The following is a 72,089-nucleotide window of genomic DNA, read 5'->3' as shown; positions in this document are numbered from 1 at the left end:
GGTCCACCGTGGTGGATCCAACGGAACCGGATCCTAAGTACTGGCTGTTACCTTCATCATAGTGTCGAGGGTGAGAAGCTCGTAAGCGTATTTGAGAACGCATGTGAAGACCTGACGAGCACGTAGAACTATCTCCAAGGGCAATTTATCCAAAGCATTTCCTCCGTCAAACTAAACAGAAGACATTAAAGCGGAATTTCAAGTGACCCTCCACTCAAAGATGGTAATGTCAGAGTAATAACGTATCATTGAAACATGTCACGTAAAATATTTGTTTAAATTACGAAATTTGGTAAAGAAAACATTCTTTTATGTAGTAAATTCCTAATTTTCAGAATTCAGAATTTTTTTTTTAATATAATTTTCCTATTTTATCATATTTTGAGTCTAGTAGAAATATTTTTTACTGGAAATAAATGCACTAAACAAGTTATCTGAGTGTTTGTGTTTTCACATAATATGGAGCATGTGAATAAGTTAACCCGGTGTTGGGTTGTCGGTCAGTTTAATCCGGGAGCTCACAAAGACACGTCCGGTCAGCTCGGATAACTACACTACACTGAATAAGTTAAATAAGTAGCAGAGATTAAATTTCACTAAAAACAAGAATATTTACATAAAACTTAATATGGCTTCAATACCTAATAAATATGTTTTCTTTTTGTGATTTCTTTTCAAAAATAATGAAGAAGGATTATACCTGGTTTCAAAGTGCATGTGTAGAAAACAGCAGCTAGGGACTTGTACCTGGTTTCAAAGCGCATTTGTAGAACAGCTGCGAGCGGCTTGTATACCTGGTTTCCAAGCGCATGTGTAGAACAGCAGCTAGGGCCTTGTACCTGGTTCCCAAGTGCATTTGTAGAACAGCTTATCAAGGCTTGTACCTGGTTCCCAAGCGCATGCATAGAACAGCTGCTGAGGGCTTGTACCTGGTTGCCAAGTGTATGCAGAGAAAAGCTGCTAGGGGGTTTACCTGGTTGCCTAGCGCATGCATAGAACTGCTGCTAGGGGCTTGTACCTGGTTCCCAAGCGCATGCGTAGAACAGCTGGGATACTGCTTCCAAGCTTCTACATCTCCACAGTCACAATACCCTCCCCCGGAGCTAGTGCTCATCTTGTATCGATGAGTACCATGCTCAGAATTCTAAATAAAAGGGTGTCTGTTCCATTCTAAAATAAGTTAAGTACCATGCTTAGAATTCTAAATTTTTTTAGGGGTTGTTTTCATTGAAATAACGACGTCAATTTTCAATTTAAAAATAGTTTTTTGACATAATCGGAAAAATTCCCAAGGTTTTCCAAATCCCAACTCAAAACATTAATTTAAAAATATTTGAAAATAAAATTTACTTGAAATTGAAAGCTTTATTAGTATTGTAGAACAAATTGGTTTTATTGTTGTTGATAGTTTTTGAGGTTTTTAACCTTTTAAAAGGTTCCACATAAATCTAAGAAGTTAGCAAATTTCAAAACTGTTTTTTCTTAAAATTTGCTAGACTTTTAGTTGTTACACAACGCCTTTTGACCCGGGGAAAAAAATCTCTGCAAAAACGAACTATTAACGAACCACAAACGAACTTGTTAAAACAAACGATTTATTGCTACGTTTTTTATTTTTTTATCTTAGGATAAAAATATTGAAAGTTTAATAAAATCAAACTTTAACAAAAAGTTTTTAAACGTTGTAAATTATATTAAGCTTAAAAAAACGAACGTTTCCCTGGAAATTCATTGATTTTCACAAAATAATCAAATAAACTCCAATAAATATATCCCTGATAATTTACCTTAAAGCACTCTACGCAGAGAACACATGTAGAATCTAGGGCACAGTCCCGGCAACTGTAAGAGGGCTCACCCATCTTAAACACCTAGAAATCAATCAATTATCCAATAATCTATCCACCATCAATCAATCAATACATAAAATATTAGTTATCAATCAGTCCACCAATCAACTCCCTGAGATCTGCAGATTTTTGTGAGTTTCTTCCCGCATTTTATCTTCCAAGTTCTGTTTTTTAACAGTCCTAACATTTGTTTGTTCCATCATATTTATTTTTATTATATTTCGTTCATCATTGTTTTCGAAAAAATGCATTATTGAAGACGCCATGAGTGCATTTAGTGATAAATCTACATGCAAGTAGTGCAAATAACGATTAATAATTTCATTATTAAAAAAAGACTTTATCCCTTTCTTTTTTTTACAAAGAAAAGTGCTAAAGTAATATGATTATAAACCACCTCCCCCCTCCTTTCGCATCCCCTCACCTTTCCACACTGTGCTGGTGGATCGTCTAGAGCTGCCAGCTGTTTGAAAACAACTGAAGGATCTCCATCACAAAGGAACTGCTCAAGAACATCAAAAAAATTTCTAAACAAAGAATATTTATACTTAAAGGGACTGTAAGCGCAAATTCAAGTGATCCTCAATGTAACTATGCCAATGCTAGATTCGGTACCTTTAACATCTTAATCTGATCTAGAGTTAAAAGTGTTAGCTTCAGATAATTCCTATAGGTTTTCCTGCTGTAGAAATGCGCAAGTCACATTTGAAGAGAACCCATAATTGAAAATAATCAGTTTTTACAATCATAAACATTAATATAAAATTCCTACTTATTAAACTAGGCTTTTAAGGGTACCGATGTAAATTTGACATTGCCATCTTTGCATGGAGGGTCTTGAAATTACGCTTTCAGTCCCTTTAAACTTTTTAGAGAAACTAATACTTCTAAAAGAAAGATAATCCATCTTTCTAGAAAATAATTAAAGAATATTAATAAAAAATGTATCAATCCAATATTAAGTATTAAATGGAATTGCTGCTATTTTCCGAAAATTCTTTTATTTTTCTTCATTATTTGTCATGTACACCATCGAATATTCTGTAACATTTTTTGTCTCAGAAAGTGCTATAAAGTGAAAGTGTAATTAAATAATTCTTATTTCTTTCTGTTAATAATTTGGGTTTCTAATTGAGCATATGCCAAGGAGTATGTAATAGAAGGGAGATACAACTGACGCGGCCCGCCCTACCATTAATTATACGGTACTTCATCTGTATAAAGAAATATTCAGAATAGGTTATTGTATACGCAGTATAATTGTACATCAGACAAATAAATTCTATTCAAATGAAGTACCGTCTGCAAAGCATGTCTAATCATATGGTAGGGCAGGCCGCGTCAGTTGTTTCTCTCCTCTATCCATACTCCTTGGTATAATTATTACCTTTTAATGTCCTCTTCTTCAAAATGATCGTTCGGCTTCTGATAGTTCATGGACGGTTTAGGACTAAGAATTATTTTAGATTGTTAGCAATGAACTATGAGAGGCCGAGTGCTATGTTTCTCTATACTTCTTCAAAAAAAAGAGCTGTGACTAAAAACATGTCAGACTTCAATGAAATTTTGATGATCTCGGGGAAAATGAAAATTTTGACATCGAACGACATTATTTGGCAATTTATTCCCTTCTTAATATTTTTTAGTTAAAACTTCATTTTTTTTCACAAATTAAGCACAAATAATCCAGAAATACTGGGGAAAAAATAAATGTTAAAAGTGGGGGGGGGGGGAAATTTTTAGATAAAATAAATACTCAATAAAGCACTGGTTAACAGTTTATAAATTTTTAAGAGTATCTGAAGCCACAATTATCATTGTTTAAAATCTACATAATAAAGCTCTTCGCTTATATATGTTTTTTTGTATATGTTAGCTATTGTTGGCCAAAAAGCTGGACCGAATTTGCTAAATTTTATTTAGGAAACCCATGATTACCCTGGGGGTAAACAGGCTAAAAATTCGTTTTTTTCTTCAATTAAAAAATTTTTGCTAACAAAATTCGATTTTTTTTTTACTTCCACGGGCGACGTCGGGTACTTAAGCAAGTATATATTAGATTAAGTTGCAAACCTTTTTAAAACAGGAATTCCAATATTCCAGACAATCCTCTGGAGTGTTGAGTGGCTTGTTTCCCTTCAAATCCATCCACTCCATATCTCCGTACTTATCTTCCTCCATCCCTTCCCCAACCTCAACATCCACCTCATCCAAATCAGTCCCGTCCATATTCAAATGTCTTAGAATTGCTCTTCTGAAATCCATCGAGAAAAATTAAAACGAACAAAAAATTCACAGTTTTCCGGAAAATTTTTTTTTAATGTAATTTGTAAGATACGAATGAGGCGCAAAAAATCGAACAAAACTGTCATTAAAAATGGAATGAATATGTTATTTAGAATATTTCTTGGCGGAATATTTTTTCGGTTAAAAATTAAAATATTCCAAACAATTTTATGAATTGTAGCAATAAGGAAAAAGATAATAATTGTAAGATGTTAAACCCGGATATGTTCTAATTCCAAAAAAAAAATAAAAAATTAGAAAATGGAGTTCAGTATTAGCGGAATTAGCCACAAACTCAAATTTTCTAATCCATATAGATCTTTGCAACTTAATATCGGAAACCTTTAATGTTTCAAACTTATACTATTTGATCTAACAGAATTCTTAGTCTGAAATATCTTGGATTTACGACTTTGGGAATTGCGAAAATATTGGGATTTAAAAAAACAGTTTAAGATGTTTAAACCAGAGGAATTTATTTTTGATCTGCTAGTTTACGAATTGACACAGGAACCTAAGCAAAACCAATGTGGGGGGGGGGGAATCTAAATAGCAATGTTATGTTTTTCCCTTTTAAAAGCTAGTTTGTTACTGTGCACATTCATGAATCATGACTGAAAAAAAGAAATCTTAGGGGTTTGTGGTGATTAACCTTTTTAGTGCACCAAAAGGCACCATTATCCCATTCATTATTTATCCAACTAAAATCCAAATATTTTCTCCTGTAAAAAACATGTTTTTAAGTCGTTGTCTTGGAGAAAAAATCTGATTCTAAAAAGAGGGGGGGGGGCAAAAATATGAGTCTCAAAACTAATATACACTCCTGCATTTTTATTCATCTTATACACTATCCAGGGCTTAGCAGTTCTTAGGATCCATTTAATTTTGATACGGATCCTGATTCGGATCCTGGATCCGTACTGGAAAAAAATGTATCTGTATCCATGTTATTTCCACAAAATTTACTGAATTTTTTAACAAAGCAAATTTTTCAAATTTGTTGTCTTATTTTTTTGCTTATTTTTATGCTAAAACTTTGTGAACCAGTCAGAAATCAGGAAATTTTATAATATCTCTTTTTTCAATTGAACAAATTTGGTGTAACATTTTTCTTTCTTCAGTTTTATGTTGATATTTTGCCCCTTGGTCCGGATCAGGATCCAAATCCAAAAAGCCAAAATCTTGTGAATCCAACGGATCCGGATCCTTAGCACTGGTGCTTAGGATCCATTTGACTTTGATGAGGATCCGGATCATGGATCCGCACTGAAAAAAAATGGATCCGGATCCGAATTAGAATCCGGATGCAGGTCATGAACATTTCTCTGAGATTTACTGAATTTTTAAGCTAAAAAAGAATTCTAACATAATTTGTTCTCCTTTTTTCGCTTGTTTTATGCTAGAACTTGATAACTCTTTTTAGGAAATTTTCGATAATCTCTCTTTAACAGTTCAGACTTGGGCTTGGAGAGCAAAAGATTTTTTTTTGCATTTATTTGTTAATATTTTGACCCTTGGATCCGGATCCGTGGATCCGCATAGTTTTGCGGATCATCCGGGAAGTCAAAAATTGAGGATCCAACGAATCCGGATCCTAAGCACTGATCCATACTTACACTGCAGTGTAGAGTAAACGTTCTGAAAAATCCTCTAAACGATCAGGATCTATATCGTCCAAGGGCAGGCTCATAACCACCCTCTACGCTAACAAACTCTAAGAGGTCAGAAAATATTTTTAAAAACTCCTAGTCCGGAAGAAAGTCAATTTCCAGAAAAATTCTCAGAAAAAAAGTTTAAAAAGAAAATTATTAAATATTATTTCTTATTAACAATATTAATCTTGTAAATGTTTAACTAATTGAGTGCTGTTTACAACGTGACTTTATCCTAGTCAAAATTCTGGGATTTAGATCTTAACAAACCTTAAATCCAAGAGGTAATTTGGTTTATAATAATACCAACAAAACGTGTACACGTTTAACATCAGGGATAAAACTGTATTTCTGGGCCAAAAAAGAGGAAAATAAAAAGTTTTCAAATATCTTTCTTTGTCCATTGAAAGAAAATATTCAATTTTCATACTTTTTTCCATATATAATTTTTTTAAATTTGTGTCAATTTTTAGATTTTATTTATAAACTTAAAACGGGAAATATGAAATAATGAAATTGAAACAAGCCTTTGATAAAAATAGAGTAATCAGTGATATAAGGAAAGTGATTTCTAAGTGGCAAAATCTTCCTTCTAGAATTAAAGATTCAAGCTCTGTTATCAGTTTTAAACAAAGATATTTTATACTTTATTCAAACTTAACCAAAAATTTTATGATTTGTATGTTTTTATTATAATGACGACAGTAACGGTTTTTAAATGCTTATGTATAATAGATGGAATATGGCAAAAAAAGAAAAAAATGTCAAAGAATGAAAAAAGGAAAAAGACAAGGGAATAAAAATAAAATATAAAAAAATTTTAAGAATTTAATCAATTAAACAAAAAATGTGATGAAATAAAAAACAAAAATAAATTTTAATAAAACAGAACCCACATTTTATATTATTTTAATATATACATGCATTAAATCTGCCTTATTTCTACTATCAGAAGAATCACAAAAAAAAAACTTCTAATGCAGAATTATTATGTTAACTACTGTAACTCCTACTACGGCTCTTTAGGGCTCCTTGGAGTAATCCAAAAATTAACTTTTTTTAAAAACCATGAGTTTCATTGATAAAATATATCTGTCTGAATAATTTAATAATAAATTTAAATGATTTTCCAGCCAGGCCTGATAATTGAATCTTGTATTGTGAGGCCTTCTTTGTGTTGTCTATCTTGTGATTTAAAGCTCGTCGTATCAAATCTACGTATTAACTAACATAAAGCTAACCCCATGATAACTCAGCAGCTTGCCAACTTTTGAGCTTTCTCAATAATTTCCTTTGTTTACAAAATGCGCAAAGAAAAACAAGTAGAGACCCGCAATCTGTTTGGTAGAAACGAATAAAGAACGGAAATGGGGTCGGATTTTCTTATCTCATTTTATCCAGATATTTTCTTTCTTTATCAATTCATTAATTCTTAGGCAACCGCAGTTCAGGCCTGCCTAGAGAATTTATAATCATAATTTTACAATCTACATCTACGATCTATTTTACCCTGGCTTCCTCAAAGAAAGTCCCATAAAAATATTTGTTTAACCTGTGGGAGAGAAGCACTTAACTAAACTGCACGCTTTATGAAAGATATCATTATTATTTTCCACGAATATATCAGTGCAAAACAATTAACAAATTAACAGAGCAAATATCTATAGCAATGTTTTTACTTTTAATAAACTCTATCACGATTGGGGATGGGGGAGTTTTCCTACCTCCCCCCCCCCATGTGGTTTTTTCTAAATAAATTAAAAACTGCTGACATTAGAAAGCTAAAACTTCTTTACTTTTTCAACTTCATAATAGTGAACAATTTTTGTATGCATAGTGTAGGGTGGAGGACAGTCAAACGGCGGGTCAGTGATTCAAAAAAATCAGAAATGGTTAATAAATTTTTTATTAAATAAGCTACAGAGCTAAATTTTATATTTTAAAATTTTTCCTACCTACTTTTTTAACTATTTTAAAATCCTACCTTGCACTCTAACCATTAAAGATGGAGGTTTAATTTTTTTAATGAGCAGGCCTTGAAAAGTTGGACTAGGAACATGTATGATCATACTCCCCTATTACAACTCAAAGGACAAAATCATAGGGGGAAACACCCCCTCCCCCAATCTATATTAGACAAAAATACCCCAATCGGGATAGGGTTAAATATCTATAGCTAAAAATATTTAACTTTAAAAAAATGCGTGTATATTGTATATTCATTTATAGCGAAAACGTTACATATATTTTAGAAAATTAGAAAAATATCTCTATTTTCTTGAGTCAAAATATGTATATTTTCTTAAGGGGGAAAAAGGGCATATTTTTATCTTTTTATTAATGAGTGAATATTTAATTTTTTCTGAATTTCTTTATTAGTAATAGATTTTAGATGATTTGGTGAAGAACAAAAACAATTTGATACTTTTTACCCAAAATTCATTGATTTTCCCCCTGAAAATTATTTTCCCAAATTCAGCGAATACAACCCTAAAAAGGCATATATATAACTACTGGGAAGAGGGGGAGATTAATTTCATAAGGGGGAGGGGGGGGGATGATTTTCAAGAAAATATACATTTATTTTTTCGGACATTTTTACTCGTCCCAGACTTATTATTTTTCAGAGTGTAATATTAGATCTGTTACTCGGTAAATCATAGATTTTACTAATCTAGAGGGACTGGGCCCCCAAGCCCAGTCCCTCTAGATTAGTAAAATCTATGATTTCTTGGAAAAAGAAAAATATAGCCCCCACCCTTCGGAAAAATTGTGTGATTGACAGCTATGAGATCTTAGGCTCAACTTACGGGACTTACGGAGTATAGGTCTAGTGAAAATAAAACCGACTTTGGTTGTTTTGGTGGAAAAGGCTGCACAATGTTGAGTTTGTTCTCATTATAACCCGGAATGCGCCAACTCCTACTAGGAAAATCCACCAAAAACAATATTAAACCGTTTAAAAATCGCGGTCTCTGTTGTAAGTACGAGTCTGAGTGACCGGATACTTAGGTTTAATACCGCGATAGCCTATGATGACCATGAAAACCCCCCTGGAAATCATGGGTTGATCACTCATCCAGCGGGGCTGAGCCACCCTGGTCCATAGTCCCCCTCCCCCTGTAAACGCCACTGAAATGAGTCAATCAGGGGCGTATTCAAGAATTTGTCCAGGGGGGGCTTAATTTCTTTTCTCTTTACGGGGGGGGGGGGGTCTCAGCACCCGTTGGAGCCTGTAAACCCCCTGAAATCAATAGATTTCACTGGGCCAGGGGGGACTTAGCCCCCATACCCCCCCCCCCTGAATACACCTCTGGAGTCAATTGTCCGATTCGTTAGACATTTTCTAGCTATGCTTTAGCTGTGACTTCCTCGCCTAGCTAGCCTGGGAAATTGCAGCTAAATCACAGCTAGAAAATGTTTAACGAATCGGGTAAATATATCTAAGAATTAGTTATCATTATTCAAGAATCTTGATTTTAAATCAAAATAGAATTACGCTTATAAAACTTTCATGATTAGATTAGATAAATAAAATTAAAAATAATGCCCAAATTCAAATATGAATATAGTGAATACTCTGGAATTTAAGGGTTACGTTGTAATGAAATAAAACTTTCGAGGTTCACGTAGAATTAACTAATTTATAGGTAATTTCCTAGTATATGATTTTTGAACCCCCCCCCCTCCCCCCTCCTTTCAATTTTGTGCAACATTTTTTATCAATTTACAGGTAGTTTTAAAAAGATACACATGGAAAAAGTTGGTCTTGTGGCCGCAACGCCAGACCCCGGCCCTAACATGTCCTTGCCACAGAGCTCGGCCCCATAGCCTGTCCTGCCGCAGCGCTCGGCCCAGAAAGTGTCAAAACCTAAACTAACCCTAAAAATAATAATCAAAACATTGTCTAAAATTTTACAGTCTTTTTTAAAAAACTACCTAAATAACGATTAAAAATCATGTACAACATCGATAGGAGGGGGGGGGGTTCAAGAATTGTACACTAGGACGGACCCTAACTTAAATCACAGTGTACTGTGTAACATTAATTTAGTTTAAAAGATGTTCATTGTTCACTGCGAAGAAATCTCAGTTCGTCTTTAGTTGTTGTGAATCAGCTGATGATGGTAAATTTGAGAAAGTTCTGTTGATAGATAGATACATAGGGAGATCGATAGATAGATAGAGAGAAATAGAATATCGAGATAGCTTATTGGGGGAATAAGGAAATAAGCATGCCAACATGCCGGGGGGGGCACAGGGGTACGTGCTCCTTCCTTTTCCCCGAAAGTAAGGGGGGGACACACGAGGGCGTATACAGGACAGGAGGGGGGTGTAAGGGACAGTGCCCCCCTATAGACAGAGCTCTTTACACTTTTTCAAATCTGAAACTGAAGAGTGAAGAGCATAAAATAAACTAGTTTGCTGTTTTTTTCTGCTAGTTTTGTTTGAAGGAGAGATAAAGTAGTACTTGCGAGGTAATTGGACGAATTGGACTGTATGATGTACCTTAAGTATCCAAGTCATCCTTAGGGTTTCCAGCGAAATTGGGAAATAAAAACATTTTCGCCTTTAGATATATCTTTAAATTCAAGCTTAATTTCCAAACATGACTATTGTTCATTTTTATTCACAAAATTTACTCATAGATATAACAGAGTGTCCCACGAAACATGACATTAGCTTAAGACAACTTGAATGACGTTCTTTGATTTTTGATATAATTTGCTACATTTATATTTGTCAACCAAATTTAAGAAGTTTAAAATTCTTGCCATAAAAATCACAAAATACCCCTAGTCCTGTTATTTCCAAAATGTTGTCTGCCTTTTTTTTACTTTTAATATTACCAGAGATATGAAGAATTTCGTTCAGATTTCGGCTATTTTTTTTAACAAAATTGAAATCTTAACAAAATTCTTCATATCAATTCGGTAATGTTGACAGCACAAAAAAGCAGACCACAATTTGGAAACGCCAGGATCGAATAGAATAATTTTGTGATTTTTGTTTCAAGAATCATACACGTTAAATTAGGTTGACGACTTAATGTCCCCAATAATTCTCAAGATCTAAGACGACTTTCAAGCCGTTTTGCTACTGTCATGTTTCGTGGGACACCCTGCATAATAAAATTTGAGCTAAACAGAAAATGACTAGTTTCGAAAACAAAGTTAATATCATCAAAATAATGACTTAAATGTTTAACAACAAAACGGTAAAAATATTCTAGATACAATTGAATTGAATTTTTTAAACATTTACGTTCAAAATTTTTTTATTTGAATGAAAATTAAACCAACAAAAATTAAATATATTATGTTTGATAAAAACTAACCGATCATATTAAAAAATATGGAACGATTTAAATCTTAAATCTGATCTACAGAGAGAACAATAAGAAACTTAATAATTATTAAAAATCGTTTCTAATATTGATAAGATTGTTTCCAACATCACTATTAGCTGATTAATCAGATTGGTTTTAATGATGAATATAAGTTAATTACTTTCTGTAACAAGATGAATGTCAGCCGGTTATTCGTCTGTTCAAGATGAACATCAGCTGATTATTTATCTGTACAAGATGAATATCAGCTGATTATTCGTCTGTACAAGATGAATATCAGCTGATTATTCGTCTATACAAGATGCATATCAGCTGATTATTCGTCTCTACAAGACGAATATTAGCTGATTATTCGGCAAAACAAGATAAATATCAGCTGCTTACTTGTCTGTACAAGATGAATATAAGCTGATTATTTGTCTATGCAAAATGAATATGAGCTGATTATTCGTCTGTACAAGATGAACATCAGCTGATTACATATCTGTGCAGATAAATATCCGCTAATTATTCGTCTTTACAAGATGAATATCAACTGATTATTCGTCTGTAAAAGATGAATATCAGCTGATTATTCGTCAATAAAAGATGAATATCAGCTGCTTACTTGTCTGTACAAGATGAATCTTAGCTGATTACTTGTCTGTGCAAGATGAATATCAGCTGATCGCTCGTCTATACAACATTAATATTATAGCTGCTTACTTCTGTACAAGGTGAACATAAGCTGATTTCTTATCTGTACAAGATGAATATCAGCTGATTATTCGTCTGTACAAGATGAAAAAAGGCTGATTATTCGTCTGCACAAGATGAATATCAGCAGATTACTTGTCTGTAAAAGATGAATTTCCGAGCTCATTACTTTTCTGCATAAGATGAACATCAGCTGATTACTTGTCTGTACAAGATGAATATAAGCTGATTATTCGTCTTCACAAGATGAATATCAGCTGCTTCCTTGTCTGCACAAGATGAATATCAGCTGATTACTTGTCAGTAAAAGATATATTTCCGAGCTGATTACTTGTCTTTACAAGATGAATATTAACTCATATGTACAAGATGAATATCAGCTGATTACTTGTCTGTACAAGATGAATATCAGCTGATTACTTATCTGTGCAAGATGAATATCTGCTGGTTACTCGTCATATACAAGATGAAAATCAGCTGATTTATCGTCTATACAAGATGAATATCAGCTGATTACTAGTTTGTACAAGATGAATATCAGCTGAATACTAGTCTATATTAGATGAATATCAGCTGAATACTAGTCTATATTAGATGAATATCAGCTGATTACTAGTCTATATCAGATGAATATCCGCTGATTACTAGCCTGTACAAGATGAATATCAGCTGAATACTAGTCTATATTAGATGAATATCAGCTGATTACTAGTCTATATTAGATGAATATCAGCTGATTACTAGTCTTCTCCTTATAGACGCAACAGATAGAAGTAAGATTAGCAGCGATCAAAAGCGATTATTTTTTACCGTAAGCCTATACCCCCTTTAATTTTTCGCGAACACTCCCTTTAACTGTTTTGAAAATATGTCCTTTGAACTTATGAGAATAATATCTATTTACGTTATTGTAATGGGTATTATTAAGTGTGAAAAAGTTTTTTGTAGTTTATTTATAAAGATCAAAATGAAAATGTGGATCTTGCTTTGTGAAATAATCTTAAACAATTCTTCGTGTCTCTCTCTCAATTTATTTTTTTAAGAATTAATTTATTTAAAAGTTGAATTTCACTATGAAATCAGACGGGAAAAATAATAAAATGTCTATATTTAATCGGTTTAAAAAGAGGCTGTACACGGTGTTATCATAGTTCCTTAATTTAACATTTAACATTTTCAATTTCTTTTTGTAGTTGGAATTTTGAAGTCATATGGGTCAATCTATGCACACACAATTTGGTTTTAGCAAATATTTCGGAACTTTTTAAAAATTGTTGTTTATATTTGCTCATGGTGACTACGAAACAAAAAGATACATCATTGTCCCTGAAGGCGAGAAACAAAAAGTGCTTAACTGTTTAGTTTTTAATTTTAGAAGGGGTCGTTAAAGTAACATGTTGCAGTTTGATGCTTCCGTTTGGCGTAAAACTATGTCAAAAGTTCGAAAACCTCGTTGTTTGCTAAAACAGTTAATTGTTTTATTTTTCTGCTACAAATCTTTATTGCAGAGAGAAAACCCATTTCTTGAAACCATTTCGAAATTAAAATTACATTTTGTTAAAAATGAGTGCAGTATGTACATTGAAAACGGATTAAACTATTACCTTATAGATGATAAACAAAAATACTCCATTAAAAAAAAGAGCTTACAGCGCGCGGGACATACGGTCTTGATAAAATTTTTCTTTTTTTATATTAAAACTTTTAAAGTACCTTTAAATACCATTCCAAGATACTTGTGCATATCCCGGGGGTCAATACCAAGGGGCTGGGTAACCTTGATCTAAAAAATCTTTACTAAAATGTTTTGTTCGAAAAATCTACCTAAATTGAAAGAATATGGATACATTTTATATACTCTTAGTATTATTCCAATCTAGCTTAAAATAGTATGCAGTACACTGAGTGGCCGGCAGATATAGCGTAAATAAACAAACAATATACTGAAAGATTATTCTGGCCGGATCAATTCCGTGTACAGAATAATCGTCCAGAGCTGGAAACTTTAGAATGGTGGATATCGAGATTACTGCTTGGTCCTCTCTTTTCCTTAATATTGAACTAACCTAATCTTGTATTCTGAAAAGTGTCTAAAATTCAACCAATCAGAGTCGCGTATATGAAGCCGATAAATTTGAAATTTTGCGCGCCATTTAAGATTAATATACAGAAACGGGAGGGACTCTCTTTATTTTTAAAAAACCGGTTTTTGATTTTTCTCTATTATATCCAAGAAAGATCCGGTTTAAGAAGAAAATCAAAAGTGTGTCAATTGGATACTCAGATTAAGTAATCGGGATTAAGGATATCTCATTCTAAATTGTTTTCAGCTCAGTATCAACATCTCACTTTAAGAATCCAAATCAATCCGGGGAAAATTGGAAACCCTACATAAAACTCGAAACCCCACGTAAAATAATGTTTTACAAAAGAATCCTTATATTTGAAAGAACTTTCCTAAAAATCCTTTAAAATTCAAAATTTTAAGATTAAAGAAACTCGTTAAGTACATTTTTATTGAAATTTTTATTTCAAAAGAAATTTCAGTTCAATTAAAGTTTCGTTTTTCTCTTCCTGGAAGTGATTAGTTGAATGAAATACTTTTTAATCTGAAAACTTAAAAGTTTTAATTTACTTCGTTGATGGATTTTTAGCTTACCTTATATGAGGAGTGTGTAAGAATATCTCCGTTTTTAACAGCGGAACTTGTAACAAGTGTTTTACCAAGCTTCGTGTAACAGGCTCGTTCACAATCTAAATTAGTTTTTTTTCTTATACAGGGTGTCCCAAGAAACATGACAGTTGTAAGAGGAATTAAATGTCGTCTTCGAACTTTGAGTTTATTTGTGACATCCAGTCGTCAACCTACTTTCACATCTTTCACATGTATGATTCTTGAAACAATAACCGCAATATAATTATGGCAAGTGTAACCACTATGGCAATTGTAACTTATGGCAAGTGTAACTTATGGCAAGTATAACTTATGGCAAGTGTAACTTATGACAAGTGTATACTTATAGCAAGTGTTACTTATGGCAAAGGTATTATGGCAAGTGTAATTATGGCAAAAGTATTATGGCAAATGAAACTGAGCCCTGCAATGGATCTATCTAAAGCATTTGGTTTAGTTTCACGGAACAAATTATCCCCAGAGCTTATTGATAAAGGAATATGTCCTCTTCTCTTACAATGTCTGATTTCTATTTACTCAAACATGTACTGTGATATGTGGGTTCATCAGATTCTAATAGTTTTCAAGTAAAAAACGAAGTTCATCACCAATCCTGTTTTGTATTTACATTGATAAACTTATAAAACATTTACGTGCATCAAACATCATGGTTGTCAGTTAAATGGTGTGTATATGGGGATATAGACCTGGGGTATGTATGATTTGAAATTTAGTACAAATGTTAATGCTGGAAATCAAAAACGAAATGTGTAATATTCTCTAAACTGTTATTGATGTGAATGCTGTCCGTCTAATTAACAATTAACCATTGCCTTTTGTAAAATGAAATTAAACAACTAGCTTGGAAATCTGCTCCAGTCAGATAAAAATCAATCACTGCAGGATTGTAGAATTAAGATTTTTTCAAAAATACAAGAGTTCTACTTTTCTGATCCAAATATTTTAATGAAACTTTATTGGCAAAAATATCTAGAAAATTGCACAAAATTGTAATTGTAATCCAAGTAATCTAAAAAAATTGTAAGTAAAAAGTAAATTAACTTTTGCAAAAGTGTCTGATGAAAATTTTTCTGAAAAATTTCTTTTTTAAATGAATTGTTGTCTTAAATTGCATACATCCTTATATTTATTCTATTGTTGTCAACTATTAACCATAGGATTTCTCCGTCCATCCGTGTAATGTCGTCTTTAACTTAAAATCCCCTCTCGGAGACACCAAACCAAATAATTTTTAGCCCCGTTTTCTCTGTTCTCCGGTAACGGAGTATAAACACTTCTATTATTGTGAACAGAATATTTTCATATAAAGAATTAGTGACTTTCGTTAATAATTAATTGTCATTCTTTTCAGAAGTTTCAATATATAAAAACGTTTTAGGACTTTAGTTTTAACCTACTTATCATCTAATAGATCGTAAGAATCTTTTCATTGTAAAATTATAAAACACTGTAATAATTTATATGTTATTATCCATTTCATTTTTTAGGAAATAAAGAGTTTCTCTGCATTATCGGTTTTGATTTGTGGGTTACCCCGTTGTCTAACTGTTCATTATTGAGAATCTTGCTGCTATCCGACAACAATTGTACCGTTATGTGTACGAAATAAATTATTAAAAAAAGGAATTGAGTCTTTGTCACTAAATTAAATTTTCTAATCCCTAAATCTATGCAACCTGATGGTGTAAACCTTTGATATTTTAACCTTAGATTAGTTGAGGCAATTTGGTCAAAGGGTTCATGAGTTATAAATGGTTATAACCGGATATACAAACACACTGACGTACAGAAATTACAACTTTATATATAAAGTTGACAAAATTTATAGTTTGAAATATCTAAGGTTTACGAAACTTGGTTACAAATTGGGTTTAGAAAATTGCAAACATTCCTTTGCGATTTTTTAATTTTACCTAAAAATCGCTTTTCTCCATCAAAAGACTCTGCTTCTTCAAGTTCTTCTTTTGCCACTATTTCCCTAAAATTGATGAAAAATTAAACAGAAATAGTAACTTTTGCGTAGAGTATCAACGGTTGATGTCCACATCCAATGTGGACATTTTAAATTTAAGGATCAATGCTTCATCCCTTAATTTTAGTTATCTTTGTAGGATATGACAACCACTGAATATCAAAGAGGAATTAAATTGTTCCATACATCTAAATAAGATGGGGATTAGCTTGATCCTGAGATTAACAACACAAAAATTCTGACTTCAGATGAAAATTTGGTAATTTAATACATTATCATATTGATATCTGCAGAATTTCAAATGTTTCATATTTAAATCTAGTTTTAACAGAGAGAGAGATTTTCTTTGAATAAATAAAATGAATTATTTAAAAATGGCGCAGTTAATGTTGCGAATGTTAAAATGTTTCTCTTCTTTTGAGATTTAGATATATTTTTTATGTATTTTAATCAATTCATAAATTCTACAATGAAAAACTGAAAATTAGATCGTAATAAAATTGAATATGTATCTTCTGGAAAATCTTAAATAAAAAATAGTTTAGTTGTATGAGCAATGTATGCTTTTAACTCTTTACTAAGTACATTTTTAAAAATCATTATGCATGAAAAATAATGTCATGAACGTTTTCTTATTCTTTACAAAAAGAGAAAAGACAACTTACGGTTTTTTTTATAATAAATAGATTAACACTTTTTATCTAGGTCTAGAACACCATCAAAAGTTGGATAAATTTTCAAGATTGAGTCGAGTCTAAAATGTTGCTTTTACTTCAAAAACTGGATTGTTCATATTTTATAGTCCTAGACATCATATTAGAAAAATATAGGTTTTAATCTTACATGAAAACTGTCAATCTTTTGATTACTGTAGTTAATAAACGTTAATGGATAATCAAGATTAAATAATCTTTTTTTTTTAACATAGAGAAAAAAGATGAACTATGTTCCTGCATTTTTAATAAACAATCAATTTCCCACATTTATTGTAAGGACAATGAATATTATATTATAGTTTTTCACTACTGTAAATATTTTTTAACTATGAAAGAACTGGAAAAATTTTTACATTTTACATTATGTTTAGATTTCATTTTTATATCGAAATGAATCTATGTTAGAAAATTAAACAAAAAATTATTTTCACACATTATTATAGAGTTAAAAAATATATGACATTTTCCTTTTTGAATAAAAATATACTGTAGCTTTGCTCTTCTCGGCTGAGATTGAAAGATATACGTCCTTAAAAAAGGTAAATTTTAGATCGTATTCCTATATCCTCTAATAAAAAGGATTTTTTTTAGAAAAATATTACCTTAGTAGCATGAGATCTGTCTTTCTCCGTATATGATACACTGAAATAAAAAATTTAGACTTTTAAAATACCATTTTTTATGACGTCCTTAACCCTAAGTTTTATCATGCTTTCCAAGCCAATTTTCTGTTCTTTTTACAGATTTTCAGGTTTGCATCGGTGAACATCGAACATTTAGGAATATTAAAATTCACTTCAGGTTAAAGGGAGTGTTTGCGAAATATAAAAGGGATGTATATAGACTAACTTCGAATCGAATTCTATGGTGATCGCTACTAATCTTACTTCTATCTATTGCGTCTGTAAGTAGAAAAGAGTTTAAAGCTACCTATAAAGAAGAAAGAGGACCCAAACAAATTCACGAAGTTGTACCTTTTCACTCAGATATAGCTCAATTAAATTTAAAACTTATCATTGAGATATTATAACCTGTAAATGTTGAATATATTTCGATGCATTCCTATAAAGTTGGTAATATTTTTTATTCTTTTATTATGCGATGTACTTCAAACGACCATTTTTTTGGCCGATAGGTGTCTCTCCCACGTGAAACCTCTTTAGCGTCGAGGGTAGAGACGCCTAGCGGCCAAATAATCGTCGTTTAAAGTAAATCGTGTACAAAAAAGAAAAGATATTATGAAATATCAACTATATACCGATGCATCGAATTGAATTCAACATACACATAATGTAATATATTATAATAATCAATTCTAAATTGATTGATTTTCTTCGGATCTGAGTGCATAAAATAATGCAACCACATGAATTTGTATGGGTCCTACGTTCTTCGGTATGAGTAGTGTTTAACCCTTTTTTCCATATAGACACAACAGATAGAATTAAGATTACAAGCGATCACCATCAAATTCGAGTCGACGTTAGCCCCAACCCCTTTTAATTTTTCGTAAACGCTCCCTTTAAAGTTGATTATTTCAACGGCTTATACCTTTCCTTGATCGGGTAAGGACACCAATTCTTTATTCGGAAAGTTCGGAAATTCAAAAATATTTTTATTAAAAAAAGTTCGGATTTTCAAAAATATTTTCCAAATATTTTCAAATAATTGCTGAAGCTACAAAAAATATATTTAAAACGTAATTCACGGTAACTCATGAGTTTAAAGGAAATGGTAAACTTTTTTATCAATAAGGTATAATCGATTAAATTAAAGGAAAAAAGGGTTTCCACCAAAACTAACTATGTGACTTTAAAAAAGTGAGAGACTCAAAGAACTTGTCAGAACTTACCCTGGGATATCTAGAAATATCTAGAAATATCTAGAAATGTATAGAAATATCTAGAAATATCTAGAAATATCTAGAAATATCTAGAAAATCTAGAAATATCTAGAAATATCTAGAAATATCTAGAAATATCTAGAAATATCTAGAAAAATCTAGAAATATATAGAAATATCTAGAAAAATGAAAATTCCTGTATTATACTTGAAGGACTGAAGTATGGTTTTGGTGAATTATATTAACGTACTAAGCCTATAGGGTTGTCAGAAATATTTGTTTTGCGTTTTTTTGTAAAACGTCCCATAAACCTAAAAATATAAAAATTTTCAGAAAACTATTAGTTCTGGGTGATTTGCATATATTTATTAAAACTTTCTTAAACGGACATATTTTTTCTGAATTCACTTTGTTAAGAGTTTAAGTCAAAATAATAATTGATAATTATTGCTTTATATCGAGTATAGATATCCATAAACATACCGATGTAAAACCTTTCAGATTTAGTAGAAATGATTCTGCATAATCCAAACAGAATTTTTATTTTTAATACAAATATTAATTAGTCTGTAGAGCCAGAAGCACTTCTAAGTACAATTTCTTTAAGGTTTTGCACTATTTTCATGCATGAAAAAGCTCGTTTAATACTAATCAGCTGATAACTCAATGGAGGGAGGGATGGCAAACACGTCAATTTGTAATCGCCAAATCTTCTTTGGAAACATACTTGTTACAGGGTAAAGGGTACTTTGAAGCGTCGCAGCGCCCTGGGCTTTGATTTAACTGCTCTCACTCACTTATGCTTTTCTGTAGCCCTTTACATGTACACTTTAGCACTTTAAAGCACTTGCTGTTAGCTTTAGTTTTAAGAAGTAATTGGCAACTCTATCATCGATAGAGAGCTTGAGACTTTAAAATCACGGTAAATTGGGTAAATCGGACATTTCCATTTTTGCATGGAGGGTCACTTGACATTACACTTACAGTCGACCTTTTATTACAAAAATCGATAAGTCTGCTAATTTTACCTAACAGTTCTAGTAATATNCGATTAATTTTCACACTGAGTATTAATCAACAAAAAAAGTCAAACAGTTTTAAGTCATGAGAAAAACTTCATCTTTATTATTTCAAGACCTTTCAATTTGTGCCGACAATATATAAACAGTGAGAACCAGAAAACCGACTTTATGGCAATACTTAAGTATATTTGATCCTGTTACAAAGCAAGTAGTTAAACTAGACACTTAAATCACTAAGAAAGTGAAATAGGCCTGTTTACACTGCACAATTTCTGTGTCTCATGCTCATTTAAAGTTATAACTTGAGTCTGAAAGATTTCAGTGTTTTCTGTTTATCACTGTATTAAACCTTTTGAGTTTTATCCAAGGTGAAATGTCTCTCAATGACAGCAGCTCCAAGAGAAGCAGCTTTTAAACTGATGCCTAACCCAATCTCATGCCCTGAATATCATATTAGTAAATTGCATTACTGAAACCTTTTTCTAAAAATTATTTGATCTGCATCTCACAAAATTTTCTGGCTTCTGATTGGCACTTCCCAGGCTTTGTAATTGTGTTTAGAGGTAGTAAAATAAGCAAATGAACTTAGTCTTTGTCACAAGCTCAAATTTTCTAATTCTTATATCTTTGCAACCTGATGGTGTAGACTTTTTATACTTTATTGCAATATCTGAGATATAGGGATTTGAAAATTTGAGATTGTTGCATAGACTTATTTCCTTTCTCTTTCTTTTAATCCTAAAGACATAATTAAGCTTAAGAATTTAAAGAAGTATTCAGCGTCTAAAGTTAGGCCCTTGAGGGAAAAACCCAGCTGAGCGCTTTAGACATAGATTCAAGATTCAAAAGTTTCGCCTTAACTTTTTACAGAACGAATCCATTGTTGCACCAATTTCAAATTTATCATTGTGATTTATTTAATAGATCTTTCTAGCATTGTCAACATAGATCATTTCATGAGAATATTTGAAGAAAAACATGGTCATTAAAAGTTCATGAATGATGGAGTTATTCCTAAAATCAAAAATCAAAACATGTAAATAACAAAATTATAGTATCTTTAAACCATTTGATTAGCATTAAAACTCAGAAAAACATGCATTCAAAATTTCAAAACAAACTTAATAAGGGCCCCAATACAAACTCCTAATATAAAAACAGCAGAAAAGACAAACCCCTTAGAAGACAAAATTTACTCTCTACTAAAACCAACTATTAATTCGAAACCATAGCTGAGTACTGCATGATCACTGCAGTACTCACCTAAAGTTTAGTTTAGGGTGGATTCTTAATGTGAATAAACTCTGAAAAATAAAATAAAGTATTTGCAGTAATTCTTCTAGTTTAAGTTTGGGTTTTTGAGACTAGGTGACCGGTTAACCGAGAGCTGCAACTAACTAGCATAGGTTGTGAACCAGGGGGGGGGGGGAGGACCGACTTCATCACGAAGGCATGGCCTGGCCAACCGCAATGCGCCGACTGCTTCCTCCACTGAGCTATCAGGTTTGTACTATTAGGAGTTTGTCTTTCTAGAGTTTTATCTTCACAGTCTGTAAAAAATTAGTTTTTTTCAGAGGTTTAATTTTCCATGGCGCCTACAGAACAAGTTTATAACTTTATTTTCTATTAGTTATATAAAATTGACCTGAATATCCTATATGTATAGTTGGAAATATCTGCTTGTAGGTCAGGATGACCCTAAGGTTGGTATCAGCTGCAAGACAGGGGTAGCTACTTGTACATTGCAGGAGCACAAGCCTAGACACACCAGTAGAAACCGGTTTCTTGTCATCAGCTGATTTTTCAGCAGAACTGTCCCCAGAGCCCAGAGCGGCTAATGCTGCTTTCACAATTATTCTGTAATTTGTTTTTATTAAAAAGCTTTAAAAAATTATAAATTCAAATCATTAGTTATGCAAGAAAATTATCTGTGTATTAAAAAGTAAAAAACTGTAATGAAAACTTTTTAACTTTCTAATAAGATATGATAACTTACTTGACCCAATTCATGCTAGCCATTCCCGTTGATAGTACTACCGGTCTTCCCATTTTACAAACTAGTTAAAAATAGATAATAATTAAACACCAGTTAAATGAATAAAATAATGTTATTTTTTTATTTTGAATAATCTGTAAATTGAATCCAATCTAAAGATACCATATAAGGTTAGCTACCATAAAGGCTATGAAGATGATAATTAAAATTTTTGATATTTTAAAACTATAAAATCTGTTATATCAAATTAGTCTAATGTTGAAATATCAAAGGTTTAAACCATCCGGTTGCAATCTGAGTGTGACAAAGACTCAATTCCGTTTGGAAAATATTCCACAAGCCCCAGATCTAATATTCCACAGGCCCCCAGATCTAATCTTCCAAAACTGAGAATTATTTAATTTTCTACTTTAAATGTATAATATCCTTTTCATAACAGATTAGAGATAAATATCAGCGATCTTAAACAATATTTACTTGAATTTAGTAAATTTTAAATAATGCTTCCCGTAAACATAATTTTATATTTCCATTAAGCGAAACCTTATAAACAAGTTGAAAAAGAACGATTTGAAAAAGCGTAATTCCAAGTGACCCTACAAACAAAGATGGTCATGCTCGATTCACAACTTTTGAAAAAAAAACTAAATATTTTTGATTGTGAATTCTTTACAAAAGTGACTCGCGCATTTCTACTGCGAGAAAAGATAAAGGAATAATCGAAGTTAAACATTTTTAAAATAACCGACTGTATCTTCCACATTATTAATCAGTTAAAGTTTTCAAGGGTACCGTTGTGAATCAGACATTGTCGTCTTTGTACTGGGGGTCACTTGAAATTATGTTTACATACCCTTTAAGGTCCTAACAACCTAAAGTGGAGCAAACAATTTCCAAAAAAAAGATCTAGCTACCAATATGCAAGGAAAGTTTTTCAAATTATGAGAATTATATTTGTATGCAACTAATAATAAATACCCTTTTCAATAAGAGGAATGTTGTTAACATCCCCGGATCCGATCTTGAAGAATGGAACATTGACCGAATTAAGGAAGCTGGCAGAATCCTCGTCCATACAGCTGGCGGTCAGCGGTATATCCACAGATCTAGCATACTCTTGCAGCTCCTTTAAAGAGACTGTAAGTGTAATTTCAAGTGACCCTTCATGTAAAGATGTCAATGCCCGATTTACAACGGTACGCCTGAAAGCTTTGTCTGATCATGAATGAATTAGATATCCATGTTTTTGTTTCTTTAAAAAGTTTAAAATATTTTCATTTGAGGTTTCTCTGCGAAAGTGACTTGCGCATTTCTTGTTTATAAGAAGCATTGTAGAAACTCACAGAAACAAATACTTTTCGAGTCAGAAAAACGAGGGTATCTTAACCACATTTTTGATCAGATTAAGGTTTCAGGGTTACCGTTGTAAATTGGGCATTGGATTGAAATTATAACGCTTCATTAGATATTTTCACCTGTAAAGGTATTTTTTCTCTTTTTAAAAATATGCCTTACCTTTCATTTTCAAAACAAATTACTTCAGAACAAATTTTTTTTTGATTGCTAAATTCTAAAGTTTGGACTTCGAAAGTAACAATCTATTAGAAAATGATGACTTAAACGGAATTTCTTAATAGAAAATTGTAAATAAAAATTCTAGAAAAATAGAAATGAAAATTTTAACAACATATCGATCTATTACTACAATATTAAGACAGTTGGGCCTTTTATTTTTTCAAATATTTGTATCATATTAAATCTAGTTAGTTAGTACAGGGTAACACACAAAGGATAAGACTATAAAGATGACATAAAACTCTTCTGATGTGAGGATTCCAAAGTAGATTTAAGACTTCTGCCTTGAATAAAGTCTTTTTTATGACATTTTTAATGCTTGGTTAAAGAAAGTAACAAATTTACAGTTGTATACGGAATCATACATTTAAGGAAACAGACATTTTAAATTCTGTATAGTCGTCTTTGAAGCCTCATCCTTTGTCGGCAACTCTGTTACATTTTCAATTCAATACTAAGCAAATTAGTTTTCTTATTTTTTTGGATACAAATGTAATCTTTTAGAAACAATAAAATCGTAAAATTTTCATTTCTATTTTTCTAGAATTTTTATTTACAATTTTCTATTAAGAATCAGAAGAGTTTTATGTCATCTTTATAGTCTTATCCTTTGTGTGTTACCCTGTACTAACTAAATAGATTTAATATGATACAAATATTTGAAAAAATAAAAGGCCCAACTGATCTTAATATTTTAGTAATAGATCGATATGTTTTTACTGTACAGGGTTACTCACAAAGGATGAGATGACTATAATGACGACCTGAAACCTGCAAACTATAAGACCAAGGTCAAATTTAGCCTTCTACCTCAAATATAGCCCTTTAATGGCTTATCAAATTTGATTTGGCAAAAAATTCAAGTTTACGGTAGCAGGGAAACATGAATATTAGAAACAGACAGTATACATTCCGTACAGTCGTCGCTGGAGTCTCATTCTTTGTGGGTAACCCGGTATAAAAAGTACCTTAAACTGAGATTCAGAGAACTCTAAAAACTGTTTGTGTTCTCCATACGTGGCTCCCCATGAGTTAGGTCCAGGGTAAGGAGCTTCTAGTGCTGACTTGGAGAACTTAGAACCTACCACAACCACCATTAGACTTGAATATAATATGGAGAGTTTGTATATATAACGTCATGATTCACAAAACTGTTTAACCTGATGTTCAATGAAAATTGAAGTTTTTTTAATTGAACTTGTCACAGAAACACAAACTTGAATATAAAATTCATAATTGATCAGACAAAGCTCTTTTAATGGCACTGTTGTAAATCGGGCATTGACATCTTTTTGTAATTACGCTTGCAGTCCTTTTAAAACGTGCAGATTACCAGATTTAATAAAAAGCATGATTTAGTATAATTTCCTAAAGAAGATTTCTGGAACTTGACACAATCAACTCCAGCAGATTTAGCTGCTAGGATCATCTGCTTTGCAGTCTTTATACAACCCTGGAGAAGATACTTTATCTAACCTTCCTCAAATTATGGAATCTACAGTTTTACCCAAACCTTCGGAGACATCGAAATCATTTATTTAATGTAGTCTTGACAGTTTTTCATTGGGTTTTATATTATTATACCTGAATATACTATTGTAGTTTTGTAATTTAGTGATGCTTTCGATGTCTCAAAATTTTTGGGTTAAACAATATAAATATATACTTTGCTTGTCAGGGTGTTTGTTTGTATCCAAAAAACGTTAAAACGGCAAAATTTTAAGACAACTCAAATATCCCCAGGGAAGGTTTATGTATGCTCAGAAATACAAAAATAAGTTTTAACAAAATTGATTTTCGTAAAATAAAAAAACATGAAAAAAAGTTCTCGATTTCTTTTGTTATTTTTTTTAGATTGTACGAAGTAAACTATAAATGTCTAAAATTTAAAAAAAAATTTAAGCTTCCAACAGTACTTTTAGTTAGCTGGAGCAGAGACCACTTGAGGAAAGGGAAGATACATTTTTAATTCAATTAATGAAATCACGCCAGGGAGGGTAGTTCGTTCAATAAAAAAACGAATGAAATCGTTAATGAGCATTTGTTTTTTTTTGTTTGTTTTTGAAAACAATCGTCTTTCTCTGATCGAATATCTCTGATCGTATTTCTCTGATCGTATTTCTCTGATCGTATTTCTCTGATCGTATTTCTCTGATCGAATATCTCTGATCGAATTTCTCTGATCGTATTTCTCTGATCGAATTTCTCTGATCGAATTTCTCTGATCTAATTTCTCTGATCGTATTTCTCTGATCGAATTTCTCTAATCGAATTTCTCTGATCGTATTTCTCTGATCGAATTTCTCTGATCGAATTTCTCTGATCTTATTTCTCTGATCGTATTTCTCTGATCGTATTTCTCTGGTCGAATTTCTCTGATCTTAATCCTCTGATCGTATTTCTCCGATCGTATTTCTCTGAACGAACCACGTTCCCCGTTCGGTTTTTTTCCCCTGAGCAACACCATTATTCACGAAAAAATTTCTTTCACTCTTAAAAATTTCGTTAGTTCAAAATAAAACTATGCTAATCTCTAGACAGTTGTATAGAAATAATTGCAGCTGTGAATACTAGATAAAATGTACAATACAATTCTACTTGTATCAGGCTTGAAGCTAAAGTAAAGTATCCTCCCTGGTGGTTTTGACCGATCTCAGCAATGACGAACGGTGAGAAGGATTCTCCCACATATCTTCCAGGACATAGCTCCATCTAACATTTAACAGCTCATTAAATTATTCATCAATAAATATTAATTTAGAATTCAAATGTATAGTAAAACTAAATATTCAATTTTACCACTATTTTAACGGAGAGTCGGTTAAAATTAGGACTCCTTTTAAACATGTCTTATCCGATCTTTTCAATGCGGTTTAAAGATACATGAATATACTGTATAAAAGATACAGGAATACTGTTTAAAGAATACAGGAATATACTGTTTAAAAGATACAAGAATACTGTTTAAAGAATACGATAATAAACTGTATAAAAGATACAAGAATACTGTATAAAGAATAAAGGAATATACTGTATAAAAGATACAGGAATACTGTTTAAAGAATACGGAAATAAACTGTATAAAAGATACAGGAATACTGTTTAAAGAATACGGGAATAAACTGTATAAACGATACAGGAATACTGTTTAAAGAATACAGGAATATACTGTATAAAAGATACAGGAATACTGTTTAAAGAATACAGGAATAAACTGTATAAAAGATACAAGAATACTGTTTAAAGAATACGGAAATAAACTGTATAAAAGATACAGGAATACTGTTTAAAGAATACGGGAATAAACTGTATAAACGATACAGGAATACTGTTTAAAGAATACAGGAATATACTGTATAAAAGATACAGGAATACCGTTTAAAGAATAAAGGAATATACTGTATAAAAGATACAGGAATACTGTTTAAAGAATATAGGAATATACTGTATAAAAGATACAGGAATACTGTTTAAAGAATACAGGAATAAACTGTATAAAAGATACAGGAATACAGTTTAAAGAATAAAGGAATATACTGTATAAAAGATACAGGAATACTGTTTAAAGAATACAGGAATAAACTGTATAAAAGATACAGGAATACAGTTAAAGAATAAAGGAATATACTGTGTAAAAGATACAGGAATACTGTATAAAGCATACAGGAATATACTGTATAAAAGATACAGGAATACTGTATAAAGAATACAGGAATATACTGTATAAAAGATACAGGAATACTGTATAAAGAATACAGGAATATACTGTATAAAACATACAGGAATACAGTTTAAAGAATAAAGGAATATACTGTATAAAAGATACAGGAATACTTTATAAAGCATACAGGAGTATACTGTATAAAAGATACAGGAATACTGTTTAAAGAATACAGGAATACACTGTATAAAAGATACAGGAATACAGTTTAAAGAATAAAGGAATATACTGTATAAAAGATACAGGAATACTGTATAAAGAATACAGGAATATACTGTATAAAAGATATAGGAATACTGTATAAAGAATAAAGGAATATACTGTATAAAAGATACAGGAATACTGTTTAAAGAATACAGGAATATACTGTATAAAAGATACAGGAATACTTTATAAAGAATACGGGAATAAACTGTATAAAAGATACAGAAATACTTTTTAAAGAATACAGGAATATACTGTATAAAAGATACAGGAATACTTTATAAAGAATACAGGAATATACTGTATAAAAGGTACAGGAATACTGTTTAAAAAATAAAGGAATATACTGTATAAAAGATACAGGAATACTGTTTAAAGAATACAGGAATAAACTGTATAAAAGATAGAGGAATACTGTTTAAAGAATACAGGAATATACTGTATAAAAGATACAGGAATACTTTATAAAGAATACAGGAATATATGTATAAAAGATGCAGGAATACTGTTTAAAGAATACAGGAATATACTGTATGAAAGATACAGGAATACTTTATAAAGCATACAGGAATATACTGTATAAAAGATGCAGGAATACTGTTTAAAGAATACAAGAATAAATTGTATAAAAGATACAGGAATACTGTTTAAAGAATACGGGAATAAACTGTATAAAAGATACAGAAATACTTTTTAAAGAATACAGGAATATACTGTATAAAAGATACAGGAATACTTTATAATAAAATCCGCGAATTATTTTTGTTTTGTTTTACGATGTACACAAAGAGAACATGTTCACAATTAATTTAGAAGATGGGCGCGAAGCGCCCTCTAAGGCTAGAAAGAAGGGCGCGAAGCGCCTTGAATTTCTAGTACTTTAAAAAGCATACAGGAATATACTGTATAAAAGATACAGGAATACTGTTTAAAGAATACAGGAATAAACTGTATAAAAGATACAGGAATACTGTTTAAAGAATACAGGAATATACTGTATAAAAACTACAGGAATACTGTTTAAAGAATACAGGAATATACTGTATAAAAGATGCAGGAATACTGTTTAAAGAATACAGGAATATACTGTATAAAAGATACAGGAATACTGTTTAAAGAATACAGGAATATACTGCATTAAAGATACAGGAATACTGTAGAAAGAATGCATGAATACTGTAAAAACTATAAAGAATACATGAATATACTGTAGGAATATTGTGTATAAGTGATACAGGAATACGGAAGATTATCATGGAAAGTACAAGAAGTACTGTAAACAGAATACAGGAATACTACATAAAAAATACAGGAATACTGTATAAAGAATACAAGAATGCTGCATACAGGATACAGGAATACTGTATAAAGAATACAGGAATACTGTGTAAAAATAATGCATACAGGATACAGGAATACTGTATCCAGGATACTGTATAAAGAAGAATAGCATGGAAAGTATCCCCTGGATGTCCAAACGTATACTATGTGCTATAGTTTATACTGTGTACAATACAGTATAGCAGAAACTCATCTGTGGGAGCCTTTCCTTTCTTACTTTCTTCTTACAAATAATATCCAATATATTCACATATATCTATCTATGTATCTTCTAGTTTTTCATAAATATCTATCTATATATCTATCTATCCATCTATCTATCTATCTATCTATCTATCTATCTATCTATCTATCTATCTATCTATCTATCTATCTATCTATCTATCTATCTATCTATCTATCTATCTATCTATCTATCTATCTATCTATCTATCTATCTATCTATCTAACTAAAAAAGTATTTCCTTCATTCTTTCTTAATTCCATTGAAGAATATGAAATATGTTTATACATTATTTGTGATAAATAGTTGTTTGTAAAAAAAACTTTAATATTCTAAAGGACGTGAATCGGATGCAAAAAAAACTGTGTTATGTTAAAGTTTGCTTTTATTAAAGGGAGTGACCGGCTATGTAAGGTAGTTGAACTGAGTATGCAGTGTTGTGGAAAACTTCTTTACAAAAAATGTAAAAAAGTTCTACAATAAACTACAGACGTCATGTATAGGAACATGTTGAAAAGTTAATCTTATTATCGAAAATAAGTAATCTTGTTCAATTATTAGTTTCTATTTTCTCATTATTCTGGTTTCTCATTATTCACAAAGATTTTAGCAGATTTTCTAGAATTATTATTGAAAAGACGACATTTGAAGAATTTGAAGAAATCTGTGAATACATTCAAAGAAGATAAGAAATTCAATATAATAATGAAAAATGAAAACGAAATTATCGATTTTAGCATTGATTCATTGACAAATTTCTTTTGAGAAATATGTTCCTAACCATCTTATTAGATTACTGTATAATTTTTACTTTATTTTTTGTTGTCTTTATTTAATAATTAAAAAAAAACTAATTCTGAAAACGTATCCACCCCCAAAGTAGGAGTTTTGAACGTCGAATTTGAGCTCAAACTCAGAATTTACAAATCTTTAAAAAGTTTAATATGTCTCAAATGAATCCGACAGAAGTTCTCCACAACACTGCATACTGACTACTCAGTTCAACTACCTTACATAGCCGGTCACTCCCTTTAAACTTTATTAAGCATCTTTATCCTAAACAAATGGAAAAACGATCGTTTCAACACGAGTTTTTTTTTCGTCATTTTTGGGTCATTTTATTTGCATAAACAAAAACAAATGTTTGGAATAAACAAGTTAAAAACATTTTCGATTATCAGACCCTGAAAGAAAATATAGGCTAAAAACGAGCCAAAAACGAACCAACTGAAGGCACATCAGTTCAACATACTGTCTGCAGCGACAAATGTTTATTTTAAAATTTTTCTCATGACTTAGAAATCAGATGGAAAAAAATTAATATCATTTGATTCCAAATTCAATTCGGGTGAAGCCATAATTTTTTTCTCTCTTTTCTTTCTTTTCTCTCCTTTCTTTCTTTTCTCTCTTTTCTCTCTTTTCTCTCACTCATCTGGTTCCAGATATGCTCTGTGTTCCTCGGTATGAGAGAAGAAGGAGGACAATAATTAAGCATCCGTCTTCTTCAAACCTTCTCCGGATATACACTCTACACACTACACACGGAGAACTTGTTTTAAAACCTTCTCCGGGTATACACTAGACACACCAAGTTCTTCTTTAACACTCCTCCGGGTATACACTAAACACACATAGTAATTCTTTAAACCTACTCCTGGTATACAATACACACACGGAGATCTTCTTTATCCCTTCTCCGGGTATACACTATACACACGGAGATATTCTATAACACTTCTCCGGGTAATAAACTATACAAACGGAGATATTCTTTAAACCTAATCTAGGTATACACTATACACACGGAGATCTAAATTTAAACCTCCTTGGGGTATACATTATACACACGAAGATCTTCTTTAAACCTAATCTGGGTATACACAATACACACGGAGATCTTCTTTAAACATACTTCGGGTATAGATTATACACACAAAGATCTTCTTTAAACCTAGTCCGGGTATACACTATGCACTATGCAGCCGTAGTACATTTGAATTTCCGAGCCGGGTAAACTTTTCCGGTCCCAGTTTGTACTGTACCTAGCTCTAATGGACAGGACTAGCCAGTGTAACAATGTTGACGCGGTCAGACTTTATGCTTCATATAGGTTGAATTTACTTTTACTAAAGGGGCAGAGGTGCGTGAACCCTAAACCTAATACAGATCGAATTAAAATCCTCTCCTGAGCCGGCGATTTAAAAAATTCAAGAAAATACGACTCGGGTCTAAGCTGTTGTTGAGCCTTATTTACGGCTCGGGCTTTCGGATTTAAGTTGCATCTAATTTTCAACAGAGTTTAGTTCATAATACCGGTTTAATTTTGTATTTGGCGGATTTTCATAGTTGGAATTGGCGCATTCCGGGTTTTGATGAGAAGAAGACCCAACATTGAGCCTTATTCTTCACTAAAACCAATCAAGGTCGGTTTTATTTTCATTGGGCTTAACTCCTTAAGTCGAGCCTAAGATCTCGCAGCTGTCAATCACGTGACAGTCAGAGTTGGGCCGAAGATTGGGTCTTAAAGTCGGGTTTAAGGAATTACGACTCGAGCCGAAGTTTTTAAATCGCGGGCTCTGGAGTCACTATCCCTTCACAAAATATTGCATCTTAAAATGAAGTTTTTTTTAAAAGTTATTTGAAGTATAGGTATTATTTGCGTAATGTTATGTGAACGTGAATAATAACTTTAACAGATTTTATATTTGTTTTCATCTCTTTTTGCGCATTTTCTCAATACTTTCTGTACATTTCACCACCCAAAAAATACATTTCACAGTCTAATTTGCAAAAAAAAATGTTTTGAATTAGATTCACTATGAATGAATTTTGATTCCTGATTTACAAGAAAAGAAAACTTTCACCTTGAAACTAAACCTGAGTTAAAAAATTATTCCATTGAAACTTTTAAAAATTCTTGACTAAAAGTCAAGTTTCTTGAAAAAAGTTTAAGATAACATCTTGACTTAAATAGTTAAAGAAATTATTCTCAGTGAAATTTCTTGACTTTTAAGATTGAAAAAAATCCTCACCTTGCAAAATTTTGACTTTGAAAAAATATTAATTTTTTCTTTAATCTCTAGAGCACATTGGTGATTAAAACAATTGAAAATATCCCTAACATTGTATAGAATCCTTGAAAAACAATACAAATGTTAAATGCAAATTAAAGAAAAACGCATTTTTTGACATACTTTTTATCAATAAGAAACTACCTAAGTCAAATCAAAGTAGAATGGCCAATATTTTCAAAAAAGTTCTTTAAAAAAAACCTCCAGTTTCTATGGACTTTTTTGAAAGTAGGGAGGAGGACTAACATCCCCCCCCCTCCAAGCCAAGGCTATGTATCAATTCAGAACCACCTAAAAATTAGAGATCCTCTTATAAGTTAGTAAACTTTTAGAAAATTGCCATTTTTACGCAATTTTTGATTAATTTTGAATGAAAGCATTATTATAAGATCTAGTTTTTCTCTTTATGTAAGTCTAGCATATTTCATTTACTTGAAATAATTAATTTTACTAATTAATGTTTTGATGGAGTTTTTATATTCAAAACTTTAATAAAATTTCACAGAATTCTAGGAAACTCTTAATGATAAGCTTTCGTTATTAGATGGAAATTTGTGTAAACGCACATTAAATATCAAATCTTTTTTTAGAATTAAATCTGAAAATGAACGAATCAGAGCGAAAGATAGATTTGCCGAGATTGACTGAAATAAACAAGATTTTGGCTAAGCTGATGAAAGAGGTATAGTTGATATTGAAGCTTTGCCCAGGGAACTCAGAGGTTCTCCCGCTGTTTACCCGCGCTTGGTCTTAAATTACGAATTTAGCTATTTTCCCTTTAAAAGTCGACACACTCAACTTAGAATCTCAAAATCAAGCTAAGAAAATTCTGGTGGTTCTCCCGAGTTTCCCAACCAAAATTTGAGACAAATCGGTCAAAGAATTCCTGAGTTATTAACGGACAGACAAACAAACAGACAAACAGAGATTACAACTTTATATATGTAGATATAGATAACAAGTATAAAACGTTGACAAAGTTTTTTATGAGATTGATTAAAGGAAAAAACACACATGGTGAGACTTAAAGACGACTGTACGGAATACAAACAAGAAAGCAGACAAACAGACACACAGCGATTATTACTTTATATTTATAGATGCAAGCGCATTTCGGAAGTGAGTCGATAATCTCCCCTCATAATAAAACTGAGCTAAATGCGAATGAAACCTGGTTTACCGGAGTAATTGATTCAGATCTAAACAATCAATCAAAGTAAGTGGAACATAACGTATTAATCTCACTAGAAGGAATTATTTATTTATGAACTGTCCCTTTTGCCGGGAATATGTACTGTACAGTCTACAACTTGTTCCAGCTGCCTAGAGTCGGTCCTGTACTGTACAGTGTACAACTTGTTCTAGCTGTCTACTAGAGTAGGTCCTGTACTGTACAGTGTACAACTTGTTCTAGCTGTCTACTAGAGTTGGTCCTGTACTTCGAATGTACCGGAGTTTTCACTTACATGACGGGAACCAAATACCTTAAAAAAACGATAACAAACCCTTTGTCAGTAAACATCAGTAATTTTTTTCTAAATTTATCGCGAGAAAGAACAAACCTAACGTAACCGAGGCTATCCATCTATCTTAACCTAACCTAACTAGGAATTGCAATAATAAGGGGCGTTGCTCTTATTCAGGAGGTGTGTGGGGACTTTTAATCATTTTATATGTGTCTTCCTACATCCATTCATATTTAAAATATCGCATTATTGTTCTAATAGTTTTTATTGCAGTGAATACGAAAGTGAAAACAGTATTGGCTTAATTGGCTCGGAGAGTGGTTTCGAACTTCTGCTCGACATAAAAAAGTAAAAAAATAATATTTTTGTTTGTAATGTCGCACAGACATCTTATACTGATCACACTATACAAAGCAGGATGTCTTTATAATTTGATGGCGACTTTTAAATCGTCTTTGAAGTGCCATTAAGCGTATTTTAAGTAACCCTGTATGAAAATCGAGCGTTGAAATCTTTGCATGGAGGGTCACATATTCGATTATGATAACGTGTGCGAAAGCAAATAATCGAAAAGCTTTAATTTTTGTTCGATATTAGCAAAAGTGTCAAGATGTGTCCGTCATCATATAAGATTAAAACGGTAGTTCACTTAATTATTTTTTTTTATGAGATGAGAAGTAAAAAGGAGGATCCTTCCTAGGGGCGTTAAAAAAAATTCTCTTTTATAACCTGAGCTGAAAACTTTAGAATGGTGGATATCGAGATTAATGCTTGATACTCTCTTTTTCTTAATATTGAGACTAACCTAATCTTCTACACCCTAAAAAGTGTATAAAATTCAACCAATCAGAGTTGCGTATATTAAGCCGATAAATTTGAAATTTTGCGCGCAATTTATGATTAATATACAGAAAGAAAGAACGGTTTAAGAAGAAAATCAAAAGTGTATCCATTGGATACTCAGATTAAGTAATCGGGATTAAGTCTCATTATAAAGTTTTCAGCTCTGATGTATATCCGAACAGATGAAAAGAAAAAAATGTAAATTAAATATTTAAAAATAAATAGATATTAACGCATAATTTAGGTGCGTAAAAAGCTGGTAGGTTAAAAACTAATTTATTTGGATATTTGGATTTTGTCAAAAACTTTTTTTTAATGAATTTTAGATGAGACAGTAAATTTTTTCTAAACCGGACAATCTGATATTCGGAAGTAACTTTAAAGTGCTTCATTAATATTTTTTTTCTTCAAATTTTGTCCTTTACAGCCGCAATTTTGTCTTCTTTTTTAAAATTTAAACGTCTTTATTTTCTAGGAAAATTTTTAATTCCTGTCTCGTCTCGTCATCTATTGAACACAAACAAACAGAAAAACAAAATAGCAGTTTTAAACTTTTTTTTCTATTTTTATTGTTTGTTAGGATCCAGGCCTTGTGGCAGGGTATCTTGATCTTTCTGTACACCTTGATGATGGTGATAGGGTTCGGATCCAACCTTCTTATACTCTGGGCATGCTTCTCCAGTAAGGTACAATCGTGATTCACAATAGTACCCTTTAACTCTTAGAAAAGTTACAATGAGAAACACATTTGATAAATTTCGTCAAGATTTTTCCTGGCTACCCCTGCACTATAAATCCACAGATGTTGCCAATTATTTTTATCCCGAAAACCTGGTCGTATTTCAAGTATAATTTTGTGCATTTCCCCTTTAAAATAATTTAAACGTTTTGCCTGTTAAACTTTCAGATGAATTTTTCGTCTAAACTATATTTTTCAATTTAAATCTTAATAAACTTTGAAAATCTGTGAAAGAAAACGTAAAAGTATTTATCTAATTAAAAGAGAAACAGTAAAGCTTAATATAATAAATATTGCAGATGCCTGGATGTCCCCGAAATATATTCCTGATGAATACAGCTATATCAGGAATATTCCTGTGTGTGGTCGCGATGCCTCTCACACTCATTGACCAAATCCATTCCTTCTGGGTCCTGGGGAACACCAGGGTGAGTAGATTTGGTGCAGAACATTGTAAATAAAAATATGTCTCACAACACAGCAAACTCCGGTCTATTTCAAGTACCGGGCCAACTTTTAAGCCACATAGATTTCCAAAGAAGGGGACCATTCATTTGGCATACCGTCCCGTTTTGCCTTATATAGTAATGTACAGTTTGCTCTGACTAGTTGAAATTCGGCCCGGTACATAAAATGAACTGGAGTGTACTGTGAAGCAATTAGGGCAAGCTGTCCAGTACACATACAGACTATAGTTTTAATATTTTGGTATCTTGAGTATTTCAAAAATATTAGTTTTACTGTTTGATTACCTCAATTAAAAAATATGTTTTTTACTAAATGAAAACATCAAATTGATGTTTTTCGAAACTAATGCTGAAATGAACTCGGGAATGCATGACAGGCTATCAGAGAATTGATCAAATCAAATAATTTTCAAGAAAACTTTCTATAAAATGATGTTCCAGGGCCCAAAAGATTATTTGGCACAAATGTGTGAAGTACACCTGTAGTATGGAAACAGTACAACAAAATGGCCGTTTTACACTTTTTTTGAGTAAATTACACTCTATGTATATTTTATAATCTATTCTCTTTGTATCTAGGCTTTGCTGTGTAAATCTATTGGAACTCTACAGTCTACCTGTGTATTCTTCTCCACCTACTCTGTTCTACTGATAGCATTGGATAGGTTCTTCTATATCATCAAACCCTGCAACATCAGAATTTCAAGCCTTCAGGTCAGTCTGCACAAATTATAAATTCTTAGCGTTAAATCTTCACCGAGTCATGGTAAAGTGTAGGTAAAGTTGTCCCGACCAAATGGATTATCAAGTACAATAGCTGTGGCAACAGAGAAATGGACCATTTATACACGACGTCACAAGTGTCAAATATAACAAGGAAACCAAAATTTTCTTACATTATTTGACATGTTTTCCAAGATAAAATAAAAAAGCGTAAAAACAGAAAATAAAGATCACATAAAGGTGCACTAATTTTATTGTAAAATAAGCACTTTATTCTAAAAATATCACTACTTTTGATAATTTTGTCAGACACAAAAACTGAGTTGACGCTTGTGACGTAAGAATACAGATGTACTGAGAGTGTACACATTCTATGTTGCCATCTATTGTATTAGAATCTATTTGGTCTCGACTCTCGAGCATTTTGCCCACAGCCTCTCTTTGCATTGCTCAGCCCCTTGCCTCTCCAAGCCGTAGTGCTTGGCTCCTGGCATCTCCTCGCATTGCTCGGCCCCTGGCCTCTCCTAGCCGCAGTGCACGGCTCCTTTCCTTTCCTTCTTAAATGGATACCTAACGTACCTATATATTTTATTTTTTAAATTGTGTATGATTATTGAGAAATTTAAGATGGAAGGGAGAGGGGGGGGGTTTGTTTGAATTTTGAAGAAAAAAATCGAATTTCTCTAGCCTTTGACAATCCAAAGTTACCCATGGGATTCCTCGAAAAAAAAATCAGCTAATTTGGTTCAGCTGTTTGGTCAGCTACAGCTTTTATCCTGGAAAACTATTTTTTATATAGATTGTTAATTTTTGTATGTTCTCTAGGCCTTGATCATCTCTGTGTTCTCCTTCTTCTTCTCCTACTTGATCTCTCTGCCCTTGTTCTTCCACACCGACCTCATGGTGGTCATCAAGGGGATCAAGCTCTGTCACGAGGTAAATAATTTTTCAAGCTCTCATCCATTTTTTCTTTCAATTAAAAGAAATCAATTAAAATATTTTATAGTTAAAGAAAATTTGATCTAGCTCTGAACAGTATTATTGTCAAAGCTATTCAATTAATCAATTAATAAATCAATTCATCTATATGGAGCAAACAGGCTTTTGGACCTAATCGGATAATGGAACACATGTTTGAAACTTTAAACTTCTAGACTTGGGTGAACAACGGTGCCAGGATTGTGTTCACTGTCTCCTGCTTTGTTCTTCAATACCTCCTTCCCTCCCTCATCATCCTCCGTATATACCTTAGGTAGCAGTTATTCACTTAGTATAGTGAGAACCAGAAAACTCTGGCACAGGAAGACGACGTTTGAAGTTTGAGCAGTCCAATGAAAATGAAATACATGAAATTATAAGGCATGTAATTACAGGCCCATTTATCTTAATAAGTGATTTAATGCGTTAAATAGTAAAACTATTTGTTTTGTAATTCAACATCAAATACACTTAATTATTGCGTTAATGTCGTCTCCCTCGATTTCAGTGATTATTTCAAAATCGTCTTAGTAAACTATAGTTTAGCATTTGTTTTTAATAGCAAAATGAAAAAATCCCAAATAAAACAAAATCAAGTTGTCCCTATTCAACGATCATCAAAAACAGCCTTTACATTTTTTATGTAAAATATAATCTAGCAGGCGTATAATAAATCTAAAAAGTAGAAGAAAAAAAAAGTTTAACATTTGTTTTTTTTAATTTTAATTCTTACAAATTTTTTTAAAAAAGACTAGTAAATTTATTATCTTCTTTTTAGCGGATCATACATCTGTTTTCTGAATTCCTCTTAAGTAGATCTACGCATTCTAATCCCTTGTAGACAAAGGAGATATGCATTTTGACACATATTCCTGCTTTTGTTTCTCCCAATATTACGCATATTTCCCAGAGCTGCAGCTCTCTTTTTGGCAATTTCCTTTTTCATACAAACTTTAATTTCATATCTTGGCGCCGGAAATATCAATTTAAGTATAAAAGAAAGTTTGGGATCCATGCAGGATCTGATTATTAATTACTATATCTCTGATACCTGATGTTGTAGAAATTTGATATTTAAAATTATGAATTCTGTCAGTATTCGAAGTTTAAAGTATCAAAGGTGAGCACCATTTGGTTGCAAAGATATAGGGATTTTAAAATGTTAGTTTGTGGCAAAAACTTAATTCCTTTATCTGAAGAAGTATATTTCGGAATTCTTGCTGATTGTCGGGAAAATATAAGTTTTATGAATTCCATAAAATACCTATTTTTGATATTTCAGTATCTGCCGGAAATTCAAGAATTCACAATCAAGATCTGAGACTCGTCGGCCCAATAGTTTTATCAGTAGAAGGTAAGTTGATGAGTTGATGAGTTGATGAGTTAATGAGCTGAAAAGTTGATGAGTTGATGAGTTAATGAGTTGGTGCATTGATAAGTGTATGAGTTGAGTTATATCCACTAGAGCCTTGCAAAGGAATGATAAAAGGTTTAAAAGTACATTCATTTTATAATCAATTTTTAATTAATAGATAAAAATAACCCTTATAGTGGCACATACAATATATTTTTAAAAATTTGTTTAAAAATACGTTAATTATTACAGAAAACATTGAATTCAATCAGATTTTTAATTAAACTTTTTAGGAAAATGGAACGAAGACTGAAAACTAACCGGCTTCTGATCAGCGCAAGCGTTGTATTCTTCCTGTCGTGGCTCCCCCTCAACATCTTCAACCTCTCCCTCGCCATCTTCCCGCAGCTTGCCAAGGTAATCTTTATTTCTTTCTGTTTTCTTCGGAATTTCGGGGATTTCAGCAAATATTTTCTTACATTTAAAAGCAAACTAAGAGAACAGCTGTTAATTGGTTGCCGCTTCTCTTTGTTTCCATGCTTATGTGTATCCATACCAGGGAGTAAGGAATAGAAGGGAGATACAACTGACGTGGCCCGCCCTACCACATGATTTGTCTGATGTACAATTACCGCGTATAAAATAACCTATTCTGAATATTTCTTTTACAAATGGAGTACCGTCTGCAAAGAATGCATAATCATATGGTAGGGCAGGCCGTGTCAGTTGATCTCCCTTTCTTTTCCATACTCCTTGATCCATACTTGGTTGAAATAAAAAAATTAAATCGAAAGTCGTCTTCATTGTATTTATATATAAGACGAAGACAAGAGATGTTTGAATACAATATTTAATCTAATGTTTTTATCCAGAATGGTGAGCTTGTGACTCTGATGTACTCATTCTGCCACCTGTGCGCGATGAGTACCTCCTGCTCAAACCCGATCATCTACGGGTTCTTCAACAACAACTACAAACAAGTAAAAAAAAAACTTTAAAATTTCCAAGTTTTGCAATTGAAACAAAAAATGTTAGAGTGAGAACCAAACATCTACATAATAGGAAGACGACTTTAAGGCCTATATTTTGATTTTAAAAAGCCTAATGAACAGGACAAACAACAATTGTACAGTTTACGCAGACCCATTTCACTTAATCAGTTAATTTTTTAAACTTGTTCGTTAAATGTCGTCTTCCTTTTCAACTGTTTCCGGTCCTCACTGTATTTCCCTTCACTTTATAAATAACAAAGTCCTGAATCACCTTTCAGATTTTTTGAAATTTTTCATTTTATGTTGGACTAGCTTGGGAACCCAGCTTTACCCAGGTTACTTATAGTTACTCCTTGGGAACCCAGCTTTACCCAGGTTACTTATAGTTACTCCTTGGGAACCCAGCGTTGCCCAGGTTACTTATAGTTACTCCTTGGGAACCCAGCGTTGCCCAGGTTACTTATAGTTACTCCTTGGGAACCCAGGGTTGCCCAGGTTTCTTATAGTTACTCCCGCCCTTGGTCCAGGGAACAGGGTAACTAAATTTTAAAGTTGATCGACTCGAAACCACGTTAATGACATTTCCATGTTTCTCCCAAGTTCCCCAATCAAATTTGAGGCAAATCGGTAAATGGGTTCATGAGTTATGATAAATTTTGTTTTAGTTTTTCAATAGTCTGCTGATCACAAGATCCAGATCTCAAACCATCCATCGGGTTGTGCATCTTCAAAACATGAACAACCGCTCTGCTCCCACAACAAGCAGATCCAATGGGAATCCAACGGTCATAACCCCACAGACGGCCACAACCTATCTTTAAGCATACGAAGTATGAAGAAATTCTGTCGTTGTGTTCAAACTATCGAAACCTCTGATAGATTGTGTTCAAACTATCGAAACCTCTGATAGATTGTGTTCAAACTATCGAAACCTCTGATAAATTTGATGTGATAAAATCTTTGAATAATGAATCAAGGACTGAATAATAGGAATAGCTAAACGTTATTTTTGTAAATGTAAATTGAAAATACAAAATAAGATTTTTCCAAAAATGTTTATTGACCAACAAATAGTATATATACCCACTCGTCATTCCTCAAACAGTGAATGCTACTTAGTTATCTCTATTAAGTAAAATAACATCCCCCCTCTGCCTATTTATTTGCGAAAGAAACGATCAAATTATGTACAACCAGTAAAATTCTCTTTAAAGTAGTTATAAATAAAATTCAAAATTTTGGCTGTGAACATATATCAGGATGTAGATTTTTCAATTTTCGATTTTGAAACCAGAAATAAAAATTGAAAATGAACCCTCATCGATATTTGCTAAATAAAAGAATTTGCATACTGGGGTTGCGGTTATTTTTACTTATGTTGTATCCATCTAACACCACTGTGGTTACCTATATTAATGTTTTATCTGTCTAACACCACTATAGTTAACTATATCAATGTTGTATCTACATAACACCACTATAGTTAACTATATTAATGTTGTTTCTATCTAATACCACTGTGGTTAACTATATCAATGTTGTAACTATCTAACACCACTGTGGTTAACTATATCAATGTTGTAACTATCTAACACCACTGTGGTTAACTATATTGATGTTGTATCTGTCTAACAACACTATAGTTAACTATATTAATGTTGTATCTATCTAACACCACTGTAGTTAACTGTATCAATGTTGTATCTATCTAACACCACTGTGGTTAACTATATCAATGTTGTATGTATCTAACACCACTGTAGTTAAAAATATCAATTTTGTATCTATTTATCACCACTGTTGTATCCATATTGTGGTAGCTTCTATACTTTTGTATCCATCTAATACCTCTGTGCTAAACTACATAAATGTTGTAATAATCTGCTAAGGACAAATTTTAAATGTCAAAATTATGTTCATTTGTATTGAAGCCGTAAAAAAGTAATAAAAACAAATATTTGATTAAGTAAAATTAAAACTAAAGAGCTAAATATTACACTTATGAAAAATGCAAAATTTGTCAGAAAAACGTAACGTTTTAGGCCAACAAAAGTTTAAAATATCATTTCATTTTTTAATCGCTAAAAACAATTGATGTGATAAAAAGTAAAATTAAGTAAATAAATTTATAAATATAATGCTGTGTAAACGTGTATTTATGTAAATAAAAAATAATCTCTTTTTATTTTTTTATTTATTGGTTATAAATATTATTGTTTGTAATATGTGTAAAAAATGCCTTACTCCAAAAGTTCTTTAAGTCTGTATCAATCCAGATACAACTTCCTCCATTCTCTTAAGTATGTACCAATCCAGATATCCTTCCCCTCCCTTCCCCCCTCTCCCTCTTTCCCCTTTCCCTTACTTTTTCCTCCCCTTCCCCTCTTTCTCTTCCCCTTTCCATTCTTCCTTCCTTCCATATTCCTCCTTTTTCTCCTTCTTCTTCTTTTCTTTTCCTTTCATCATTTCACTTTTCTTTCTTCCTTCCTTCCTTCCTTCCTTCCTTATTCCTCCCTTCTTCTTCTTCTTCTTCTTCTCCTTTCATCATTTCTCATTCTTTATTCTTCCCTCCTTCTTCTTCTCCTTTCATCATTTCACCTTCCTTCCTTCCTTCCTGCCTTATTTCTACTTCCTCCTCCTTCCCCTTTCATCCCTTTCCTTTATATTTCTTTATTACACCTACTTTCCCCTATATAACTTCACTTTCCTATATAACTTCACTTTCCTATATAACTTCACTTTCCTATATAACTTCTATGGAAGATGATGTGGGGGGGGAAGTGTAAGAGGAGTATGAAAGAGTGTAAAGAGAGGGGGGGAGGAGGGGGGATCTAGTACTGGACTATTGCCTACCCTATAGCCCCTAGTTGCATATATATCTGGATTAAACAAATATCTTGAGTTCATTTAAACAAATGTTTTCCTCGCCTACGGTCATATTAACTACAATTTGTCATTACAGGCGACACAATATAAACTAGCAGACACACACTTTTAAATAGAAAACAGATTTTAAGGTAACACTCGATCTAATTCTAGAAGACCCTTCATTTAAGAGTTACAAATATAAAAAATCCATTAAACTATTTGATGTTAAAAATGTTAAAAATGTGCAAAATAGCCAGAATTCTAACAAATAAGATAAACTGTAAAATGTTTGTAAAGGGTGATTCAATTAACATGTGATTTAGGTGACGAATTTTATTTTGTCTGATACTTATGCTACTTTTGTCCGGGAACACATGTAAACATAGAGAATAGAATATATATTAGAGTGGAATTTTATTAAAAGTGTAAAACGGCCATTTTGTTGTACTTTTTCCATACTGCAGGTGTACTTCACATATTTGCGCTATAAAACCTTTTGGGCCCTGAAACATCATTTTATAGAAAATCTAAAATTAATATTAAGAAAACCAAATTATGAAATTGGCTGGTTTCATATATTGACCAATGATCATTTCACATAGACTCTATGCCTTTCACTTTACAAACGATGGTTTTTATTCACCTAATTCATTCTATAAAGTTTATTTAACAGCTTTCAAAATTCGAAATTGAAATGGATAGTCTAGAGAATATACTGTATTAATGTACTCTACTGCATATAATTTGTGAACATATACATGATTTGTACACTTTGAACTCCCTTTCAAGCTGAAAGGGACTGACAAAATTCAAACCAAGGGATTGTCTAAATTCCACTCTAATATATATTCTATATTCTCTTTGAACTACATACAGGAACGCCCAACTCAGATAAACGCAAATTGTGTGCTGTACACTGTGGGAGGAATGTAAACAAACCCAGTGCCCCCCACAGAAGTTGAAGGGAAAGGACTAAAGCTCTGATGTGATATTAAAGGCCAACAAAAACAAGTAAATATATTACTTGCGTTGCCCCTGAATTCTTTGTTTTGATCTCCTCCCACTGCAGTACACGGATTTGACGCAGAGATATGGCGGTTCCTGGTCTATATATTTCTTGTGTAAAACTATCCTTTTGTTGTGCTGCCACCGTACTGCAGGCGTACTTCACACATTTGTAGTGAATCACCTTTTTTGGTCCCTGGAACTACTTTTAGTAAAATAGTAAAATTGAAAATATTCTGATATGATATTACAGTCCAACAAAAAACAAGTTAATATATTAAGCTAGGGCGAATACTTATGATTTTGGCTTTCTGGTCAATATGGAAAATACAATAGTATTATACTTTTATTTCCCCCCTTGGGCCCTTTTCCCTTAAAAATGATGCGTTGTCCCTGAATTCTTTGTTTTGATCTCCTCCCACTGCAGTACACGGATTTGACGCATGAGATATGGCGGTTCCTATATTTCTTGTGTAAAACTAACATTTTGTTGTGCTGCCACCTTACTGTAGGCGTACTTCACACATTTGAAGTCAATTACCTTTTTGGGCCATGGAACTACTATTAGTAAAATAGTAAAATTGAAAATATTTTTTATATTTGAATCTTTAATCAAATATGGATTTTTTTCACCTTGACAAAAATTTGAAAGTGAGCATTTTAGAAGTTAAAAACATTGTAGCGGATGGTCCAGGAAACATACAGTATTCTTGTGATGTTACGCATGAAAGAAATTACATTTTTTACTCCATTACAGGCCTAATTTAAGACTGACAATTTTTATACCGAGGGGAAACTCTTATTTTCCCTCTTTGTATTTTGTTGCCGCGGAGCTCCTCTGATAATCTGATCTGCCCGATACTATCCGTGAAAAGTATCCTGCAAACCCTGGAGAAACCAAATCAGTTGGAATATTACTGTCACCGTGTGAACATCAGGCGTGCTGGCGCTCGAACACGCGACACGTGTGCTTCAAGGAGCATAATTGTGTAATTAGTGTCGTCTTAAAGTGATTCTTTTGCACATTTAAAACCACATCATAATTTGTTCTTTTTCATTTTTTGTCACACATTTCTCAAAGTAAACTTCACGTTAAACTAAAGTAAATTATATATAAAATTGAAATTTTATATGCTTTTAATCATAACTCCTCTTATGTAGATGTTAGTTCAACATTTCTTAAAAATATATTTCGGTCTGGGTTGACCCTCGTCAGTTCAAGCGATATAATAACCATCAAAATCGATAAAAAAAAAACTAAAAAATTGTTAAAAACCACAAGAAAATAAACAGAAAAAAAAGATTATTTAAAAAAAATTGGGTTGTCAAATGAACATAAGGGAAACGAACTCAGATTATGAGATGGAAAAAAGATAATTTGCAAATATTCACCTTTAAAAAAATATTTAAGACAATTATTATTCCTTGAGATTGTTTCTGTCACAAAGGTTAAAAACAAACTGTTTAGATTTATTCAAAAAAGTTGATTGTCTCATACTTAGCAACGAGGTTACAAATCATAGTAGCAGTGATATCGCCTAGATTATACCTTCTTCTTCTCATTTTTTTGTACATTTTTAGGGGGTGTTTGGTGAATTAAATAGTCGTAACTTTCCAACCCATATGCATCTATTTTATCCCAAAATTTAGTGGGGCAGATTCGAATTGTGAGTTTTATCTGACTTGAAAAGGTACTATTAAAATGTACTATACACAAGTGTACTTTGCAAGATATTTGTTTTTGATGGAAACACATTTGACCAGATAAAGCCTAAATCATAAAAACAATTCTGGAAATATTAAGAAAAGAACTCATGAAGGTCTTCTTTTTTTATATTATTAATTCTTTGGAAGACTTATTAAGTACGGACCCGATCACGGTGAAACTATACGTAAGGTTGAATTCACTCAAATATATATTTGTTAGTATCCAGGTATTCCAGGTGTACCATAGTACTCTAAACTTGGATAAGTACAGCTTAAATAATAAATTTATGAGGATTAATGAGAATGTTTGAATAATAAATTGATTATATTTGTTAGTATATATATGTTAGCAATGGCTGGCCAAATGAGCTGACCTTTTTTGAGGGAATCCATGGTTACCCTGGGGGGTAACACAGGCTAAAAATCGATTTTTTTTCAAAATCAATAAGTTTTTTCAAAATTTGAAATGTGTATAGCTATTGAGAAAAGAAAAATACTAACATGCAACAAAATGAATGTACTTTTCTCATGCTGTTGCGTAAAATCAAAACTGTAGGAGCTATGATGTCGCAAAGTTCTACTAGTGATGTCACAAAAATCTTATTTTATTCTGCTGTCATTATGTAACATCTTACATTATTGCATATACTTTGATTACATTTTTATAAATACATTTTTACATAATTACATATACTACAATTACATTTCCATAAATACATTTAACGTAATTACATATACTATAAGTACATTTCTATAAATACATTTTACATAATTGCATATACTTTAATTACATTTTCATAAATACATTTTATATAATCACATATGCTATAATTACATTTTCATCAAAACGTTTTACATAATTGCATATACTACAATTACATTTTCATAAATGCATTTTACATAATTACATAAACAATAATTACATTTCCATAAACACATTTTACATAATCACATATACTATAATTACATTTCCATAACTATATTTGGCCATGATTACATTTTCTTTATGTTCATTTCCCATTATCACAATTCCCATACTTACATCTGCGGCCATAAATAACACCTTTTATAAATTACGCTTGCCATAAATTGTCCTTGCAATATTTAGTTTTGATTACAAATATATTAAGAAATGACAAAAATTATGTCAAGTGCAATTTAAGTAAATGTTAGTCAAGTGACGATGTTAGTCAACAAGAATTTTTGTCACCACATGAAGAATACTTAGAATATGACGAGAAAAATTAATTATATGACTATATGAAGACTATAAAAACTAGAGAAATTAATTATATGACTTTATGAAGATTATATTGAATATGACTAGAAAAATTAATTATGACTATATGAAGACTATATAGAATATAACTAGAAAAATTAATTAAACGACTAGTTGTAATGTAACTATATGAAGACTGTATTAAAATGTTTTTAAATATTTCGCCATTTACTGAGTGAACTCTCATTGGTCGGAAACTGGCAGGAGATGAAAAAGGGAGAAAAAGAGCGGATGACGCAATAAATAAAAAGTGTTCAAATTGGATATTCAGATTAAGCGATCGGGATTAAAGGTATTCAATTCATAGGTTTTTAGCTTAAAGATTAAAGGTAGTGTTCGCGAAAAATGGAAGGGGGTATAAACTATATAAAAATGTGGCGAAAGATATTCGATGACTATAGATTGTAATGTCTAAATGATTTGTTTGAAATTAAATTGATTTTTTTTACGGTCTAAGTCGTATGTTACAATTTTCTCAATTTTTATGGGCGCTAAGTTATTCTGTACGAGACATCTTTAACAATTTTCTGCTTATAGTCGCAACAGAGAGAAGTAAGATTAGTAGCGATCAAAAGCGCTTTTTTATCGCATTAAGCCTATACCCCCTTGCATTTTTCGCTAACACTTACTTTAAAAAATTAGATTTTGAGGCGAGTAATTAGCTGTTTTTAGTTATATTGTAATAAAAACCACCGTTAAGGTGCATTTTCTCAAATTAATATTTTTTATTATGTTTTGATGTGAGAGAATGTATGAAGAAATTACACGCGGGGCTCTCAGCAATATTATCTCATAGAAGAACATTACTATAATTCAAAGATTATGAAATAAAACACTGTCTGAACGCAACCGTGAGAATTCATAAACTTGTAGAGTGAAAACAATAAAACTGTGGAATAGGAAGACGACATAACAGCAGTATTTGACGTTGTAACAAAGGAAATAGTTTTACTACGAAGTACCTTATTAAATCACTTATTAAAGGGACTATACGCGGAATTCTAAGTGACCCTACGAGTAAAGATGACAATACCAGATTCCCAATGGTATTCTTTAAATCATCATTTCATCAGCAATGTGTTTTCCTATGCTGTAAATATGTTGTTTAACCTCTAGTTAAAATTTAAAATTATAAACATTAAATATCAAATAAAATTTGAAACTATAATCCGATTTAAAATCTGAAAGATTACATCATTTTCCTGACTCGAAAAGTTATTAGTTCTTTGAGCGTCTCCGTTGCTTCTTATTAGCAAGAAATGCCCAAGTCTTTTTCGCATGAAGAAACTGCAAATGAAAAATAACAGTTTGAAGATACAAACACATGAATATCTAATTTATACTTGATCAGACAAAGCTTTACACTGCACATCTGCTGTGTGTCTCATGTTTATTGGACTATTTAAAGTGTCTAAAAGTCGCCTTTCTATTCCAGTCTCACTGTAAATAGAAAAATTTGCACACGTGCTGTACATTTGGTTTTTAAAAGAGCTACGCATTTCTAAAAATGTTAATCTTAATTCTTAAAGTGACCATTTAATTTTGGCATTTTAATATCTTCAAATTTTAAGTATACAGCATCCAGTGTTCACTGTTCAGTTTACACCATGTACAGGGTATATTGTATAAACTGTACACTGTTCAGTTTATGTTGCATAGTATGTACAGGATATACTGTATAAACTGTACACTTTATAGTGTATATTGATTAAGCTGTACACTGTAAAGTGTATATTGTATAAACTGTACACTGCAACAGTGTATACAGTATAAAATGTACATTGTACAGTGGATATCTTATATACTGTACACTGCACAGTGTATACAGTATAAAATGTACACTGTACAGTGTATATCTTATATACTGTACAGTGCACAGTGTATACAGTATAATATGTACACTGTACAGTGTATATCTTATATACTGTACACTGCACAGTGTATACAGTATAAAATGTACACTGTACAGTGTATATCTTATATACTCTACTCTATAACTGTACACTGTACAAGGGTATATCTTATATACTGTACACTGTGCAGTGTATACAGTATATAAGATACACTATAACTGTACACTGTACAGTTTATATCTTATATACTGTACACTGTACAGTGTACATCTTATATACTGAACAATTAATCGTTATTGATTATGAAAACCATAACTTGAAGGGATTTTGAACATAATTCCAAGTGATTTTCATTTTAGTATTGTCATATCTCACAAAACTTTTTATAGAACTAGGAGTAGGAAGGAAGCACAAAACTTTTTATAGAACTAGGAGTAGGAAGGATGCACAAAACTTTTTATAGAACTAGGAGTAGGAAGGATGCACAAAACGTGACATAAATACATGGCAGCTCTATATAATAGGATGCAGGAGCTGAAAGATTGAAACTGAAGTTTGATATGAGTGGATTTGAAATTTTGCTTAAAATCTAATCCGGTGTTTAGCCTAGAACTAATTCATGATTTCCCTCAAGCATTCCACTCAATTTCTTTATTAACCTTTACTGGACATTTTTTAAGAGAATTTTTTTATCTTATTTCCTTGATCCTAGGGATATCTCCTAGATCCTAGAACTGAAGAGATATCTCCTAGATCCTAGAACTGAAGGGATATCTCCTAGATCCTAGAACTGAAGAGATATCTCCTAGATCCTAGAACTGAAGGGATATCTCCTAGATCCTAGAACTAAAGAGATATATGCTAGATCCTAGAACTGAAGGGATATCTCCTAGATTCTAGAACTTTAAAGATATCTGCTAGATCCTAGAACTGAAGGGATATCTCCTACATCCTAGAACTGAAGAGATATCTCCTAAATCCTAGAACTGAAGAGAAATCTCCTAGATTCTAGAACTTTAAAGATATCTGCTAGATCCTAGAACTATAGAGATATCTGCTAGATCCTGGAGCTGAAGGAATATCTCCGAGATTCTAGAATTAGTGGGATATCTCCTATATTCTAGAACTAAAGGGTTATCTACTAGATTATAGAACTAAAGGGTTATCTACTAGATTATAGAACTAAAGGGATATCTCCTAGATCCTAGAATTGGAGGAATATTTCCCAGATTCTAGAACTAAAGGGATATCTCCTAGATTCTAGAACTAAAGGGATATGTCATATTATCTTATAACTAAAGGGATATCTCCTATTTTCTAGAACTAATGTGATCTCTCCTAGAGTCTAGAACTGAATTCTATCATCTATATATAAATTTGGCTTGTCTGTCTGTTTGTCTGTCTGTCTGTCTGTCTGTTTGTATCCAATAAACGTCAAAACGGCTGNTTTGGTGTACTGTCCCAATATATCTCCAGAGTCTGTAAGAATACTGTACAATTCACTTGCTCTAGCTGCCTGGAAGTTGGTCCAGAACTTTAAATAAATATATAAATAGTTTTAAAAAGGTTATATATAGTGTCATCCAAACTCTTTTTCTAATACAATATTGTATTGGACACCAAGTATATAATTGGTTGTTGAACAAACCGTCCTTGATTTAGGTATTTATCCACAACATATGGTCTAGTCATTGTATTACAGTTTACTACCATTTAATGCATTGAGTTTTTCATGTATCATGTACTTGATGCAGTCATTGTATCACAGTTTACTACCATTTAATGCATCAACTTGATGTATCATNAGAAATAGTATAGTAGTATAACAATACAGAAATAGTATAGTAGTATAACAATACAGAAATAGTATAGTAGTATAACAATACAGAAATAACCATTTAATGTATCATTTTATTGATGTCCCACGCACTTAATGCAGTCAATAACTAAACAGATGATACCTTAAAGTACTATAGATGTAAATTCACATGACCCTTTGCTATAATTGAAAGTGACGTTTCAGATTCCCTTTAAACCTTTCACTGATCCAAGATAATGATATAAAAATATTATTTAAAACTTGATTAGATATTTTCAATTGTGGTTCTCAATAACAGAGTGACTTGTAAAGTGAGGAAAAAGCTATTGTGAGTAAGCAACACTTTTCCAAACGAACACCACGAAAGCTTTCGTTGTGAATCGGACATGTCACTCTAGAGATGGAGGGTTCTTGCAGCAAGTAGTTGATACGGTACGAAGTTAATACAGAAAGTAGTTGATATAGTAAGTAGTTAATACAGTAAGTAGTTAATACGGTACGAAGTTGATACAGAAAGTAGTTGATATAGTAAGTAGTTAATACAGTAAGCAGTTGATACAGCAGGTAGTTGAAACAGTAAGTAGTTAATACAGTAAGTAGTTGATACAACAAGTTGTTGAAACAGTAAGTAGTTGATACATTAAGTAGTGGATACAGCAAGTTGCTGATGCAGTAGGTAGTTGATACAGCAAGAAGTTGATACAGTCCGTAGTTGATACAGCCAGTAGTTGATACAGTCAGTAGTTGATACAGTCAGTAGTGGATACAGTCAGTAGTTAATACAGAAAGTTGTTGTTACGTTGTCTGAAAACACCAAAGACTAGTTTCAAGTTAGGTTTGAATAAGATTTTTGGAAATTCTGTTTTGTTAAATATAAAACTTGAAATCAAAGCCCTCCTCCATTTCCATGTTGCATAGAAATAATTCTGAAGTCCTTTAAATTTTTGATTTCATTGAAATAAAAATACAAAAGAAAGTTTTTAATTTTTAATTCATCTTATTCTTATCTCCTTTTTGTAAAGAAAACTTTGAATATTTCTCTTTTACCAAATTTTAAATTAAAACAACGCTAACATTAAAAATATTTGATATATTTTTTTTTCATAAACGATTTTTTAGCGATATAAAAACATTCTATAAATTATCATGCTTGCTAGGACACTATTCACATCACAGCTTATCACAGCTTATCATGCTTGCTAGGACACTATTCATATCACAGGTTATATGAGGAAACGTATCTCTATACAAGGTAGTAATGTTTGTTTGTTTGTTTATTTGTATGATCATAACTCAGGAACCCCTTAACCTATTTGCCTCAAATTATGATTAGGTAACTCTGCAAAACCTCGGAAATGTTCCTAGCTTAGTTTATCAGGTCTAAGTTAATAGATTGACTCTTATAAAAGGGACTGTAAAGGAAAAATGAAAGGGGGTATAGGCTGAAAGCTAGTCACTTTAGCTCTCGATCGCGACCCATGAAAGTTATATCTGATGTTCCTATCTCGAGAAATTGATATACAACTTTGTGAAATTTACACGAAAATTTTGTACCGGATTGACCTAACAGATGACGTTACGTATTCCTGGAGAAAGTAGGAACAGTTATAACAGTTGGTCAAAAATCTCTATATATGATACTCTTAAAATATAGAAAATATGTAAAATATTTAGATAGAAAGATATTCATGATATAAATACTAAGAAAATAATTATATATATATAGTATCCATATTAATATATCTGTCTTAAAATTTAGAAAATATGTTAAATATTTAGATAAATAGATATTCATGATATAAATGCTAAGAAAATTTAATAAACGTTAGTCTGCAAGGTCAGACCTAATTATTTCGGCAACTAACATGAGGAGAGACTATTGCTGACTGAAGTTTAACAATTTTGTCCGGGAAAAATGTTGATTTCTCAAAAGTTTAAAAGTTTATAAATATTTACAGAAAAATCCGTGGATTTGTGTGTTTTACTAACTTACGAAAAAGTGGTGGATTGAAGAATAACATAAAACTTTACAATTGTTATCAGAAGATGGACTTGAAGTGCTCTAGAAGTCTAGTGAATAAGATTTTTATGTTTTCCTAAATACAAATGTTTATTTGGAGTTGGGTAACAGTACATTAAAAATTTGTAAAACAAGAGAAAAAATACTATTTACTTTATTTCAGTTTTATTCAAATAGATTGTCAAGTACTTAGTAATTTATTTGGTGTTATCGATGTTTCTGACATTGACATGGTGTATAAGGATAGACTTACTAAATGTTTCTAACATTGACATGCTGTATAAGGATATAGACTTACTAAATGTTTCTGACATTGACATGGTGTATAAGGATAGACTTACTAAATGTTTCTAACATTGACATGCTGTATAAGGATAGACTTACTAAATGTTTCTAACATTGACATGCTGTATAAGGATATAGACTTACTAAATGTTTTTAACATTGACATGGTGTATAAGGATAGACTTACTAAACGTTTCTAACATTTTCATGCTGTATAAGGATAGACTTACTAAATGTTTCTGACATTGGCATGCTGTATGAGGATAGACTTACTAAATGTTTCTAACATTTTCATGCTGTATAAGGATAGACTTACTAAATGTTTTTAACATTGACATGCTGTATAAGGATAGACTTACTAAATGTTTCTGACATTGGCATGGTGTATAAGGATAGACTTACTAAATGTTTCTAACATTGGCATGCTGTATAAGGATAGACTTACTAAATGTTTCTGACATTGACATGCTGTATGAGGATAGACTGACTAAAAAAATAAGAACTTCCTATTTCAAGCACTAAATATTTAAATTTTTTGTTGAGAAAGTTCAAATAATTTTTGTTTTGATCTCATCAATAATAAATATTTAAAGGGACTGTAAGCGTAATTTCAAGTGACCCTCCATGCAAAGATGGCAATGCTTGATTCAAAATTGTACCCTTACAAGCTTTGTCTGATGAATTAATCATTAATGTTTATAATTCTAAAACTGATTATTTTCAATTGTGGTTTCTCTACAAAAGTGACATAAGAATTATCAGAATTAAACACTTTAAAACCTAGAAAACGACAATTTCTTCTTTTTTAACTTTAATAATTTAATTAAATCAAATTTTAAGATATTTTAAAATATTTATATGATATCAGATGAAAATATTTTGAGATTTCTATATTACTTGTTCGTACACCTTTCATACATCTTTCAATCATATATCGGCTAATTTTGAAAAAAGGGATGTTCTTGTAATTAGCCACTTTACAAGAAAGAACTATTTTTAAAAAGATCTTGCTTTTTACCAAACCCTTGAACTAGCTGACTGGCCCTACGCCTACGCAACACGCGTAGCAAGGTTGATGCAAACTTGAACTCAACCTTGAGGAAAACTATTCTTTGTCTCCTAGTTCGAACCAGAGGGATGAAATGATGAAATTGATAAAGGACTCCAAGTCCGCGAATATATACCATGCAAATTACATTTTGAATTTGAATTTTACACCTCAGTGGGAGAGGGGGCCAAGGGGGGGGGGGGGGGCAAAAACTTAGAATTAAAAACTGTGTGGATAGAATAAAATTTGATTATTTTATATTGTAAACTGTACAAAGAATGGGACTGAAAGTGACAAAGGAAGTTATAATATGAGTATCGAGTGACATGACCGATAAAAAAATGGCACCCTTTGACCCCACGTCTAAGTTTATAAAGCAGAAACAAACAAGAAAATTAACAGAATTTATCGCTTTTCATAATAATATATTTCTCAGTAAACGTGAACGTTGTTAATCAGGCATTTCCCCTCTCTCAAAATTTCTTTAAGAGGCGTATACAGGGAAGTTTAAAATTTCAATGCATTTAGAAAATAATTTATTTCCAGTTTATTTGATGATAAATAAAATGACGAAATAGCTTGAATTTAACAAGGAAACAGCTGATCTGATATATCTACACCATCTGCTCTTTAATCAGTCAATATGTCTTCATCATTCATCAATTATCATTAAATATAATTTTATGTTTAAAATATCTATATTTTAAAACTTGTTACCCTTTGAGCATATAGTGCAATTAACGATTAATTTACCGAGCTGCACCTGCATTTGACAAACATAATTTCTTCTCCGATAATAATTCTGATTCAACTAAACTTCTGTAGATAAAAAAGAGATTATAAAAATCAAATGTTTTTCATCGTAAAGTCTTTAGAATTTTTTAAAAATCCAAGATTTCTATATAAATTCAACTTTTCTACACCACCCCCCTTTCCTACAATCGAACCATCCCTTTTGTTTGAAAAACACAAGTTCACAGCGGGCAAGTTTAGAAATTTTAAGGTCCTGTCTAAACCATATTAATTACTTATCCCCTCCCCCCCCCCCCCCTTTTTTAAAAACATGGAGATGATTATTAAACAATGGATAAATTGATCAATTAAGAACATTACAGGGACTGTGACATAATTTCAAGTTACCCTCAAAGAGTGACATGACCGATTCACAACGAACGGTTGTTCTTTAATCCTCAATTAGAGTTAACTCCCCAGAATATCCTTGATAATCTCTGATATTACGCAAGTTTAAAGTTGTGAGTAGGATAATGAAGGGTTATTTTCAATAACGCCAACACTACACTCTACATTTCCTAGAAAATAAATCTCTACTTAATAATTACAAAAAGTTCTTGTTTTTGACCTTTTTATTCACTTTGCTAGTTTGCCGAGTCTGTCTGTTTGTGCCCAATAAACGTCAAAACGGCTGAACCGAAATTGAATAAACATTAATGAGAACAATAAAAAATGGTGACTAGGGTCTAACTTAGACCGAAATATATTTTCAGTAAAATGTGGAACTAACATCTACTTTATTTACTCTACAGAGGTTTGGTCTCTCACCGTCACCGAGTGTAAAAGCTATAGTGTTACTACAATGTAAGTGCGAAGCAACGTTAAAGGCTAATTTAATAAAAATTGTATTTCAGAAAATGAAAATGATATAAAATGTTCATTTTAACTCACGTCTTTTACACACTATCGTCATGATCAATATTTCTACCCTTGCAGGTTTATACATTTTCGACAGGATCATTATTTATACCATTATGATTTACATTTATCATTATGATCAGTATTTCTATCATAATTGGTGTAATCATTATCATTATGATCAATATTTTTTTCATAATTGGTGTAATCATTATCATCATGATCAATATTTCTATCATAGCAGTTTTATACATTTTCATCATGATCAATATTTCTACCATTAACCGGTTTAAACATTATCATCATGATTAATATTTCGACTATTTGAGGTTTATACATTATCATTATTATCAACATTATCATCAGGTTTATGAATGATAAAATTTTAGAAAATTTCTGTTTTAAAGTTTTTTATTTTTGTAAAATTCTGAAAATGCGCGAAAAATTATTATGAAATCCGCAAACTTTTTTTGTTTTGTTTTATACTGTAAACAGAGAAGATGTTCACAGATAAAGCCACAATTAAATGTTGAAATAGAAGATGGGCGCGAAAAAGCCTACCGATCAATATTTCTGTTTTTACAGTCGTTTAAAGTTGTTTTTTACCAATTTTTAAAATATCGCTTATGGGGTTGTAAAAAGTATTCTTAACTTTTTCTTTTAAAGGTGTACTTTGCTTGTCGGTTTGTGTGCTCTGCTCTGCCCAGGGTTCGGAGCAAAGTTCTCAGTACCTGGAGCAGAACCCAGCCAGGAGTTTGGAGTACCTAGAGGAAAATAACCCTGGGTATAGTGACGAGGACGGGGTTCAAAACAAATATGAGAAATATCATCAAAACCTAGGATATGTCGAGAACTCGGAATTTGAAGATAATGGAGATTCGGATTCGTCCAATCCATCCCACCATCAGGTAACGTTTACGTTAAGTAGTTGAGTCTTTGCAACAAACTTAAATTGTCTATTTCTTATATCTTTACAACCTGACAAGATTATTTATGAAACAGAATTCAATCTTATTCAATATTTAAGGTCTACGACTTTGGGTTGCAGCGAAATAGGGATTAGAATATATTTTCGAAGATAAAAATAGGGGGATTGAAAAAACAGAAATTTTCAGGTCAAAAACAAGGAACAAAAATGAAAATAAAATATTTTGAGGAAAAAAGATTTTTAAAAATCATTTGAACTAGTAATAAAATAAATCATTCCCTAGCAAACTACCGAGTTGCGGCAATGTCGTCAATTACCTCTTTGAACTGGGGCTGAGCAAAGTTCCATTAACGGAACAGAGGTTTTCGTAAATTAACGGAAAAGTCAGTTGTCGAACGGCGAAAACCGTTAACGAAATGGATTAGCCGTTTTTGAAAACGAAAACGGAAAACGGAAAAAAGATTGCGATAACTTTTGAATAGGATAAATATAGTTGATTTGGATATCTAGGGATATCTAGATACTTATATTCAGTTCGCAGAAAAGGATAAATATAATTCAACTTATAGTGCCGTTAACGATCTGACAAACCGTTAACGCCGGTAACACTACAAAAGACTTTTAACGGCTGCACTTAAAAATTTCATAACTGTTAACAATATTTGTTGCTGCTTTGCGCTGTGCAGACTGAAATAGACTGTTAATGGCTGCACCGCTAATGATTTTTTAATCATTAACAAATTTTTTTTCCACGCTTTGCGCCGTTAACGGTAATTAAAAAAACGATAAATGCCATTAACAAAACAAATGTTCTGTTCTTACCTTTAAAATGAACGGCCACCTAAACTTTCTCCTTTTTAACGGTTGTAATTAACCGTTAACAAAACGACTAAAAAAAGTTGGAATGTGACCAGCCCTACTTTAAACCCAGGATCAAATATTCCCTTTAAACTTAATTAAATATTGAGCTCGAGATAATATAAATTCTTTTTATAAAGAAATTGAATCTGATATTAGATAAGTAGATAGTACAAACCTTCAATATTTTTGATATTTCATCTTTTTATTTATTTTAGATTTCAATATTATGATGCAGGATGTGAGCAATGGGAGGATTATAGAATTGGGGAATATTTTTAATGAAAGATCAAATGATTCTTTGAAAATTTTACTTTTTTCTTATTGTAAATATTAGATTTTTAAGTACAAATTTACAGCTTTTATTGCAAACGTTAGATCTGTGAAAAATGCTTTAAAAATATCTATAAAATTTCTATATTCAGATTTAAATTTCTTAATAAAAACTTTTATTTTAAATTGTAAATCATACATACATAGTACATACAGCACTGCAAACTATGTTCAGAAGGGTTAAATTTATGCCACATCACTAGTAGGACTTTATGACCTTACAGAAAAGGAAATTTCTTTTGTTATAAAGAGAAATTCAAAACATTTTTTGTTATTTTTTAAGGAACTGTAAAGGAAAAATGAAAGTACATCGTGTATCACGTGACCAGAACTGCAACCAATGGCAGTGCAGTATACTGGTCACGTGATCCAATCTTGCCAACAAAACATCCAGAGCGCATAAAAATGAAAAATTATTTAATTTAGTTAGTAATAGGAGTAAGCCTAAGTTTCTCAGGCTCCTCTGGGATATCGTCGTTTTTTAGATTGGTTGCGTATTTGCTGAATATGATCTGTTTAAACCTACTATTTTTATACAAAATTTTATAATTATAAATTTTCGTATAAATTTGACATAGTTTTATATCGATTTCTCGAGACAGGAAGATCAGATAGAACTCTTATGGGTCTCTATCAACACCTAAAATGCTTAGGTTTAACTTTTCACATATACCCCCTTTTAATTTTTCCTTAACAGTCCCTGTAATAGCGCTACAATAAGTAGAATTATAATAAAAACTTAATCTTTTGTAACCTGCTTAACTGTAGAGACATAATCTAAAAATCAAAAACAAAAAACAAACGATAATTGGCTCCCTTTATTTGTTTTCTTGGAATATTTCCCTCTCTAAGCTTAAACCCTGAGTTCTGTACTTTTTTTTTCTCTTGTTAAATCTTAATAAACACCATAACCAGTATTACACGTGAAAATAGGGATCAAATAGAGATACAACTCTGAAAATAGAAATTCCGTTTGCAAAAAGAAATCCCACGATGAAAATCTTGTGCTGTTCAAAAAGCAACGAAGCAAGATGTCTCTCCTGCTCATTAAAGGGGGCAAACCCCGATTTACAAGTTACAACGGTACCCTTTTAAGCTTTATCTGAAGTAAGATAAAGCTATGTTTTTTTAAACTGTTTATTTTCACAGAAATCCTACCCCCCTCCCTGCATATGTTGGTTAATTTTTAATTAGGATTAAAAATGGAAATTTGGATAAATTTCTTAATATCTCTGTAAACTTAGAGTTAAAACAAAATGACAGATTACATAAAGGAAATCTCAAGACTTGAAATTTCTTTGAAAACTGTTTTTTAAGCCAACCAAAATCATGTCACGGACAATTTCTATGTACTCTGGGACACCCTGTGCATCTTGAAGTAATCAAGAATATTTTGTTTTCTTATTTAATAATCCAACAAACATTATAAAAAGTTTGGAATTGTTTAATGATATTTTAGAAGAATCTGAAAAGAGTGAATCAAGATTCAAATATCTGTTCTTTGAAATTCTTACACCGGAAGAATACAATGATGTCATATTTCTAGGTAGGTTTACAAGATACAGGGGATACAGGGGTAGATAGTACAAGGGAAACTAAATATCTTTATTTTTCAAGGTGAAGATATTTTGGAAAAAGATGAAGATTCAGTGGATACAGTGGATACTGTGAATACAGAGGATACAGAGGATTTTTTTGATACACAGGATACACAAGATACACAGGATACACAGGATACAAGGGAAAGATGGGATACATATGATGAACCTGGGAAAGGGAAGGAGGAAGAAAGAAGAGAAGAGGAAAGAAGGAAAGAAGAAGAAGATAAAAACGAGGGAAATAAAGAAGGAAAAAGAAGAGCCGATGAGAGGAAAGAGAAAATGAAGAGTTTATTAGGTAACAAATGCTTTGTTCTTAACAAATAAAAAACGCTTTTTTCAACCACTAATTGGAAATCATAAATAAACTGGCATTGGAATCCAGCTTTGCCCGGAAAATCAAAGTCCAACCACTCAATTCATAGTTTCAAATAGACAAATAACTCAATTCATAGTTTCAAATAGACAAATAGACATTAATTTGCTAACATTGATAAAGAATCCCGAACATTTTGATCCTTATATTGATCTTATCGGAGAGTCTTTCATAATTACGAATTTATTGAGTTATCTCTAAAATACTGTCGATAAATTTGAAATTCTTTCGGAAATTAAATATCAGAAACAAACTGTTGGGGACTATTCAAAATACTTGGCATTTAGGGCGCTTTGCACCCATCTCTTATTCCAATTTTTAATTGTGCATCTTCTCTTACAATAATAATAAAAAACTTCGCGGATTTTTAATAATTTTTTTGCGCCCATTTTAAAAATTTTACAAACATTAAAAACTTGTGGGCACAAATTTTTGTAATTTTGAGCATCCATAAACATTAGCTGGAGTCCCACACAAAATTTGGGCCCAATCAGCTCAGCCGTTTTGACGTTTATTTGGATAAAAACGGACAGACAGACAAGCATATAAATATGTAGCTGAGAGGTAAAAATAAATTTCAAAATAATTAATGTTTATAAATGTATTGTATAGCCCGGATGTCTGAGAGATACAAAAGTCGAACTACTGAGAAAGGAGGAAATGAGGAGGAGGAGAATAAAACAACAAAACTCAAATCAATGATTGAAATCCTTCAGGTGGGATTGGTTTAAACTTCTAAACCATTGATTAAATATGCATACAGTGATAACCAGAAAACTCTGAAATAGGAAGACGACTTAAAGCAACACTTAAATGTTTTAGATGTTTTTACAAAGCAAATAGTTTTACTTGACACATATAAAATCACTAATAAAGTTAAATAGGTCTGTTTACACTGCACAATTGCAGTGTCCCATGGTTATTTGACAACTTAAATTAATATCTTGAGTCTAAAAGTCGTCTTTCTTTTTTAGAGTGTACTAATTATGTAAAAGGGTAGAAACATTATACTTTTATTTACGTGTATTTAATCAATGTTTTAAACTTTTAAAACCAGAAAAGTGATATAGAAATGGGTGAAATAAGAAAATATATAGCTTATAATAAAGTTGATCCCAATATACAAAATAATAAATTTCTAATTACAAATGCCGTCAAGAATTTTTAATTATTCTGTTAAAGCTTAAAGGGACCGTTCACTTATTAATAGTCTTACTTTTCAAAGACAACTGTGGCCGGAGAAAAAGCCGATTTTTCGTTCAGAATTCGAGCGCAAAGGGACGGTCCCTCTCTATAGACACTAATTGATGTTTAGTTTACCCTGAAATTACTCAAATAAGTGAACGGTCCCTTTAAAACTCAGATAAATTAGACAATTCTGTTTCAAGTCATTAGTGTAGTTTTTAAACATAAAATTATTTATCTTTACAGGAGAACTTTTAACATTGAATCTTTTTTTTAATTGATCGTTGCATGCTTTTCTATCTTCTTCACTTTTTTGTCCATCTTATGGTTCTTATTTTTTTTCTAATTTTTGGTATAGAATATGCATTTGGCTTTAGCATTGTGAAAAAAGTTCAATTTTGTAATATTTTGAGAGATTTGAAAAGAAAATCTGACTTCAATGTACTCCTTTTCAACCTTTCATCACTTTTATTGGGCACATTTTGATTTTTGATATCAGTTTTGATATCAGTTTTGATATCAATTTTGATATCAGTTTTGATATCAGTTTTGATATCAGTTTTGATATCAGTTTTGATATCAGTTTTTGAGAAAATTAAAATTTGTTTTTGCCTGTTTAAAAATAACACTGTACTTATGCGGTAAATGTTTGAACAGTCTGTAAAATAGCCATAGCACAAATCGGGTTAAGTTAGATGAATAAGTTCAGTAAATTTTAAAATTAGATAAATCAGTTTGAAAGTTTATAATAACCGAATTAAATGAATTTAAGCTAGGTCGCTAAACTACCTGTTTTAAATCACCGATTGATTTTTAGGATAAACTGACAAAATATGAGAAATCTGAACCAACCAAATCCAACCGCAGAATCGACAATGTTGACAGCTCTGGAGACATGAACGGGTGGAAGGAGGACAGGGACCAAGACAAGTCTGGGTTTACAACTCCAAGTTCCAGAACAACACAAAGGACCAGAACAACACAGTCCTCTTTTTATCAGACATCAGATTCCAAGACCCCAATTAGATCTGAAAACAAAAACAAAAAAGAAAACGCCAAGGAACATATTGAGCTCAAATCTGCTTTAGGTAATAGTTTTTTTGAGATGAATTTTTTTATTTCTATATTTTTGCAACCTGATGTAACCTATGACTTATTCTGCTGGATCTAATAGGCAAAGATAAAAATACCAAATTTTCAAATTTACGCCACCAGGTTGCATGTATGTAGTGATTTGTAACTTAGTGCTTGTGGCAAGTGGTCAGATCCTTTGCATATGAACAAAATGTACTAGTAAACTATTAGTAGCACAAAACTAGTAAATTTTGTCAAGTTTAGATTTATAATATGATTTCAATCATAAAGCTTTATTGTTAAACTATGTAGACATGGAATTTGCTTTTAAGTTAAAACAATTGCATTCATGGTAATACTTTTAACATTTTATGTTTAGATCAGCTCAGCTCAAAGATCAGCAGTATGGGAAGTGGAATTCACAGAATAGATCTGGATGATATCTTCGACCTTGATCTGAAGGAGATCTCTGATCCTGATGATGACCAAAGAAGTAGCAGCTCATACTCTAGAACTACAGCAATACCAGCCCAAGGGTATGAATCTAATCTTCATGATAAGCGAAATGCAATTCATCCTAAACTGACTTATCAGCGCCCAAACTTTGATGATGTTCATAGACCCTCCATAAACTTAAAAGAACTAATTAAAGCAGTTGATATCAATGAAGGCTATAATCCCCCCAAAACAGATATAAAAAGTCTTCCTGCTATCCCTCGCTATCAAGGTGAAAATAATTACCGACCCAAGTATCAGTCAAAGGTGTCCAGCATATGCCCAAGTATTCTCTCGAGACCTGAACATGAATGTTACAATGCACCCCCATCGGAATGTTACAATGATGGCTATGAGGATGACAAATGTCCCTATGGAACGGTTTGCTGTTTTGATGGGTGTATTAATTTGTGTTGGAGTCCTCCAAAACCTTCACCTCCCCCTCTTCCTTCATATTCACCACATCCAGGATTTGAACCTCCAACCCTTCCTCCATCTCCTCCTCCACCTACAGGTACAGCCACAATTCTTCAATATACCACAACCTACAAACCAGAGGAGACTCTGTTTTATTCCCCCTCACCACCTGATTTCAGACCTAAAATCGGTCCTCCTCCAGTTTTTGATGGGCCAGAGGGTCCTCAACCAAGTGACTATCATCTTGAATCAAAGCCTCTTGTTCCCCCAAAGTACCCTTCGAAGCCAGAACCTGCCAGACTAGGGCCATATATTCCATCAAACACATATAGGACTACATCTCCACCATCAAAAAGCACCGCAAGGCCTCCAATACAGTATAAACCCCCTGAAAATCATTACTCTCCACCTCTAGAAAACAGTGATTCATATCCACATTCTATTAATTCAAAAAGCAAAATCCCCGAGGCCAAAGCACTCAATACAGCATTTCTTCCTCCTAGCCAAAACTATAGAGAGCCCAGCATCAGGTTTGAAAAAAAGCCTGAGTCTGAAAGCCTTCCTTCACACCCAAGTAGTTATATCCCTCAGCCTGACTATCTCCCTCCTAAAGAGGACAAATCATTAGATGCTTTTCCCCACAAAATAAACTCCTATCAACCACCTGAAAAAGACTATTTACCACCCACTCAGTCACCGAAGATAGCATTTCCAACATATCTCCCGCCTAGAAAGGAGTATTATCCCCCAGACCTGGAATATTCAAGATATAGACCCCCCGAGAAAGAGTACCTTCCACCTTCAAAAGTAAGCAATTTATACCAACCTCCTTCTATTGGTTATATTCCACCAGTGAAAATATCCCTGGATACAGTTCATAAGGGAACCCCAACTCCTGAAACACATCCTGCATCTCACATGTTAACATCTTTAAAACCACCAGAGAAAGAATATCTTCCACCTCATTCTCAAGTGGAACAAATACATCCACATTCCACAGACTATCTTCCTCCACCAGGGTACAGCACATTGCAACCTCCCAAACTGGATTATTTACCACCACAATATGTTAGTACTATGCAGCCACCGAATCATGACTACTTACCACCAGATCATGCAAATATGAAGCCTCCAAGTTTCGAGTATATCCCACCTTACAAAGAAGATCATGTATCCACTACAATGACTCCACCTGAAATTAAACACTCAGTTCCTAAATATGATCACCTCAAATTGCCAACTAAGGAATATCTACCTCCGCCAAGAGTGTTAACAATGCATCCACCCTCAGCAGAATACCAACAGCCTCACTTCATGTCAACAACTATTGAACCACCAAGCAAAGCATATTTGCCCCCTGAGAAGCAATCACCTGGTAAAGACTACAGTGGACATCAGATGTCAACTCTAGCTCCTCCCAGCAAAGACTATCTTCCTCCTGCAAGACCATCACCTACGCCATATAAAGCAATAAGTTATGAGCCACCATCAAAAGAGTATTTACCTCCTGTTAAGGCCAACCATAATGATCATGAAGTTAACTTTCAACCTCCCAATAAACAATACCTTCCTCCAAAGCAGATGACACACATGGAACCTCCAATGTATGACTACACACTATGTCCTCATTTTGAGTCAAAGGAAAAGGACCAATGCCATAATATAAAACATGAGTGTTGGAGTGTTGGGGTCCCGGATGAAGATTGTCCTTACAATGGAATCTGTTGTTTTGATGGTTGCAATAATGTTTGCTTAAACCCTGAAGGTCATCAAATACCAAGTCATTATGCTCATAAAGTTCCAGGACATGAATATGTTCCTAGTCCTAGAACTTTAGTTCAGGGAGCTGACTTTCATCAAAGAACTTTAAATACACATAATCTTGCACCCATGCATGAAATGGAGAAGGTGTATCATTTGGTTGAGTTGCAGGAAGATATTAAATCACCAAGAACATATTCCAATGAACGTTCTAAAGAAGGGAGAAAGATTGATCACTTCTCTCCACCTAATTTAGAATACTTACCCCCTCACAAAACCAATTCTAATCATGTCCTGGACCACATATCTCCACCAACTCAGGGATATATTCCTCCTGTAAATGAAAAAGTGTCAAAATATTCACCACCTCCAGGCAACTATCTTCCTCCTCTAGCAGGCTATACATATGATGATGAAAGTGAGAGCTATCATTCACCATCCTCAGAAGGCTACATTCCTCCACAAAAGAACCATCATAAGGAAAAGCTTATTCATTATTCACCACCATCAGAAGCCTACCTCTCTCCTCAAAAAAATCACCATGAGGAAAAACTAATTCATTATTCACCACCCTCCGAAGGTAACATTCCTCCACAAAAGAACCATCATGAGGAAAAACTAATTCATTATTCACCACCCTCAGAAGGTTACATTCCTCCACATCAAAATCATCATGAGGAAAAGCTTATTCATTACTCACTGCCGTCAGATGGCTACCTCCCTCCTCAAAAGAATGATCATAAGGATAAAATGATTCATTATTCACCACCTTCAGAAGGCTACATTCCTCCACATCAGAACCATCATGAAGAAAAGCTTATTCATTATTCACCACCATCCGAAGGCTACCTGCCTCCTCAAAAGAGTCACTTTGAGGAAAAGTTAATTCATTATTCACCACCTTCAGAAGGCTACATTCCTCCACATTCAGATCATCATGAGGAAAAGCTTATTCATTATTCACCACCATCAGAAAGCTACCTCCCTCCTCAAAAGAGTCAAAGTGAGGAAAAGCTAATTCATTATTCACCACCTTCAGAAGGCTACATTCCTCCACAAAAGAGTCAAAATGAGGAAAAGCTAATTCATTATTCACCACCATCAGAAAGCTACCTCCCTCCTCCAAAGAGTCAAAATGAGGAAAAGCTAATTCATTATTCACCACCTTCAGAAGGATATATTCCTCCGCAAAAGAATCACCATGAGGAAAGGCTAATTCATTATTCACCACCTTCAGAAGGATATATTCCTCCACAAAAGAATAACCATGAGGAAAAGCTTATTCATTATTCACCACCTTCAGAAGGTTATATACCTCCTAAAGAGAATTACCAAGAGGAAAAGCTAATTCATTATTCACCCCCTTCAGAAGGCTACTTTCCTTCTCATAAAAATCCTCATGAAACTCACATGAATAAGAATCATGATTTAGAACCTGAAAGTTATCATACTCCTGAAAAAGATGCAAAATTAATTCACTATTCTCTTCCTTCTGTAAGCTATAAAGTTCCAACTAAAACTCATTCAAAGATGAAGTTGTCCCCGCCAACTGAGTCTTACCTGCCTCCTCCCAAGCATGCTAATCCTGAAGATGAGCAATTGACCAAATTGTCTCTTCCTGAGACAAGTTATCTTACCCATGAAAAAGGTAAATGCAGATAAAACGTAGCTTCAATTTAGTATTAAAAGTTTTGGGTTAGTTTTTTAAACACATTTTCTCTTAGGGTCAAAATGTTAAAACAGTAAATGTTTAGAATCAACAACAATTTGTAAGTTACTTAGATTTTTCTGGAACCTCTTCAATGTCCAAAAAGCAAACCCAACTTTATCCATATATTCCAATAAAATATTCATAAAATTTAGATATTGCTCCACCACTAAATAATAAGTTAAGATGAGGATAACAAATCTGAAATTTATCCCCCAGGAATTTTTTGTAAAGGGCTTCAATTTAGGAGGTAAAACTAGCTACAAGAGTTTTTATCTTCATCTTTAACATTTCAGGATTAAAGGATGAACACTTTCAGCACCTTTCTGCTCCTCACAAAAACTATCTTCCGCCACCTATAGATGATTATATTCTTCAAGAAGTTGAAAAGAGTAAAGGAATTTCCTTTTCAAATTCTGAAAATAAGCAAAATGTTAATGGATTTGAGCCACCAAAATATAACTATCTTCCCCCTGAAAAAAATGACCCTTCAAGAGAACAAACAATTCCAAAGATTAAAGTGACTCACAATAATCATGCAACTTCAACAGATAGAACAGGTAAACTTGATTTAAATCATGAATTTCTGCATGAAAATGACGTTACAGACAATATACATACATCACCACATTTTCTTCCTGATTTCGTGCACAAGAGCAATGTTCCAAATTCCAAGATTTTTAACACACATTGGCAAGAGTTTTATAATAACAAAGTTATTGTAACTTTAATTCCAAAGGGAAATTTAACTGTTCTCAAAAAAAGAAATATAAACAGAGTGTAAAAATCATGTGCACTTAATTGCATAAAGGTCCTATAAAAATGAATTTAAATAGTATTAGGTTTTTTCCCAAAGCCATTTACCAAGGGTGACTTTCCAAGTGACATTTTCTCAAGTAAAAACTTCCCAAATGTACAATTTTCCCAAGCCAAATCTTTTCAAAGGTTAGGTTAAGCCTTCTCAGGTGCCACAGGCTGCAATGGGGGCCAAGTGCTATGGCTAATACAGACTAGGGGGCTGTGCGCTGTGGCTAGGACTAATTTGGGAAGTTGCTGCTTGGGAAAATGCCTTTGGAAAAGTACCTTATATCACTTTGACAACATCAATTATCCAATAGGAGAAAAAGGGGCTCACCATCTAGAAAGTCCAGGGGAGCTTTTTAGAGAAGACCTGAATAGCGAAGCAGGATACCCCCTGCATAGAGAAGGATACTTTAATTATAATAAACACTACAATGCTCTGTCAGGTTAGAAAGCAAGATTTGGTTCTAAAGTTACTTCCTCAATTCTGTCTTAAGTTCCTTTTTACTTAAATTTACTGTCCTTTTCTAACTTGTGGAACAGATATTTAACCATAAGTTTGTGATAGGTTGAATATTTTTAATCAACTTTAAAATACTCATTTAATAGTTAAGATTTCATCAAATTTGATTTTAAAATAAAGAGATTTATTTCTTGTTTTAATTAAGTTGCCAACAATTTTTCTACTTTATTTATACAAAAACAAAGTTTAGTTTAGACAATACTTTTTGTATTCCAGGACTTGTTCCGCATTCTATCAATATTCAAATTAATATTCCACCTGCTGAAAAGAGACACAGTGAGAATAAAGTGACTGAAGAAAAAGAAACACATGAATATGTTTCTCATTTGAAGAAACCTGAATATAACTCTATAGTGGAAAAATCTCAAATCAGCTATAATGAGCCACCCAAACTTCCAGAGTACAGCAAGAGTGAATCACCCTTGTTACCAAATTACCAGCATACCTCACCAAATCCACTTCCGAACTACAAACCACATAAAGGCTTTAAGCCCCCTCATGCAGACTACATACCACCCCCTAACCTTCTACCTAACCATGGACCCTCTAAGGATGGAATCAACCCAAGTTTACTACCTCATCATGGGCCTCCCTCAGAAAAATACTTGCCTCCAATAGACAACCTTATTAGTACAACCTACAGGCCTCCAATTGATGACTATATTCCACCACTTCCACATCCTCTTCCAGCACACGCTACTTATCTACCCCCAAATTCAGATTATAAACCTCCTCATCCTAGCTACAAACCTCCAACAAAAGATTATATTCCTCCACATTCTAAACCATCTCAAACTCCCGCTGGATATTCTCCACCAAACAAGGAATATCTTCCTCCTAATCCTAATTATTCCAGTCCAGATCATCCTGACCTTCATCATTCCCCACCCAGTAACAATCTTCAAAGCTATGCTCCTCCTCATGCTGACTATCTTCCACCTCATGCAAACTATCTACCTCCACATGCAGATTATCTCCCACCACATGAAAGTCATGAAGAGCATAAACATATATCAGGATATTCACCGCCAAATAAAGAATATCTTCCACCTAAGCTTCCTGGTTACAATGGGGAACACCCTCCTGCTGGATTATCAGATTACAATGAAGGAATTCCTGCTCCTAAGTTACCTAATAACTACATACCTCCTACTGAAAGTTATCATGCTCCAAAGGGCTTAGATTCTACCTACAAAACTCCTACAAAAGAGTACATCCCTCCCAACCATCATGATTCTAAAGACCAACATCATTCTAACCATCACTTAAGTGAGTATGCTCAACATAATCCTAGCTATGATCATATACACCCCCCTAATAAAGAATATCTTCCTCCACACAAGCCTACCTATGATCATATACATCCCCCTAATAAAGAATATCTTCCTCCACAGAAGCCAAGCTATGATCATATACATCCCCCTAATAAAGAATATCTTCCTCCAAAGAAGCCAAGCTATGATCATATACATCATCCTAATAAAGAATATCTTCCTCCACTCAAGCCTAGCTATGATCATATACATCCTCCCAATAAAGAATATCTTCCCCCACCAGAGTATATTCCAGCCATAGAGGAAGAAATATCCAGTCTGGAACCACCAACTTTAGATTATCTTCCACCTCCTTCTAGAGGACCACAGTTTTCATCAGACCTTTCCTATGTTGCCCCACCTCCAAGAAACAAGAATGCTGATATACTGAATAGTCACATTGTACCCCCTAATGAAGATTTAACAGATACTTATATTCCACCAAAGACAAAGAATGATGTTCCTAAAAATTTCCTACGCCCTGAAGATATTCCATCTATTGATGATCCAGAACTTATAGATATACTTGATTCTGAATTGAAAGCTACAATAGAGGAGTTAGAACTAGATGAAGCTTTTTTTGGACTTGCTAAGCTGAGAGATGGAACTCATGATGAGGAATCAAATGATAATCAAAAGTCAAGGTATGTTATTTTAACATTACATCTGACATCCTTACCATAACCTTGAAAAATCTACTCGTATTTATCTTCCCAACATATGGTGGGCTTCAAATACCAACTGGACATTTATCATGTATTGTTGAAACACTTCTACATTTCTAACCTTAAATTAAATTGTTGTTAGGTCGGAGAATTTAAAGCGCCTGGAAAGATTACAGATTAGACCCGGAGAAATACCTTTACCTCCTATGCCCACAGTTCCCCCTCAACCAGCTGCATTTGTTCCCATCATTGAGAAACTTAGCCCGGAACTATTGGCTCAGCTACGGTCTAGTCAGGTCAGAATAATAAACTTTATTTTAAATAAAATGAATTTATTTTAAGTTTAATTGAATCTTGTTTTAACCTAGACTGGGTCTGGTGGAAAACCTGGTTTTATTCCTGGAAAGGCTGGGGTGGATTATCCTGACTTTAAGAGTATTCCAGCCACAGATTTTACTTGTGAAAATTTCCTGCTACCTGGTTTTTATGCAGATACTTTTACTTCTTGTCAGGTAGGAAGTTACAGAGCTTGTATGTCAATATTAGGTCACAGAGTACTACATATGATTTTCTGGCAATTTGAACACCATTTTACACAGTAAACACACAGTAAGTTTTCTGTCCTCTATAATGAGTAAACCTTCGATATTTCAAACTTTAAATTCGGTAAGATCAAATAGTCAAAATTTGAAGTATCAGAGGTGCAAATAAAGATTTCTGATAGTAATAACCCTTAAATTGTTAGAAGTAAGTAAAAATTTTAGAATTTTTCATTAAACCTATTAAGTTTATTTTTAATTTATTGCGTAGAATATCAAAAGGTTGGAAAATTTCAACTTTCTTTCTATTTTGATTCATCAATTTTTTGAAGATTTCGCATGCAAGTTAAAGAAAAGGTATATTATAACACTGCTCAAACATATATAACACAAGGTACTAATGCAAGGAAAGTTATTTCAGAGGTGTACGCATTTTTTGTACTGCAGTGTACTGTCTTTGGGCGGAAAAGTAAACACAAGACGGATGTCACAGCCTGACATTGACTCCATTTTCACAAAAACAATTTATGAAATATTCTTGTCATAGGAAACTGTTATGTGAATTTTCAAAATTATCAAAATTAAATGCTTTAATCCTCCTCGGATACTAGACGAACACTGGTGTATCTATTCTTGTTTACAAATTCCGCCCAGATAGAACTGGTTTCAATATGTACGCAGAGTATACGCGACCGCAATTAACTTTCCTTGCATTAGTACCTTGATATAACATATCTATATTTGTATAAAGTAGTAATCTCTGTTTGGGTGTCTGTCTGTCTCTAATTGTTTGTTTGTTTGCAATCATAACTCGAGCACCCATTGACCGTTTTGCCCAAAATTTTGATTTGGATACTTGGTAGAACGTGTTCTTAGCTTGGGTTTAAAATTTCAAGTTAAATGGGTTTATATATTTTAGGTAAAGATTAATTTCCAAGCAAAGCTGGGTTTCCAAGCTAGTACTAAATAGCGAGGCAAATTTAAACTGCAAATTATCATTCATGATTTTAAATACATAGTTCATATTGACCTTTTTATACATTTTGAACTTTCTTCGATTTAATCTGAAATATTTAATTTATTTGATATTTTAATAGAAAATAGAGCTCCTCCTTTATATTATCTTAAAATGGAAATTTTCTATTTAATTTGCTATTAAATTATTAAATTACAAGTTTTTCTTGAAAAAGATTATTTTTTTAACCTCGACTCAACTTCACGTTTCAAGGGACTTCGCCAATATCTTGGATACATTTACATTTACCAAGTTTGTAAAGTTAAAAGAGATTTTTAATGATATTTATATAAATATATATATATATTTTAATGAGCGATTCACTATTTCAAACCAATGTTTACCTACGGATGTATGAAAGCAAGCATTTTGTTCACTTTGTTTTAGACTATTTAACTTTAATGGTTACACAAAGATTTCGAAAATAAATTTTAAAATGTTTTGAATCCTCAGCTTGCTTTAAAAATTGTGAATCGGACATGGAATCTCACTTAAAATTACGATGTAAGGTACTTTCCCAAAGGCGTTTTCCCAAGCATCAAATTCCAAACTGTGAAATTTACAAAGTGGCAACTTCCCAAGTCTGTCTTCGCCGCAGCACTAAGCTCCCCTGGGGCCTAGCCTGTTCTAGTCACAGCTCTCCACACCCTATCCCAACCTAGCCGCAGAGCTCTTTACCCCCATTGCAGCCTGCGGTGCCTCAGAAGACCTATAACCTAACCTTTGGGAAGTTTGTCGCTAAAGGAAATTGCATATTTGGGGAGTTGTCACTAGGGAAATGTTCACTTGGAAACCTTTTGAATATTGTCAGGTGGGAAGTCGCTATTGAGAAAATACAAGATATTATTTGTCAGAAAACATTGAAAAGTTTTCAACGAGAATATTTATATATATATATATATATCAATGGAAAACCACTCAATTCAATCTTAATTTATTATTAATTTACAGGTTCTAGAAATACTTAATTAAAAAATAATTGGATAAAATGACCAAGTGGAGAAAAATTTCCCATAATTTTTCATTTTTTTTTCTATTAAGTTATAAATAATATGTTGTCATTCATAATGATGATTGCATGAAGCAATAAACAGTGTGTTTATGAATAAAATGTTATAAGAAGACTGATGCTTTTTCACCACAGATATTGTAATATAGAAATATATATTTACTAGCCATCTTCTAAATTAA

At 32.4% G+C, this 72,089-nt stretch overlaps 4 protein-coding genes and 1 long non-coding RNA gene across 5 annotated transcripts in view; 2 read left to right on the top strand and 3 right to left on the bottom strand.

The window, feature by feature from the left end:
• Positions 1 to 3,312, bottom strand: part of LOC111695998 (E3 ubiquitin-protein ligase UBR2) — a 40,544-nt gene extending 37,232 nt beyond the window's left edge. Inside the window, exons 1-5 of the mRNA XM_023465505.1 lie at positions 3,238 to 3,312; positions 2,275 to 2,377; positions 1,788 to 1,871; positions 1,019 to 1,144; positions 52 to 171 (exon numbers count right to left, since the gene is read on the bottom strand). Coding sequence (XP_023321273.1) covers positions 52 to 171; positions 1,019 to 1,144; positions 1,788 to 1,871; positions 2,275 to 2,377; positions 3,238 to 3,287 — 483 coding nt within the window. The 5' untranslated portion in view covers positions 3,288 to 3,312. The remainder of the gene's footprint in view (positions 1 to 51; positions 172 to 1,018; positions 1,145 to 1,787; positions 1,872 to 2,274; positions 2,378 to 3,237) is intronic.
• A 610-nt stretch (positions 3,313 to 3,922) lies between these two features.
• LOC111695990 (uncharacterized) lies at positions 3,923 to 5,848 on the bottom strand. The gene is made up of 2 exons (XR_002763980.1): positions 5,753 to 5,848; positions 3,923 to 4,104 (listed from the first exon to the last, which is right to left on the bottom strand). It is a non-coding gene; the product is annotated as an uncharacterized LOC111695990 (long non-coding RNA).
• Positions 5,849 to 13,467: 7,619 nt separating this feature from the next.
• Positions 13,468 to 26,446, bottom strand: LOC111695997 (sialic acid synthase). The gene is made up of 13 exons (XM_023465504.1): positions 26,288 to 26,446; positions 25,022 to 25,106; positions 24,622 to 24,734; positions 23,057 to 23,204; positions 22,079 to 22,139; positions 21,728 to 21,939; positions 20,432 to 20,523; positions 20,261 to 20,276; positions 20,089 to 20,097; positions 17,820 to 17,859; positions 16,443 to 16,507; positions 14,494 to 14,588; positions 13,468 to 13,617 (listed from the first exon to the last, which is right to left on the bottom strand). Exons 1-13 carry the CDS (start codon positions 26,363 to 26,365, stop codon positions 13,525 to 13,527), a joined length of 1,107 nt encoding a protein of 368 aa, XP_023321272.1. The 5' UTR covers positions 26,366 to 26,446; the 3' UTR covers positions 13,468 to 13,524.
• Positions 26,447 to 32,807: 6,361 nt separating this feature from the next.
• Positions 32,808 to 41,741, top strand: LOC111696007 (neuropeptide F receptor). Its single transcript, XM_023465521.1, has 12 exons — positions 32,808 to 32,895; positions 33,314 to 33,429; positions 33,953 to 34,027; positions 35,103 to 35,208; positions 35,561 to 35,689; positions 36,308 to 36,442; positions 37,277 to 37,387; positions 37,606 to 37,703; positions 38,712 to 38,783; positions 39,077 to 39,200; positions 39,656 to 39,763; positions 40,441 to 41,741. The coding sequence occupies exons 1-12, from the start codon at positions 32,818 to 32,820 to the stop codon at positions 40,594 to 40,596; spliced, it is 1,308 nt and encodes a 435-aa protein (XP_023321289.1). The 5' UTR covers positions 32,808 to 32,817; the 3' UTR covers positions 40,597 to 41,741.
• A 13,562-nt stretch (positions 41,742 to 55,303) lies between these two features.
• Positions 55,304 to 70,853, top strand: LOC111695991 (uncharacterized). The gene is made up of 14 exons (XM_023465500.1): positions 55,304 to 55,387; positions 55,976 to 56,217; positions 56,748 to 56,829; positions 58,888 to 58,974; positions 59,046 to 59,324; positions 60,015 to 60,118; positions 61,405 to 61,675; positions 62,041 to 65,982; positions 66,339 to 66,602; positions 67,161 to 67,289; positions 67,583 to 69,323; positions 69,487 to 69,640; positions 69,713 to 69,856; positions 70,803 to 70,853. Exons 1-14 carry the CDS (start codon positions 55,363 to 55,365, stop codon positions 70,851 to 70,853), a joined length of 7,515 nt encoding a protein of 2,504 aa, XP_023321268.1. The 5' UTR covers positions 55,304 to 55,362.
• Positions 70,854 to 72,089: the final 1,236 nt, after the last annotated feature.

The sequence above is a fragment of the Eurytemora carolleeae genome, unplaced genomic scaffold, assembly GCF_000591075.1.
Source record: "Eurytemora carolleeae unplaced genomic scaffold, Eaff_2.0 scaffold102, whole genome shotgun sequence".
NCBI lineage: Eukaryota > Metazoa > Arthropoda > Copepoda > Calanoida > Temoridae > Eurytemora > Eurytemora carolleeae.
This window is presented reverse-complemented; position numbering and strand designations above follow the sequence as displayed.

Excerpts from the sequence above, each read along its gene's own strand:
- LOC111696007 (XM_023465521.1), top strand. The coding sequence starts at position 32,818 with ATGAACGAATCAGAGCGAAAGATAGATTTGCCGAGATTGACTGAAATA. Across the intron at positions 34,028-35,102 it reads CTTCTGCTCGACATAAAAAA|GATCCAGGCCTTGTGGCAGG; the intron begins GTAAAAAAATAA and ends ATTGTTTGTTAG. Across the intron at positions 39,201-39,655 it reads TCTTCCCGCAGCTTGCCAAG|AATGGTGAGCTTGTGACTCT; the intron begins GTAATCTTTATT and ends GTTTTTATCCAG.
- LOC111695991 (XM_023465500.1), top strand. The coding sequence starts at position 55,363 with ATGATCAATATTTCTACCCTTGCAG. Across the intron at positions 55,388-55,975 it reads CAATATTTCTACCCTTGCAG|GTGTACTTTGCTTGTCGGTT; the intron begins GTTTATACATTT and ends TTTCTTTTAAAG. Across the intron at positions 58,975-59,045 it reads CAATGATGTCATATTTCTAG|GTGAAGATATTTTGGAAAAA; the intron begins GTAGGTTTACAA and ends TTATTTTTCAAG.
- LOC111695997 (XM_023465504.1), bottom strand. The coding sequence starts at position 26,365 with ATGGAGCTATGTCCTGGAAGATATGTGGGAGAATCCTTCTCACCGTTC. Across the intron at positions 21,940-22,078 it reads GCTAGCATGAATTGGGTCAA|AATAATTGTGAAAGCAGCAT; the intron begins GTAAGTTATCAT and ends AACAAATTACAG. Across the intron at positions 20,524-21,727 it reads TATACATATAGGATATTCAG|GGCATGAGATTGGGTTAGGC; the intron begins GTCAATTTTATA and ends TATGATATTCAG.